This window comes from Heptranchias perlo, chromosome X (assembly GCF_035084215.1).
Source record: "Heptranchias perlo isolate sHepPer1 chromosome X, sHepPer1.hap1, whole genome shotgun sequence".
Taxonomy (NCBI): Eukaryota; Metazoa; Chordata; class Chondrichthyes; order Hexanchiformes; family Hexanchidae; genus Heptranchias; species Heptranchias perlo.
In genome coordinates, this window is record NC_090370.1 from 25,762,250 (window position 1) to 25,834,338 (window position 72,089).

General features: G+C 44.5%; 4 protein-coding genes, 2 long non-coding RNA genes, 1 other non-coding gene and 2 pseudogenes across 7 annotated transcripts; 4 read left to right on the forward strand and 5 right to left on the reverse strand.

Moving 5' to 3' along the window:
* Positions 1-4,075: 4,075 nt before the first annotated feature.
* LOC137307109 (uncharacterized) lies at positions 4,076-10,178 on the forward strand. Its single transcript, XR_010959040.1, has 3 exons — positions 4,076-4,316; positions 6,062-6,152; positions 10,055-10,178. It is a non-coding gene; the product is annotated as an uncharacterized lncRNA (long non-coding RNA).
* Positions 10,179-10,978: 800 nt separating this feature from the next.
* On the forward strand, positions 10,979-11,353 carry LOC137307322 (histone H2B 1/2-like). Its single transcript, XM_067976796.1, has one exon. The coding sequence runs from the start codon at positions 10,979-10,981 to the stop codon at positions 11,351-11,353; it is 375 nt and encodes a 124-aa protein (XP_067832897.1).
* Positions 11,354-12,253: 900 nt separating this feature from the next.
* LOC137307277 (histone H2A.J-like) lies at positions 12,254-12,708 on the forward strand (annotated as a pseudogene).
* Positions 12,709-15,325: 2,617 nt separating this feature from the next.
* LOC137307110 (histone H4) lies at positions 15,326-15,667 on the reverse strand. Its single transcript, XM_067976431.1, has one exon. It carries the CDS (start codon positions 15,665-15,667, stop codon positions 15,356-15,358), a length of 312 nt encoding a protein of 103 aa, XP_067832532.1. The 3' UTR covers positions 15,326-15,355.
* Positions 15,668-25,966: 10,299 nt separating this feature from the next.
* LOC137307112 (histone H2A.J-like) lies at positions 25,967-26,356 on the reverse strand. The gene has a single exon (XM_067976432.1). It carries the CDS (start codon positions 26,354-26,356, stop codon positions 25,967-25,969), a length of 390 nt encoding a protein of 129 aa, XP_067832533.1.
* A 1,203-nt stretch (positions 26,357-27,559) lies between these two features.
* LOC137307248 (histone H2B 1/2-like) lies at positions 27,560-27,934 on the reverse strand. The gene has a single exon (XM_067976677.1). The coding sequence runs from the start codon at positions 27,932-27,934 to the stop codon at positions 27,560-27,562; it is 375 nt and encodes a 124-aa protein (XP_067832778.1).
* A 501-nt stretch (positions 27,935-28,435) lies between these two features.
* On the reverse strand, positions 28,436-39,069 carry LOC137307113 (uncharacterized). Its single transcript, XR_010959041.1, has 4 exons — positions 38,598-39,069; positions 37,997-38,221; positions 32,328-32,418; positions 28,436-28,884 (listed from the first exon to the last, which is right to left on the reverse strand). It is a non-coding gene; the product is annotated as an uncharacterized lncRNA (long non-coding RNA).
* Positions 39,070-41,565: 2,496 nt separating this feature from the next.
* LOC137307300 (histone H2A-like) lies at positions 41,566-41,951 on the reverse strand (annotated as a pseudogene).
* A 579-nt stretch (positions 41,952-42,530) lies between these two features.
* trnar-ucu (transfer RNA arginine (anticodon UCU)) lies at positions 42,531-42,602 on the forward strand. Its single transcript has one exon. It is a non-coding gene; the product is annotated as a tRNA-Arg (tRNA).
* The last annotated feature ends 29,487 nt before the right edge of the window (positions 42,603-72,089 follow it).

The window sequence follows — 72,089 nt, forward strand, 5'->3', positions numbered from 1 at the left end:
TCTGTACTTGGACCCATAAATCTCTATCCTCCCCCACAGTTCCTTGCTTTTTGCCATTTAGAAAATACTCTGATCTATCTTTTTAAGTTTCAAAGTGGATGACCTCACACTTTCCCACGTTGAACTCCATCTGCCACTGTCTTGCCCACTCACTTAATCTATCAATGTCCCTTTGCAACTTTCTGCTCCCATCTATAATGCTTACTGTGCCACCTAACTTAGTTTCGTCAGCACACTGGGATATAAGGTTCTCTGCATAAGAACAGAACAAATAGGAGCAGGAGTAGGGCCGACGGCCCCTCGAGCCTGTTCCGCCATTCAATCAGACCATGGCTGATCTTCGACCTCAACTCCACTTTCCCGCCCGATCACCATATACCTTGATTCCCCTAAAATCCAAAAGTCGATCGATCACAGACTTCAATATACTCAACGGCTGAGCGTTCAAAGTCCTCTGGGTGAGAGAATTCCGAAGATTCACAACCCTTTGAGTGAAGATTTTTTTCCTCATATTGGTCCTAAATGGCCGACCCCTTATCTTGAGACTATGACCTCCAGTTCTTGACTCTCCAGCCAGGGGAATCAGCCTCTCAGCAACTACACTGTCAAGCCGTCGAAGATTTTTATACATTGCAATGTGATCACCTCTCTTTCTTCTAAACTCCAGCGAATGTAGACCAATTTTACACAATATCTCCTCACAGTAAAATTGCAGCAAATCCTCCTTACTCTTATATTCCAACACCCTTGCAATGAAGACGAATATTTTATTTGCCTTCCTCACTCTCATTAGACCCTTGGTAACTCACTATTTCCAGTATGTTTTTCCTCTATTCCTTCTGTTGGGAAAATAAATCATTGTTGAAAACATTTCACTCTAATTATACCAGTTTCTGTTTGGGGAACAAAATGCAGCTGAACTGCAAACTTAGAGTTTCTGAAGAAAGCGGATTAATGTGAACGTTGAATTGCGATGGCCGGGAATCGAACCCGGATCAACTGCTGGAAGGCAGCTATACTCACCACCATACCACCATCGCCGAAAAAAAGTTATCAATAAAATGGTTCCCAACCATCAGATCCTGAACATCCACTGCAGGCTGTTGCATTTTTTTCTTCAGTTGAACTGGTTTCTGACGGATCCTTTCTCGCTCTGTCGCAGTTCCCGTTTCCGCCCAGTAGATGACGCCAAGCCCCAATCAATGGAAATTACACAACAGCCAGTAATTGTTCACCTGATATCGGACTGAAGAGATCGTCGATCCCTGCAATACTTGACCAGTGGAAATACACATTGCCGCAACTCACATCAGCCATTGTGTAACATTAAGTAATTTCCTTAAATCATTCTGGAGACCTGAGTACGAACTGGGCACAAATGGCAACTTAATATTCAAGTCGAAAAGATCTTTAGAAAGGACCGAGAAGTAGGGAAAGGAGGAGGAACAGCAATATTGCTAATGGAAAATATTACAGTAGTTGAAAGATAGAATATCAGTGAGCGTGAGGGGGCAATGTAAACACTCCGAGAGAGACCGATCAAAAGTGGCCCCATTGTAATCCTCCAGAAGGTGTAAGAAGGGCGAGTTGGGGAGGATTTCTTCATTCTTTGTGAAAGTGTTTGTGAGATTGTGGAAATGTCTGAATGAGGAAAATCCGGTGGAAAAACTCGGGCCAAGGCCAAGTCTCGCTCATCCTGGGCAGGACTGCAGTTCCATGTGGGCCGTGTTCACAGGTCCTGTGAAAGGGGAACAATGCTGAATGTGTCGGTGCCGGAGCTCCGGTCTATCTGGCTGCTGTGCTCGAGCACCTGACGGCTGAAATCCTCGAGCTGGTTGGTGATGCGGCCCGCGACAACAAGATGACGCGCATCATCCCCAGACACCTGCAACTGGCCGTCCGCAACGACGAGGAGCTCAACAAGCTGCTGTGAGATGTGACCATCGCTCAGGATGGGGTGCTGCCTAATATCCAGGCCTGTTTCTGTGCCGTAATTTCGATGTAACTCGATGTAAAGGCTCTTTTCAGAGCCACCCACTGTATCTGTGAAAGGGCTGGTTACTGTCTGAAGGGAGACGCTGATATCATGCTACCAGTGTTGCTTTGAGCTGCTTTTTTCTCGTTGTGGACGAGATGAGGTATTAATGGGACTGGAGTCGGGGCACCGACCACATTCCGAGACTTTAAACCGTAACTTATGGACCCCAGTCCACACATCACCAGATTTGTTGTACTTATTTAAACTACTTCTCATGCTGGGCTCGTAAAGCATCACCAGAACTGCTCGACTAAACTTTCCACATCAGTGGGATTCAGCGCTTCGCTCCGTTTCTGTTCTATTTTGTTGGATTATTCAAATAACTCATCAAACTCACTGGGGAATCACTGAAATGCAACTCTGTACAGAAACAAATGACAGTGAACGGCCTGGTGCCCAGGAGATCAGAAATATTATTCGCCTTTCGCCTTGTTGACCAGTAAACCGTGTTTCGAGTCCACCTACCCGCGTTGGTTCCACATGGGAATCAAATAGAGAGGGCGGGAGGGGAGGAGTCAGAGTGATGGACAGGGCGGAGAGCGGCCTCTGATCTTCCAGCTCCACCTCCAGCTTTCTCCACTCGCCAATTTCAAACCGTTTATTGATAATAGAACCGAAACACAGCGCTCCGCACAAACCCTGACAGACTCGGGCTTCATATTCAAGGATTCCCAGGAACCCGGAGCTTTTAAATAAACCCCGTTACAATTAACAGACAGTAATATTCCTGCCTAAATACAGTCCCTTCGACAACAAGTCAAACCGTCTCCTTCCATTTCAGTCCCACACCCGATTCTATCTCCCCACACATCCCCTCCCAGACGGGTTCAGCGTTTTACAAACACCTTATTCCAGCTGATTTGGAGAATCTCATATGTTGGGGTTTGAGTTATGACGCGGAGTTTCTCCGCCAGTGTTACCGTCTCACAGAGACTCTCGTCCTGAATCTGTGAAAAGAAAATGACCATGAACTGGGAGTGGAGCCGAACACATCCCCAGTTACAGTGAGGCTCGGACACCCCATTCTCTCTGTTTTATATCAGACAGTATTCCACCTTCATGTCCAGCACTTGAGAGAGACACACACTTTCAGTCTTACACTTCCGATCAGTGTGTTCATATCACCCTCAATAACTGTATCCAACCTTCAAATACAGCAGCAGAGAGTGAGAGAGAAAGGGAGACAGATACGGTGACAGAGCGAGCGGAGAGGCACAGTGCCACAGTATCAGTTCCAGACTGACCTGTAAAGTTGCGTTTTATGCAGAAAATCCCGTTGGAGAGACAGAAGATGCATTCTTATCTCTCATGGATATACCAGAGACGGACACACTGTTAATCCCACACTCAAGGACAGTACAGAGAGTGACAAAAACAATGTGGGCCGAATTTAACCCTCTCTTGCCGGTTGTACTATATTCGGTTTTGCAGATCAGGTCCGTTCGTTATTACTCTCAGTGACCGAGAGTTTCACTCTGATTACATTAATCTGGGACTGTTGCTGTCTGATATTAATCCTACACAGTCCCAGCAAATACACCGACTCCCGCTTTCCTCCCATGTTCCTCCAGGATTGGTTTGAGAAATCCTCCCTCCAGTTTCGGGTTCACGCGTTACTTTATCAGTAAAGGGACCAAGAATAAACAGAACCCATTGGCTCATTTCACAGCCGTCCACGTTATCTCTGATTGACCCTTTACCATAAAAAGATACCGAGAGAAACAGCAGGGATGGAAACATCCAGTTGAACAGTGAGAGATTGTAAAGTCAGTCTGGATTCCAGCGTTCGGCACTGGTGGAATCCCATCTGTTTTCCATTCTGGTGCCTGTTCCTGCACTGCCTGTGGACCCCATTCCCTCTGACCTTTCCCCCACTTCCTTTGCTCAGACTCTGAAAAATTCCAACTGGGGAAAGTTTCCATCGATTTTGGTATTGCGAATTAAACCAGATATCTGCGCATGCGTGACACAGCCCCGCCCCCAGCGCTGCTTACTGGTGAGCAGAAGAGCGCATGCGCGCTCCCCTCCCCCAGCTCGGCATGTGGGCGCCATTCCCTCAGTGAGCGGAAGAAGATGGTTAAAAACAGCCGGGAATGGAGAGATCACGGCCCCCGGGGGAAGGGAGCAAAGAGCAGCCTCGTTACAGCAGCTCATCGCTTCGGGACCGTGTCCGCAGATGGGCTCAGAGATCGGCATTGAGTCCGGGGGAAGGTCAGGGGGAGTCCGGGGGCTGTTTGTAAGAGGCGGAGTGGATCAGGATCTCGTCCCGGAACATGGAGTGAGCGGGGGAAGGAAGAGGTCATTCTCGGGCTGGGTGTGTCCAGGGTGTGTCCAGGGTGAGGGAGACAGAATGGGAAGAGCAGGTTGTTTGAAATCATTGCTGCTTTCTCTCCCCAAACCAGTGGTGAATTGTTCCTGGTTTAGTTCCAGTCTCACCCTGTTTATTGTGATTGGACAGTGAACAGTGGAAACAGAGCCGGACAGTAAGGATATGGGGAGTGATACAAAGAGCATCTATTGCAGGCACCAGGTGACAAGTGTGAACACGTTTTAAACAGCGGCTGTTATGTTTCGGTTGAACGGTTAGTTCCATGGTGGAGGGTATTAGAAACCTGACCTGTACAAAGGTCCCTGCCCCATCGGGTAGTGCCATTCATGGATCAGTGCAGGGGTTGTGTTGTGTCTGGATGTCACCAAATTGTTGTCAAACAGCCCAACACACCTGGTGTGCAGAAGCTGAGAGCTGCAGTACTGCAGTGGAGTCAGACACTGACACTGTTTGTATGTTTGTATCGCTGGTTTTCATTTGTGGTTATTACAATGATTATTAATTGTAAACAATTTTACAACACCAAGTTATAGTCCAACAAATTTATTTTAAATTCCACAAGCTTTCGGAGGCTTCCTCCTTCGTCAGGTGAACGGTGTGGAAATGAAATTTTCGAATCCTTCGCATTTTAAAATCACAGAACAATGCCTGGTGATTACTGCCTGTTGCCAAGGCAATCACAGTGAGCAGACAGAAAGGTGTCACCTAAAAAGGCGACCGAATATACAAACCCCCCAAAAAAAAGAGAGAGAGAGAGAAGGAACACAGTCAATGACCCGTTATATTAAAAACAGATAACATTTGTTCGCTGGTGGGGTTACGTGTGGTGTGACATGAACCCAAGACCCCGGTTGAGGCCGTCCGCATGGGTGCGGAACTTGGCTATCAATTTCTGCTCAACGATTTTGCGTTGTCGTGTGTCTCGAAGGCCGCCTCGGCCAACGTTGTCTACCTCATACGTTGCAGGAAAGGATGCCCCAGAGCATGGTACATTGGCGAGACCATGCAGACACTGCGACAACGGATGAACGGACACCGCGCAACAATCGCCAAACAGGAGGGTTCTCTCCCTGTCGGGGAACACTTTAGCAGTCATGGACATTCAGCCACCGACCTTCGGGTAAACATACTCCAAGGCGGCCTTCGAGACACACGACAACGCAAAATCGTTGAGCAGAAATTGACAGCCAAGTTCCGCACCCATGAGGACGGCCTCAACCGGGGTCTTGGGTTCATGTCACACTACACGTAACCCCACCAGCGAACAAATGTTATCTGTTTTCAATATAACGGGTCATTGACTGTGTTCCTTCTCTCTCTCTCTCTTTTTTTGGGGGGGTTTGTATATTCGGTGGCCTTTTTAGGTGACACCTTTCTGTCTGCTCACTGTGATTGCCTTGGCAACGGGCAGTAATCACCAGGCATTGTTCTGTGATTTTAAAATGCGAAGGTTTCGAAAATTTCATTTCCACACCGTTCACCTGACGAAGGAGGAAGCCTCCGAAAGCTTGTGGAATTTAAAATAAATTTGTTGGACTATAACTTGGTGTTGTAAAATTGTTTACAATTGTCAACCCCAGTCCATCACCGGCATCTCCACATAATGATTATTAACGGAGAGATTCAATTGATCACTTTTGTATTTTCCACTTCACCTGTTCTTGAGTTACAAGAGATACTTTTTCTTCCTACAGTCAAATCCTTGAAGGACCCAGAATCAGTGTGATGTTTATTCCACCCGAGCCACAAGGAGCAGTCAGTGCAGCCAGCTCCTTCTCACACACAGTAAGTACATTATCACTCACAGAGCACAGAGACACAGACAGGTCATCAGTCCCACAATCTCAGACAGCAGAAATAGTCAGTCGCACACTGACCCCAATCCAACACTCAAACAGAGCAGGAGAGACAGACGTAATTTCCATTTCACAACGACTCAGTACTGCTGACCGGCAGATAAATAATTCCCAGTCCAAAATCACACCCAGTATCAGATTGAAAGGCACTGTGTCAATCTCACATTAGTTCAGCCTTAGCTACAAATTAAACACCAGATAGAACTGACACATGGTACTGATTGATAGGTACAGAATGAATCAGAATAGTGTGCTCCAAGATTCAAATTAAATACCAGCCCACAACTCTCACACATTATGAGTTTAAAGATGCAGTATTAATGCCACTATTGTGCACTGAGATACAAATGAGATACCAGTTCAGATGTTACCCATTTTTGACTCACATATATGTCCAAAAACTTCATAGTGTCAGAATGAAATGTACAGTTTCAATTCATTCACTGCAGACTGAGGTACACATTAGATACCAGTCCAAAATTCTCATACATGTAAGGCTGAAAGAGAGAGTATCAACCCCATTCTTGCAGACTGAGCAACACATCACATACCAGTCCAAAAATCTCAGTGTCAGGTTGAAATATACAGTATCAATTCCAGAAGTGCAGATTGAGTTCCACATTATATACCAGTCCAAAATTCGCATAAAGTATCGTACTGGAAGATACAGTATCAATCCCATTAGTGCAGACTGAGGTACACATCAGTTACCTGTCCAAAAATCACACTGTGTAAAATGAAAGGCACAGTGTCAATTCCTTTATTGCAGACAGAGGTTCATAATAGATAACTGTCCAAAAATCTGGTACAGTATTATAGTGAAAGATATAGTGTCGATGTGATTAGTACAGAATGACCTACACGTTACATACCAGTATAAAAATCTCACACAGTATTAGACTGGAAGATACAGTATCAATCCCATTAGTGCGGACTGAGGTACACATTAGATACCAGTCCAAAAGTCACATTCAGTGTCAAATTGAAAGATACAGTATCAATTCCATTAGTGTAGACTGAACTACACCTTACAAACCAGTCTAAATATATTACACAGTATCAGACTGAAAGGTACAGTATGAATTCCATTAGTGCAGACTGAGCTACACATTATATATCGTCCAAAAATCTCATACATTATCATACTGAAACATACAGTATGAATCCTTTTAGTGTAGACTAAGCTAAACATAACAAAGCTGTCCAAAAATCCCTCGCTGTGTCTGACTGAAAGTTAGAGTGTCAATTCCATTGGTACAGACAGAACCACACATCACATATCAGTCCAAAAATCACATACAGTGTCAGACTGAAACATACAGTATCAATTCCATTCGTACAGACTGAGCGACACCGAACACACCAATCCAAAAATCTCATTCAGTGTCAGACTGAAATGTACAGTATCAATTCCATTAGTACAGACTGAGCGACACCGAACACACCAATCAAAAAATCTCATACAGTGTCAGACTGAAACGTACAGTATCAATTCCATTCGTACAGACTGAGCGACACCGAACACACCAATCGAAAAATCTCATTCAGTGTCAGACTGAAAGATACAATATCAATTCCATTAGCCCAGACTGAGCGACACAATAAATACCAGTCCAATAATTTCACAGTAAAAGGTTGAAGTGAACATTATCTTCACAGAGATTAAGATACAATCATACAACAAAACTCACACATGTTGTTTGATTAAAACAAAATCCAAAAGCGTATCCATATTTACACATTAATGCCGGACAAAAGATTTGCATACATTCGTGAATTAAAGACACAGTTTCAAGCACCATACTGCAACCTGAAATAAGAATACAGAACGAATCCAGACTTGCACTTTGCCCAGAGACTGAGTTACAGAATGAATCCCACACTGTGATAGAATACCAGAGATTGACAGATACCGAATGAATCCCACACTCACACACATTCCCAGAGATTGACAGAAACAGAATGAATCCCACACTCACAGATAGCACCAGAGATTGACAGATACAGAATGAATCCCACACTCACACACATTCCCTGAGATTGACAGATACAGAATGAATCCCACACTCACACACATTCCCTGAGATTGACAGATATAGAATGAATCCCACACTCACAGATAGCACCAGAGATTGACAGATACAGAATGAATCCCACACACACACATTCCCAGAGATTGACAGAAACAGAATGAATCCCACACTCACAGATAGCACCAGAGATTGACAGATACAGAATGAATCCCACACTCACAGACTGTACTGGAGACTGACTGATACAGAATTAATATCACACTCACATACAGTATCAGAGACTGACAGACAGAGAATTAATCTCACACTCTCATACAATCTGACATCTACTGGCCATAAGTGAGAACTGTAACAGAGTGGAACAAATTCACATTATCTGTCGTTGTTACAGATTCAGGACAATGTGCAATGTGAGGAAATAGTTTCTCTCTGTAACTTCTACTCTCGTATTTTTTCATATTTTTTCAGTGAAAATTGGACAATTGATTCATAATAAAGTTTTTGTTTTGCTCATTCGAAAGTTGCCCCATTGTATTTCACTCTACATTGCGCAATATTTCTGTCTGATTTCTCAGGACACGATTTATATTAATCCAAATAAACCAAACTGAAACACAAATAAAAACTGAGCGCAAATCTGGAAGTTTGAATGGCGACCGTCAAAAGTGAAAGGGACAAAATATAGAAAAAAATTAAAACCGAAAATGCTGGAAAGGCTCAGCAGGTCCGGCAGCATCTGTGGAGAAGGGAAGCTCGGGTTAACGGTTCACGACTATGACCCTTCTCTCGATCAGAAAGGTTAATCAGACATAATTTAAATACGGAACGGGAATCAGCAGACGGAAAACCTTCAGAAAATCAATTAATTTCACTGAATCCGAGCAATTGAGTCCCGTATCCACCATTCAGATCAGGGCAAGTAATAATACAAAGGAACAGAGTTAAATTCAACGTTATGGGGGAAATAAATGAATTTTAGAAGTATTTTTACATGAATTAGACCCGTTTGTGTTTTGGAAACACGATCACTCTGAACATCGTCAAATTCAGTTCCAGTCTTGGTGTTTCTGAATTCAGCGTGCTGGGATTCAAATCTGTTGGAATTAACTGCTTGTAAGGCAGCGATACTCACCATTATAGTGCCTTATTTCACCAGGAGGGAGAAGTCGAGTGTTTCTGTGGAGTTTGGGACTGAATTGCTCCCTTTGGGTTTCTGGCACTTTCATCATAGACAATAAATAGTTCCCAAACATCAGCCCCTGAACAGACACAAGAAGCTGGTGGAATTTCTCATTCATAGATATTAAATAAGAGGATGGCAAAAGCGAATAGGAAGAGGTTCGGAAGAAGTCACCAAAACAATTAGGGAAGCAAACAGGAACCAGGAAATCAAATTATCAAGGAATATAAAAAGAAATAGTAAATTATTCCACTGACCCAAAAATATCAAAAGGAAAATCAGAATATCTTGAGTGCCACGAAGGGATGCACAAGATAAACTCACAGATAACGTCAGCGAAATGGCAGAAATATTGAATTGTGACTTTGTCTCAGTATTTACCCGGGAGATTAACAGGGTGAATATATTAGAGGAAGAGGTCAATAAAGATATCAAGGCATTTAAGTTAGAAAGTGTGGTTAAACTCCTGGTCCAGATAGATTGCATCTGTGCATATTAAATGAAGCAAGGGTAGAGATAGCAGAGGCACTGTTACATATATAGGAAAAAATCATCACAAAAAGGAACAGTGCCAGAGGACTGGATGACAGCTAATGTGATTCTTATATTTTAAATCAGGTGATAGAACAAGTCCAGGGAACGATAGACCAGTTAACTAAAGGTCGGTGGCAGGAATGATCATGGAATCTTTTACTCAATGATGCAACAGAAAAACATCCAGAAACCGAAAATACAATAAAACAGTTTGACAGAAGGTTTGACAGTTTAAATTACATTTCAACATAACTTATTTGCTTTTCAATTCTCTTCCTCTAGAAATAAACCCCAGTGCTTTGTTCGCTTTTTATGGCCTTATCAACTTGTGTTGCTACTTTTAATGATTTGTCAATCTGTACCCCGAAATCCCTTGCTCTTTTACCCCATTTAGACTCTTATTTTCCAAGCAGTATATGGCCTCCTTATTCCCCCTAGCCAAATGCACCACCTCACACCTTTCTATATGGAAATTCAATGGCCATTTACACCGCCTTTCGGCAAGCTTATTAATTCTTCTTGTATCGGCTATACCCCCTAAATTAATTACAAGGATTTAACACAGCATTACAACTAATGTTTGATCTAACAAAATGTACTTGCAACTCGTCTCCATTCCCAGTTTTTCTAAATCCCACTCGTGCAATATAATGTGAAGAATTAGTTTCTGTTCTGTCCCTCTCTCATCTGCAAACTTCACTGTCCCGGGGTTTGGGGACATCTACTGGCCGGAAGCAGAACTGCAACAGTTCGGAACAAATTGCTGAAACCGGACAATGTGCAGTGTGAGCGTGTTTGTGATTGGTGGCAGGTACTAAATCAGATTGGATGTCTGACGAAACCAATCAGAGAGTTACAGTTAATAATTATTAAGACCTCACTCCGAATGACCCAATCACAATCATTGCCTTCCCCCATCCCTCATTAGCATAGGGCTGTGGGGCTGCCTATTTAATCCGAGCTCGGAGCGAATTTGGGTCATTTCTCAGTCTGAAATTGAGTTTGAAAATGCCTGAGGACAAGAAAGCAGCTCCCAAGAAGGGCGCCAAGAAAACCTTGAGTAAAGCACCGGGCAAAGGCGGCAAGAAGCGGAGAAAGTCGAGGAAGGAGAGTTACTCCATCTACATCTACAAAGTGATGAAGCAGGTTCACCCCGACACCGGCATCTCCTCCAAGGCCATGAGCATCATGAACTCCTTTGTGACCGATATTTTCGAGCGCATCGCAGGTGAGGCTTCCCGCCTGGCCCATTACAACAAGCGGGCGACTATCAGTTCCCGGGAGATCCAGACCGCCGTGCGCCTGCTGCTGCCCGGGGAACTGGCCAAGCACGCCGTGTCAGAAGGGACAAAGGCGGTGACCAAATACACCAGCTCCAAGTAAAACTCCACAATGAACTGAAAAAAAAACAACGGCTCTTTTAAGAGCTACCCACAACCTCTCTGAAAGAGCTGCATTTCCTGTATATTTAATTAGGATCATTTTATTGCAGCAATATTATTATTCCAATCGCAAAGTGACTCGAACTACCCCGTTCAAATCCCTGGCCCCTAAAATGAACACGAGTTTATGATCCGCTCCTTCCCATTTGTTTTGATCTTAAAGCATCACTATTCTGGCCTCTCATCCCCTTTATGGCCCCCTCAGCAATTCCGTTCTATGAATGCAGTTTCTGAAATATTTATGGACTGACGTGAAAATCCCCAGATTAACAGTAACCCCACCCCTTGCAGTAACAGCGGAATCGGGGCAGAATGAGAGCTCTGTCCTGGTCCCTCTTTTCACAGAAGCACTCCCGGCTCTGAGAAGGGACCAATCTGTAACGTTTCACTTTTCTAAAGACTAAAGTCAAATGTGTCCTTTCACGGAATGCTGTGAATGGGGTTTTAGTCCCGTCCGGTGCAGTTTGAAAGCTATGGTCGAATGAGCCATAATTTAAAGCAGATTTTAAAACAGAGCGAGCGATTAGTGACGGGGAGCGCTGAATAAGACAAGATAAAAAGAACGGGTTTAAAATCTTGTGCTCAGGGCGACATTGATCGAAATCCGATCCTTCACTGCACTGAAATTGGCGGGCTTTTTGAAATTCATAAAATTCCTGGTCTGACCGTTGAGGCCGGTAAATCCCGCCCTCTTCTAATTTCCAGCTATCTGGTTGGTTAATGAAATAGGCAAATGAGGTGTAATAAGGTACAACCAATCAGATGATCTTTCAGTCTTTGAGAAGGGTAAATACAGAAGTCATTCTTCATTCTTTGTGAAAGTGTTTGTGAGATTGTGGAAATGTCTGGAAGAGGAAAAACCGGCGGTAAAACTCGGGCCAAGGCCAAGTCTCGATCATCCGGGCCGGACTGCAGTTCCCCGTGGGCCGTGTTCACAGGCTCCTGCGAAAGGGGAACTGCGCTGAACGTGTGGGTGCCGGAGCCCCGGTCTATCTGGCTGCTGTGCTCGAGTATCTGACGGCTGAAATCCTCGAGCTGGCCGGCAACGCGGCCCGGGACAACAAGACGACCCGTATCATCCCCAGACACCTGCAACTCGCCATCAGCAACGACGAGGAGCTCAACAAGCTCCTGGGACGGGTGACCATCGCTCAGGGCGGGGTGCTGCCTAATATCCAGGCCGTGCTTCTGCCGAAGAAAGCCAGCAATGTGAGCACCAAGAGCAAGGAAAGCGGCCAAGATTTAATCTGATATCCCAAAGGTTCTTTTCAGAGCCACCCACTGTATCTTTGAAATGGCTGGTTACTGACTGAAGAGAGTCAGGAATCAATTTAATAAGGACTTATTATTCCGATTCTCGAACTAACAATAACTTATTAATTACAAATGATCCAGATCGGTCTGTTGAAGTACTCGTTTCCGGACAGCAGATGTCGCCAACCTCCAATAGATTGATATTTGCAGTTTATGTGGTGAATGAGACAAAATATCAAAATTGTCATTAAACTGGGCTGGTGGGACACAGAAATACCAGGGACATTTGATCATCGGCATCAAGAGGCATTCTGTTGTGTTCCACCCAATATTATTTACAGTCTCATCCTCCGACAACACTTGCTCGGTCTGTGTTATTTTACCCAGATTTGTGCAACAGAAGCTGACTGATGTGTTGAATATTGTGTCAGCGATTGCTGAATCAAGAATGTGAGTGAAATTTGCCCATGTTATTAGATGTGATTGAGGGATTGATTCTGTCCCTGTATCAGTTACGAGTGTTCGTGAATGTAACACTAATGTTTTACACTGCTTCTGATTCTAGCGCTGATAGAGAGCAAGACACACTGCCTTTCGATCTATTAGTGCGAGTTGCATTAAAACAGCCTCTGCCACTATATCTGCAGGGGGAGAATAGACTGAAACGTTATATCATCCGAGTCTGATTCCTGACATCCAGCATGGGTTTTAGGTCCCGTCCGATTGCACCTGTCCTTCAGTGCTGGACTCAAATGTCCAGTAAAGTGTTGGAGTGAGGCTTGAACTTTGAAACCCCTGACTCCGACATTCGAGTGTTTCCAACCGAGCCAAGCTGACACGACATTGGAAATGAGAACTTGTATCTCTCGTGCTTTCCACGAGTCCCTCTCTGCATATATGTCCCAGTAAGTTTGACACTGGGGGTGTATGTACCTCATGTGAAAGAGTGGGGTCGGAATCAGAACTTTCTGCAGCTGTTTGCCAGAACTTTCTCTGTCCGAATGAGGCACTGGTGGTGATGAGAGTCAGTCTGGTGGAATTCACCTCCCTCCAGTCCTGCGTGTGTGTGAAAATGAAACTGTCTCCGTTTCAAATTCCTCATGTTGGTCAGTCTGGAATTGGCACTCCTCTCTGGTGCTGAATCTTCGTCCAAAATGAACAGCAGCTGTTTCTGCCATAAAACGTAGACGTCTCTGTTCCCATCTCTCTGCTGTTATGATGGGCCAACAGATTGTCAGGCCTTGCGTCTGACATCCGCTCCCTCCCCTTTATGCATTTCCCATTTAATCAAATTTCTGTGAACTGCACGGCCCTGCGATTTCAACCCCAGAGATCACAGCTCTTTCCTTTGCTGATTTGATGGCTCTGAAAAGAGCCTTTGTTGCACTTGGTGCTGAAGGCGGGTCGGGTTTAAGCGCGCTCCCCGCGGATGCGGCGGGCCAGCTGGATGTCTTTGGGCATGATGGTGACTCGCTTGGCGTGGATAGCGCACAGGTTGGTGTCCTCAAACAGCCCCACCAGGTAAGCCTCGCTGGCCTCTTGCAGGGCCATGACGGCCGAGCTCTGGAAGCGCAGGTCTGTCTTGAAGTCCTGAGCGATCTCTCGCACCAGGCGCTGGAAGGGCAGTTTGCGGATGAGCAGCTCGGTGGATTTCTGGTAGCGGCGGATCTCCCTCAGAGCCACAGTGCCGGGTCTGTAGCGATGAGGCTTCTTCACTCCGCCTGTGGCTGGAGCGCTCTTCCGGGCCGCTTTGGTCGCCAACTGTTTGCGAGGAGCTTTCCCGCCGGTCGATTTACGCGCTGTCTGTTTGGTCCTGGCCATTTTCTGAACAGATCTCAACACAACCTGAGACACAGAAACTGTTAATAGCGAGCCGGCTCTGGGGCTGCATTTTAAAGTGTCTGTGAGGAACCGCCCCGGGACTGTGATTGGCTGTATTCCGAACCCCAGTCAGGGAGGGACCGCCCCTGGCCTGTGATTGGCAGGTTTGAACCGAGCTCTGACAGTCAGAACGAAACGGCGGGAGGTCTTGGGCCCCAATTGGCTGAGCTGAAATTAATCATCAATTTCAAAAAGCCCGCCAATTTCAGAGCATCAAATAACAGTTTGAAGAAAATCTCATTTCCCTCCAGCAATTTAAGAATCTCTCTCTTTATAATCTCCATTATTTCCTACTCGTCAGCACAAATCTCAGGCTGATTCACATTCCGGTTCATTCTCTGACCTGTCTGTAAACGGGCGGGAATAAAGTCCCGGTCATTGCTTTCCGTGGGAAACTGGTGAACGGCTCCTCAAACAGAAACTTCACATCGAACTAATATTTGAATGAGGGCAAGAAATAAACACCGAGCAGAGAGGACACAGCGGGAGAGGGAGTGAGGAGGGATTTTACTCTGAGTGAAGAATGTAATGTCTGTGGAAAGACTCTGCATCCCCGCCTGTTCATTTATACCGTGAAACCGGGAATTCCGCACCTTCTCTCGCGATGGCCGTGAACCCCGGCCGTTTTTCTGATCTCCCTGTTACGAGTGCTGGAGAAATCTCCCCATATTAATAGAATATCGGAAACTACTTCCCCACCCCGAGATCGTCCCACTCCCCCTTCCCAGGTCACTGCTCTCTCTGTGAGGCGGTGGGTGGCTCTGAGAAGAGCCTTTGTTTTGTGTTTGGTTGGAAAGGGTCGAGTCGTTCAGCCGCCGAATCCATAGAGGGTGCGGCCCTGCCGTTTCAGAGCGTACACCACATCCATGGCCGTGACCGTCTTGCGCTTGGCGTGTTCAGTGTAAGTGACCGCATCCCTGATCACATTCTCCAAGAAAACCTTCAGTACCCCACGGGTTTCCTCGTAGATCAGACCCGAGATCCGCTTGACACCGCCACGGCGAGCCAGGCGGCGGATGGCTGGTTTGGTGATCCCCTGGATGTTATCACGAAGAACTTTTCGGTGCCGCTTGGCGCCACCTTTGCCCAGTCCTTTGCCTCCTTTACCTCTGCCAGACATGATAATTCTTCACTGAAATGAACAGCGAACTCGTGCTGGTTCCCTTTTTTATGCAGCTTGCCCCGACCTGACTGAAACATGCACAGAGTGAAAGTGGGAGGGGAGGAGACAGAGTGAGAAATTAAACAGGGAGGGGAGGAGACAGAGTGAGATATTAAACAGGGAGGGGAGGAGACAGAGTGAGAAATTAAACAGGGAGGGGCGAGAGAGTCAGAGTGATGGACAGGGCGGAGAGCGGTCTCTGATCTTCCAGCTCCAACTCCAGCTTTCTCCATCCGCCAATTTCAAACCGTTCATCGATAATAGAACCGAAACACAGCGGTCCGCACAAACCCTTACAGACTCGGGCTTCATATCCAAGGATTTACAGAAACCCGGAGCTTTTAAATAAGCCCCGTTACAATTATCAGTCAGTAATATTCCTGCCTAAATACAGTCCCTTCTATAACTGGTCAACCCGCCTGCTTCCATTTCAGTCCCAGACCCGATTCTATCTCCCACGCATCCCCTCCCAGACGGATTCAGCAGTTCACAAACACATTATTCCAGCTGATTTGGAGAATCTCATGTGTTGGGGTTTGAATTGTGATCGCGGCGGATCTCCGCCAGTTTTCCCCTGTCACGGACCCTGGCCCTGAATCTGTGAGAAAAAGAATGAACTGGGACTGGAGGTGAACACGCCCCCAGTTACAGTGAGACCCGGCCCGGGTATCCCATTCTCTCTATTTTATATCAGACAGTGGGAGTGGGGCGGGGGGAGCGAATGTCAGCGAGTCACCAGGACCCTGGGTTTATTGTAAATGATTTCAATCTGAAATCTGAGCCCGGCCCCGGGACAGGAATCATCTGATTCCGGGATCAGCTCTTTTCTGAGAGACGTGGGTGGCTCTGAGAAGAGCCGTTGGGTTCAGATGGTCACAAGTTGCACTTGATTTTTTACTTCTTTTTGCCTGCTGCTTTCTTCGGTTTGGGCTTGGCGCTCGGATTTTGTACCTTCTTCGCCTTCGCCTTCACTGGCTTTGGGGTCTTGGGCTTCTTCACAGCCGCTTTCTTCTTAATTGGTGATTTCGCCGCCTTCTTTGTGGTCGATTTCTTGACAGCTGTTTTCTTGACCGCTGGTTTCTTGACCGCTGGTTTCTTGGCCGTTAATTTCCTGGCCGCTGGTTTCTTGGCCGCTGGTTTCTTTCCGGGAGATTTCTTGGTTCCTTGTTTCTTCACCTTCTTTCCCACTTTTTCCTGGGCTTCCTTCTTAGCGACTCTGAAGGAGCCCGAGGCGCCCGTGCCCTTGATCTGCACCAGGGAGCCTTTTTCCACATTTCTCTTGATACTTAATTTGATCTGGGTCCGGTGCTTCTCCACATCCAGGCCTTTGGTGGCCAGAACCTTCTTTATCGCGGCCAGGGATATCCCCTTGCGATCCTTGCAATCCGCCACAATCTTGAGGATCTGTTCGCCCAATTTGGGACCGTCTGTCTTGGGTCGGTGAACCGCCTTCTTCTTCTTCGGAGCATTGGTTTGAGCGGCGGCGGGAGGTGCCGTTTCGGCGGCTGCAGTATCTGTCATGTCCGGGACTCTGAAGAAAATCTCTCTGACAGTCAGAGCTGGGTCAGAAATGAAACGAGAGGCGGCGGCACAGAGCAACTTAAAGGCCCAGAGCGGACGGGGCGGAGACACCCTGCTGTCAGCTTTCGGCACCTCCAGCCACTCTGTGTTTCTCTCTCCTCTTAAACTACCCGATTCTAATTATAATCGGGCACTCCAGAGTCCCAGACTAGCCCCTTCCCATCTCCAACACCGGAATGTTTGCTGTCGAAAAACTTTCACCGGAATTAAAAGCACCAGTTTCGATTTAAACCCGTTTCATTGCTGCACTGATCGCGCTCTCTCACCCGATCGCTGACATGATTTCTGTTTTTCGGCTGAAATCTTGAATTGAACTGAAACCGTACCTTTAATTTTCACTTCGGGTCTCGGCAGGGGAGGAAGGCGATGCTTTGACAGGGATTTTTTTAAAATTTTACTCATATTTGACTCGGACATCCGGCGATGAGACCGGCCACACAAACACAGTGGCATTAATCCAAACCGCCCGCCCATTGAACACACTCTCTCTGACACAATGTTCACATCTGTACACAATTTTACAACACCAAGTTATAGTCCAGCAATTTTATTTTAAATTCACAAGCTTTCGGAGGCTACCTCCTTCCTCAGGTGAACGATGAGGAAGGAGGTAGCCTCCAAAAGCTTGTGAATTTAAATTAAAATTGCTGGACTATAACTTGGTGTTGTAAAATTGTTTACAATTGTCAACCCCAGTCCATCACCGGCATCTCCACATCACATCTGTACATTCACAGGACAAACTGTTCGCCAGATTGACAATTCCCGGGACAAGCTTTCCTCCCCGCTCGGCCTGTGCTGCGGATTCTCGGGGGTTGGTTGTCGTTTCCCAGCTCAGTAACTGTTAAACACTCTGAGGCCGGCGCTCCTCACAGTCTCTGGTCTCCAGATTCAGGGACAGGAGCCAATCACAGCTCTGGCTGTGATAATCCATATCTGCTTTTACATTATTGTATTGTTCGCACACAGAAATATGTTTGGTTAAGTTGAAAATTCAAATTATCCGCTCTGGGCTCCTCCAGTCTCTCTGTGTTTCCTTCTCCTGCTAAACTGACTGACAGGCAATAGTAACTGGCGTCCGATCCATCCCATTCTCCACACACAGAGACGGCTAGTTACTGAATAAATTCAACACTCACAGACAGTCCGGAGTCAGACTGTTACAGGCTGTTTCTCGCCACCTTTACTTTTCGGCGGATAAATGCACCGTCAGACCGGCTCATATACAGTAGAAGGGAGAGTAATCGTCTCACCAACAGCACAAAGACACAGAATCAGTCTTTCACATTCAATCAGTGGGTCTATATTACGCTCAGTAACAGTGTCCCGCATTGATGTGCAGAACTAAAGAGAGAGAGAGAGAGAGACGGACCGGCTGATAAACGGACAGACAGAGACACAGTCAGACAGACGCAGAATCAGTCTTACACATCCCATCAATGTGTCCGTTTCACGCTCAGTAAACATTATTCCAGCTTCATGTACACCGCGAGAGAGAGAGAGATACAGACAGGCACAGTATCAGTCTCACACTTCCCATCAGTGTGTCTGTATCATGCTCAATAACAGTATCGCACCTCCATATAAAGTACAAGAGAGACAGAGAAACTGAGCTGTAATGAACGGTTTTCACCCAGTAACAAATAGGGAATCACTCCATTCCAATTGCTATTCCAAGGTTGAATGACAGAAGATGCAGTCTCATCTCTAACTGATCTTATTCCAGAGACAGGCACGTTATTAATCCCACTCTCAGGGACAGTGTCACACATTTAATCCTCTCTTGCATATTGTACCCTCTGTAATCTTGCAGCAGAGGGCCGTTCAGTATTACTCTCAGTGACCGAGAGTTTCACTCTGATTGAAATAAACTGGGACTGTTGCCGTCAGATACTCATCCTGCACAGTCCCAGCAAATACACCGAGTCCCACTTTCCTCCCATGTTTCTCCATGATTGGTTTGAGAAATCCTCCCTCCAGTTTCGGGTTCACGCGTTACTTTATCAGTAGAGGAACCAAGAATGAACAGAACCCATTGGCTCATTCCACAGCCGCCCACGTTATCTCTGATCGACCCTTTACCATCAAAATATACCGAGAGAAACAGCAGGGATGGAAACATCTAGTTTAATGGTTGGAGATTGTAAAGTCAGTCTGGATTCCAGCGTTCGGCACTGGTGGAATCCCATCTGTTTCCCATTCTGGTGCCTGTTCCTGCACTGCCTGTGGACCCCATTCCCTCTGACCTTTCCCCCACTTCCTTTGCTCAGACTCTGAAAAATTCCAATTGGGGAAAGTTTCCATCGATTTTTGTATTGGGAATTAAACCAGATATCTGCGCATGCGTGACTCAGCCCCGCCCCCAGCGCTGCTTGGTGGTGAGCAGAAGAGCGCATGCGCGCTCCCCTCCCCCAGCTCGGCCTGTGGGCGACATTCCCTCAGTGAGCGGAAGAAGATGGTTTAAAACAGCCGGGAATGGAGAGATCACGGCCCCCGGGGGAAGGGAGCAAAGAGCAGCCTCGTTACAGCAGCTCATCGCTTCGGGACCGTGTCCGCAGATGGGCTCAGAGATCGGCATTGAGTCCGGGGGAAGGTCAGGGGGAGTCCGGGGGCTGTTTGTAAGAGGCGGAGTGGATCAGGAACTGGTCCCGGAACATGGAGTGAGCGGGGGAAGGGAGAGGTCATTCTCGGGCTGTGTGTGCACAGGGTGTGTCCAGGGGAAGGGAGACAGAATAGGACGAACCTGCTATTTAAATCATTGCTACTTTCTCTCCCCAAACCAGTAGTGAATTGTTCCTGGTTTCGTTCCAGTCTCACTCTGTTTATTGTTATTGGACAGTGAACATTGGAAACAGAGCCGGACAGTAAGGATGTGGGGAGTGAGACAAAGAGCATCAATTGCAGGCACCAGTTGAGAAGTGTGAAGGACACAATTTAAACAGCGGCTGTTTGGTTTCGGTTGAACGGTTGGTCCCATGGGAGAGGAGATTAGAAACCTGACCTGTACAAAGGTCCCTGCCCCATCGGGTAGTCCCATTCATGGATCAGTGCAGGGGTTGGGTTTTTTCTGGATGTCACTAAATTGTTATGAAACAGCCCAACACACCTGGTATACAGAAGCTGAGTGCTGCAGTACTGCAGTGGAGTCAGACACTGACACTCTTTGTAGCACTGGTTTTCACTTGTGGATATTCAAAATGATCATTAACAGAGATATTAAATTGATCACTTTTGTATTTTCGACCTCACCTGTTCCTGAGTAACAAGATATAATTTTCTTTCTACAGGCAAATCCTTGAACGACCCAGAATAAATGTGATGTTTCCTCCACCCGAGGCAGAAGGAACAGTGCGGCCAGCTCCTTCTCACACACAGTAGGTACATTATCACACACAGAGATACAGACAGGTCATCAGTTCCACAGTCTCAGACAGCAGAAGTGGTCAGTCCCACACTGATCCCAGGTTCCAGAGACACATTTTCAATCCAACAGTCAGACAGAGCAGGTGAGGCAGACGCTGTTTCCATTTCCCCCGAACTCAGTCCCGCTGACAGGAAGATACAAAAATCCCAGTCCAAAATCACACTTTCAGATTGAAAGGCACTGTTTCAATGTCACAATAGGGCAACATTAGCTCCGAATTAAATACCAGATAGAAATCACACATGGTACCCGATTCAAAGGTACAGAATGAACCCCAATGATGTCCCTCGAGATTCCAATTGAATACTAGCCCAGAACTCTCACATGTGAGTTTAATACATGCAGTATCGATTCAAATAGTGTATCATGAGAAACAAACTGCAGGCAAGTCCAAAACTCATGTACATTATCAGATTGAGAAATGCTGTGACAGTGTAACCTGAGAAACAAATTAGAAACCAGTTTATAATACACTCATTGTATGAGATGTAAAGATACAGTATCAATTCTATAAGTGCAGACTGAGATAAACATTACATACCAGTCCAAAAATCTCATATAATATTAGATTGAAAGGCACAGTATCGATTACAATAGTACAGACTGAGCTGCACATTATGTACCAATTCAAAAATCACTTTCAGTTTGAAGTATATATTATCATTCACAATATTACAAAGAAATATAGATTTAATAGTGGTCCAAAAAGCACACAAATTATCTGAATAAAAACCTCCAGCACCAAATCCTAAAGTTAATCCATATTTACCAATTAAATAATGAGAAAAACTATTTAAACATATTAAAGCTACAGTATTGTATGCCACAATATAATCTGAGAGAATAATTATGGACAGACACAGAATGAATCCCGCACTCATATATGGTACCAGAATTGACAGATACAGAATGAGTCCCACACTCTCATAATGTACCAGATACTCGCAGATAAAGTATGGATCCCACACTCACAGTACCAGAGACTGAGAGAGACAGAATGAATTGCAAACTTGGAGTTTGAGAAACTGCACATATATAATGAATTCAACACACACACACACACACAATATTAGAGACTGTATAAAAAGACGGAAACCCACACTCACACACAGTACCAGAGACTTACAGATACAGAATTAATCTCTCAATCATATAGAGTACCAGATGACTGATTCAATCCCACACAAACATACAGTATGAGAAATTGCATATTTAAAATGAATTCAACACCCACATGCAATACTGGAAACTGACAGACACAGAATGAATCCTAAACAGTATCACGGAGTGAGAGATACAAAGTGAATCTCACAGTCACCTACATTAGTGCAGGCTGAGTTACAAATTACGTACCAGTCCAAAAATCTCAGTGTCAGATTGAAAGATACAGTATCAATTCCATTAGTGCAGATTGAGCTACATATTATAAACCACTACAAAAAAAATCTGATACTGATTCAGACTGAAATATACAGTATTCCATTCATGCAGACTGACCTACACATTATATACAAGTTCAAAAATGCCACCATATCAGTTTGGAAGATGCACGAAATCACAGTTGTGTTCACATCGAAGCAGATTTAAGAGTAGCCCAAAAAGTGCACTCATTCTCTGATTATAACCTACAGCATCACATTTTAAAGTATATGATTATCTACCACTTAAATACTGGGAAAAATTATTTATACATTTAGGTATGAAAGATACAGTTTTGAACGCCATATTCTAAACTGAGATACAAATTAGATACAGATAAAGAATGAATCTCATACTCAGATCCAGTGCCAGAGACTAACATATAGAATGAATCTCACACTCACACAATGTACCAGTGATTGATAGATACCGAACAAATCCCACACTCACAGACAGTACCAGAGACTGACAGATACAGAATAAACCCCACACTCATGTACAGTAACAGAGACTGTCAGATACAGATTAAATCCCACACTCATATACAGTACAAGGGACAGGAGATAAAGATAAAACCCCACAATCACACACAATACCAGAGACAGACAGATACAGAATAAACCCCACACTCACACACAGTACCATAGACAGACAGGCGCAGAATGAATCCCACACTCACACACAGTACAAGAGACTGAGAGATGCAGAATGAATCCCACTCTCATGTAAAGTACCAGAGACAGACAAATACAAAATAAACCCCACACTCATACAGTACCCGAGACAGACAGATACAGAGCAAACCCCACACTCACACACAGTAAAAGAGACAGACAGATACAGAATAAATCCCACACTCATGTACAGTACCAGATACCAACAAATACAGAATAAACCCCACTCTCATATTCAGTACCAGAGACTGGCCTCTACTGGACGTAAGCGAGAACTGTAAAAGAGTGGAACAAATTCACTTTGTCTCGTGGTTGCAGAATCAGGACAATGTGCAATGTGAGGAAAGTTTCTGTCTGTAACTTCTACTCTCGTATTTTTGCACATTTTGATCGTGAAAAATGAGGACAATTTATTCATAATAAAGTTTTGTTTTACTTATTCAATAGTTGTGAATTTTCCCCGTTATATTTCACTGTACATTGCGCAGTATTTCTCTCTGATTTCTCAGCTCGATTTACATTACTCCTCTCCCCCGTTTAGACTCTTATTTTCCAAGCAGTATGTGGCCAACTTGTTCCCCAGGCAAAATGCACCAGCTCACACTTTCTATATTGAAATTCAGTGTTCATTTACACGGCCGTTCTGCAAACTTACTTTGTTGCAGTCTTCCTCAGTATTGACTATAACCCCCTAAATCAATTATAACAATGTAACACAGCATTACAACACACGACAACGCAAAATCGTCGAGCAGAAATTGATAGCCAAGTTCCGCACCCATGAGGACGGCCTCAACCGGGATCTTGGGTTCATGTCACGCTACACGTTACCCCACCAGCGAACAAATGTTATCTGTTTTTAATATAATGGGTCATTTGCTGGCTTTCTCTGCCTTCCTGATGTTTCTGCCTCTCTCTGTTTTTTTTTCCTGTTTGTTTTTTTGTTGAATGTGTATTCGGGGGTTCTGCAGGTGACACCTCTCTGTCTGAACACGGTGATTGACTTGGCAACGGGCAGTTGCAGGGCAGTCTGTAAACACCATGTATTGTTCTATATGTATAAATGCGTAGGCTTCAAGGAGCTCCTGAACATTTACCTGAGGAAGGAGGAAGCCTCCGAAAGCTTGTGAATTTAAAATAAAATTGCTGGACTATAACTTGGTGTTGTAAAATTGTTTACAATTGTCAACCCCAGTCCATCACCGGCATCTCCACATCATTACAACTAATGTTTGGTCTAACAAAATGTACTTGCAGCTCGTCTCCATTCCCAGTTTTTCTAAATCCCACTCGTGCAATATAATGTGAAGAATTAGTTTCTGTTCTGTCCCTCTCTCATCTGCAAACTTCACTGTCCCGGGGTTTGGGGACATCTACTGGTCGGAAGCAGAACTGCAACAGTTCGGAACAAATTGCTGAAACCGGACAATGTGCAGTGTGAGCGTGTTTGTGATTGGTGGCAGGTACGAAATCTGATTGGATATCTCAAGAAATCAATCAGAGAGTGAAAGAAACAGGTGTGTCTTTGGGGATGTCTTACTGCTGTTATACAGGGCCTTGGTGAGACCACATCTGGAGTATTGTGTGCAGTTTTAGTCTCCTTATCTGAGGAAGGATGTCCTTGACATGGAGGGAGTGCAACGAAGGTTTACCAGACTGATTCCTGGGATGGCAGAACTGACGTATGAGGAGAGATTGGGTCGACTCGGCCAGTATTCACTCGAGTTAAAAGAATGAGAGGTGATCTCTTCAAAACATATAAAATTCTAACAGGACTAGACAGACTAGATGCAGGGAGGATGTTCCCGATGGCTGGAGAGTCCAGAACCAGGGGTCAGAGTCTCAGGATACGGGGTATGCAATTTGGAACCGAGATGAGGAGAAATTTCTTCACACAGAGGGTGGTGAACCTGTGGAATTCTCTACCACAGAAGGCAGTGGAGGCAAAGTCATTCGATGTATTCAAGAATGAGATAGATATATTTCATACTGCTAAAGGGATCACGGGATATTAGAGCCAGACCTTTCAGGAGCGAGATTAGAAAACATTTCTCCACACAAAGGGTGGTAGAAGTTTGGAACTCTCTTCCGCAAACGGCAGTTGATACTAGTTCAATTGCTAAATTTAAATCTGAGATGGATAGCTTTTTGGCAACCAAAGGTATTAAGGGATATGGGCCAAAGGCGAGTACATGGAGTTAGAACACAGATCAGCCATGATCTTATCAAATGGCAGAGCAGGCAGGAGGGGCTGAATGGCCTGCTCCTGTTCCTATGTTTCTATATGGGGAAAAAGCGGGAACAGTGTACTGAGTTCGACGATCAGCCATGATCATTTTGAATGGCGGAGCAGACCCGAAGGGCGGAATGGCCGACTCTTACTCATATTTTCTATGTTTCTATGTAAAGTGGCATCACTCCCATCCGTCCAATCACAATCATTGCCTTCACCCATCCTTCATTAGCATAGGGCTGTGCGGCTGCCGATTGAATCCGAGCTCGGAGCGGATTTGGGTCATTTCTGGGTCAGAAATTGAGTTTGAAAATGCCTGAGGACAAGAAAACAGCTCCCAAGAAGGGCGCCAAGAAATCCTTCAGTAAAGCACCAGCCAACGGCGGCAAGAAGTCGTAACTGACACAGGAACAGAATAATTCCCTCGCTCACATCCAATAACAGACAAATGTGATTCACTGATTCAGTAATCGCTGTCACAATAATCAACACATCAGTCAGCTTCTGCTATACAAATCTGGGTAAAATAATACAGACCGAGCAAGTGTTGTCGGAGGATGAGACTGTAAATAATATTGGGTGGAACACAACAGAATGCCTCTTGATGCCGATGATCAAACGTCCCTGGTATTTCTGTATCACACCCGCCCAGTTTAATGACAATTTTGATATTTTGTCTCATTCACCACACAAACTGCAAATATCAATCTATTGGAGGTTGGCGACATCTGCTGTCCGGAAGCGAGTAATTCAACAGACCGATCTGGATCATTTGTGATGAAAAAGTTATTATTAGTTCTCGAATCGGAATCAAGTCCTTATTAAATCAATACCTGACTCTCTTCAGAAAGTAACCAGCCCTTTCATAGATACAGTGGGTGGCTCTGAAAAGAGCCTTTGGGTTATCAGATTAAATCTTGGCCGCTTTACTTGCTCTTGGTGCTCACATTGCTGGTTTTCTTCGGCAGCAGCACGGCCTGGATATTAGGCAGCACCCCGCCCTGAGCGATGGTCACCCGTCCCAGGAGCTTGTTGAGCTCCTCGTCGTTGCGGATGGCGAGTTGCAGGTGTCTGGGGATGATGCGGGTCTTCTTGTTGTCCCGGGCCGCGTTGCCGGCCAGCTCGAGGATTTCAGCCGTCAGATACTCGAGCACAGCAGCCAGATAGACCGGGGCTCCGGCACCCACACGTTCAGCGTAGTTCCCCTTTCGCAGGTGCCTGTGAACACGGCCCACAGGGAACTGCAGTCCGGCCCGGGATGAGCGAGACTTGGCCTTGGCCCGAGCTTTACCGCCGGTTTTTCCTCTTCCAGACATTTTCACAATCTCAAACACTTTCACAAAGAATGAAGAAATCCTCCCGAACTCGCCCTTTTTATACCTGCTGGAGGAATACAGTGGGGGCACTTGTGATTGGTCCAACTATTCACAATCTCATTGGGCTGTTCGTTGAACCAATCAGAGAGCTGCTTTATTCACCAATCAATAGCCGGCAATGAGAAAAGGGCGGAAAATACCGAACTGAACAGTTTATGAAATTTGAAAAGCCCGCCAATATATTTCCAACACAAGAAGCGGATTTAGTAAATAATGTCGCGTAAAGACAAAGATTTAAAAATCTCTCCTTTTACTCTGTTATTCCACATTTCCCGTCACAACTTCTAGAATCTTTTACAATCCGGTTAAAATCCGCCTTCATTCACCGTTCGCTTTCAATCGGGCGGGAATAAAGCCCCATTTTGTAACGGGACAGATTCCAGCTCAATCTTTGTAAAAGTAACAAACCACAGATTGTGGATTGATCCCTGTTCACAGGAGCTGCAGCGCGATCGAAACCGGAGCCGAGACTCCTGGTGTAAGAAGTCGAACAGTGACAGAGTCTTTAGACTGTTCTGCACTCGGTGTGAACACCCTTTCGGGATTGCTGCTTTACAAAGGATTGCGGTTCTGAAAGTGATATTCCCGAATAATGAGCAAACAAAGGTGACAAGGAGAAAGAAATGACTGAAGTGTAATCCACCGCCTGAAAGCGGCTCTGATGGGGCAGATGCGGGGGAAGGGGCGGAATATGAGCGGGAATGAGAGGATCAAGGACACGTTTTTAGTTATTGGGACTGAATAAAAAAGCGATCCACTGATTATACCGGGCAGTGATTGAGAGAATCTTACAGATTTCAAGAGAAATTTCAAAAGCACAAGAACATCGGAACAGGGAGTCGGCCATTCAGCCCCTCTTTCCTGCTCCACCATTTGATAAGATCATGGCTGATCTGTGATCTAACTCCATACACCTGCCATTGGCCCATATCCCTTCATACCTTTCGTTGCCAAAAGCTATCTATCTGATTTAAATTTAGCATTTGAGCTGGTATCAATTGCCGTTAGAGAGAACGTCAGTGTCAAATTATCTACAGTAAAATGATTCCACACAGAGGTGTCGGTACAGCGTCTTCAGAGAGACTGTGGGTGGCTCTTAAAAGAGCCTTTGTGTTTAAAATTTTTTCAGTTCATTGTGGAGTTTTACTTGGAGCTGGTGTATTTGGTCACCGCCTTTGTCCCTTCTGACACGGCGTGCTTGGCCAGTTCCCCGGGCAGCAGCAGGCGCACGGCGGTCTGGATCTCCCGGGAGCTGATGGTCGCCCGCTTGTTGTAATGGGCCAGGCGGGAAGCCTCACCCGCGATGCGCTCGAAAATGTCGTTCACAAAGGAGTTCATGATGCCCATGGCCTTGGAGGAGATGCCGGTGTCGGGGTGAACCTGCCTCATCACTTTGTAGATGTAGATGGAGTAACTCTCCTTCCTCGACTTTCTCCGCTTCTTGCCGCCTTTGACTGGTGCTTTATTCAAGGTTTTCTTGGCGCCCTTCTTGGGAGCTGCTTTCTTGTCCTCAGGCATTTTCAAACTCAATTTCAGACCCAGAAATGACCCAAATCCGCTCCGAGCTCGGATTAAATCGGCAGCCCCACAGCCCTATGGTAATGAGGGATGGGGGAAGCTAATGATTGTGATTGGGTCATTGGGTGATGCAACGTCGTCCATTATTTTCATTCTCTGATTGGATATCTGAAGAAACCAATCAGATTTAGTATCTGCCACCAATCACAAACACGCTCACACTGCACATTGTCCGGTTTCAGCAATTTGTTCCGAACTGTTGCAGTTTTGCTTCCGGCCAGTAGATGTCCCCAAACCCCGGGACAGTGAAGTTTGCAGATGAGAGAGGGACAGAACAGAAACTAATTCTTCACATTATATTGCACGAGTGGGATTTCGATAAACTGGGAATGGAGAACATTAGTTGTAATGCTGTATTAAATGCTTTTAATTAATTTCGGGTTTATAGCCTATACTGAGGAATAATGCAACAAAATACAAGAAGACTTTAATAAGCTTGCTGAAAGGCGGTCGAAATGGCCATTGAATTTCCATATAAAAAGGTGTGAGGTGGTGCATTTTGCTCGGAGAAATAAGGAGGCCACATACTGCTTGGAAATTAAGAGTCTAAATGGGGTGGAAGAACAAAGGGATTTCGGGGTACAGATTGATAAATGATTAAAAGTAGCAGCACAGGATGATAAGGCCATAAAAAAAGCAAACACAGAGGTTTATTTCCAGAGGAATAGAATTGTAAAGCAGGTAAGTTCTGTCGAACTGTAATTTAAACTGTCAAACCTTTGGCCAAACTGTTAAGCTTTCCTTTTCTGAAATCTGTGCTGAGTATTCTTTGTTATATTTTCGGTTTCTAGATGTTTTTCTGTTGCTTCATTGGGTAAAGGATTCCATGATCAATCCGACCACCGACCTTTAGTTAACTGGTCTTATGTTCCCTGGACTTGTTCTACATCCTGTTTTAAAATATAAGAATCACATTAGCTGTCATCCAGTCCTCTGGCACTATTCCTTTTTTGATGATTTTTTCCGATGCATGTAACAATGCCTCTGCTATCTCTTCCCTTGCTTCATTTAATATGCACAGATGCAATCTATCTGGACCAGGAGTTTAACCACACTTTCGAACATAAATGCCTTGATATCTTTATTGACCTCTTCCTCTAATACATTCACCCTGTTAATCTCCCGGGTAAATACTGAGGCAAAGTAACAATTCAACATTTCTGCCATTTCGCTGACGTTACATGTGAGTTTATCTTGTGCATCACTTAGTGGCACTCAATCAATTCTGATTTTCCTTTTGTTATTTTTGTGTCAGTGGAATAATTTACTATTTCTTTTTATATTCCTTGATAATTTGCTTCCCGAATTGTTTTGGTGACTTCTTCCGAACCTCTTCCTATTCGTTTTTGCCATCCTCTTATTTAATATCTATGAATGAGAAATTCCACCAGCTTGTTGTGTCTGTTCAGGGGCTGATGTTTGGGAACTATTTATTGTCTATGATTAAAATGCCAGAAACCCAAAGGGAGCAATTCAGTCCGAAACTCCACAGAAACACTCGACTTCTCCCTCCTGGTGAAATAAGGCGCTATAATGGTGAGTATAGCTGCCTTCCAAGCAGTTAATTCCAACAGGTTTGAATCCCAGCACGCTGAATTCAGAAACACCAAGACTGGAACTGAATTTGATGATGTTCAGAGGGACAGTGTTTCCAAAACACAAACGGGTTTAATTTATATTAAAAATACTTTTAAAATTCATTTATTTCCCGCATAATGTTGAATTTAACTCTGTTCCTTTGTATTATTACTTGCCCTGATCTGTACGGTGGATACGAGACACAATTGCTCGGATTCAGTGAAATTAATTGATTTTCGGAAGTTTTTCCTCTGATGATTCCTTTTCCTTATTTAAATTATATCGGATTAACCTTTCTGATCTATTGAAGGGTCATCGTCCTGAACCGTTAACCCGAGCCTCCCTTCTCCACAGGTGCTGCCGGACCTGCTGAGTCTTTCCAGCATTTTCGGTTTTAATTTTTTCTGTATTTTGTCCCTTTCACTTTTGACGGTCGCCGTTGAACCTTCCAGATTTGCGCTCAGTTTTTATTTGTGCTTCAGTTCGGTTTATTTGAATTAATATAAATCGTGTCCTGAGAAATCAGACAGAAATATTGTGCAATGGAGAGTGAAATATAATGGGGCAACTTTCGAATGAGCAAAACAAAAACTTTATTATGAATCAATTGTCTAATTTTTCACTGAAAAACATGAAAAAATATGAGAGTAGAAGTTACAGAGAGAAACTATTTCCTCACATTGCACATTGTCCTGAATCTGAAACAACGACAGATAATGTGAATTTCTTCCGCTCTGTTACAGTTCTCACTTATGGCCAGTCGATGTCAGATTGTATGTGAGTGTGAGAGTAATTCTCTGTCTGTCAGTTTCTGGTACTGTATGTGAGCGTGATATTCATTCTGTATCCGTCAGTCGCCAGTTCAGTCTGCGAGTGTGGGATTCATTCTGTATCTGTCAATCTGTGGGAATGTGTGTGAGTGTGGGATTCATTCTGTCTCTGTCAATCTCTGGTATTTTATCTCAGTGTTGGATTCATTCTGTACCTCAGTCTCTGGGCAAAGTGCAAGTCTGGATTCGTTCTGTATTCTTATTTCAGGCTGCAGTATGGTGCTTGAAACTGTATCTTTAATTCACTAATTTATGCAAATCTTTTGTGTAGCATTAATTTGTAAATATGGATACACTTTTGGATTTTGTTTCAATCAAACAACGTGTGGGAGTTTTTTGTCGGATTATATCTTAATCTCTGTGAAGATAATGTACACTTCAGTCTTTTACTGTGAAATTATTGGACTGGTATTTATGGTGTAGCTCAGTCAGTACTAATGGAATTGACACTCTTTCTTTCAGTCTGACACGGTATGAGATATTTGGACTCGTGTGTAAGGTGCAGCTCACTCTGTACTCATGGAATTGACACTCTTTCTTTCAGTCTGACACTGTATGAGATTTTTGGACTGGTGTGTAATGTGTGGTTCAGTCTGCACGAATGGAATTAACATTCCAACTTTCAGTCAGACACTGCAAGAGATTTTTGGTCTCGTTTGTAATGTGTAGCTTAGCCTACATTAATAGGATTCATGCTGTATGTTTCAGTTTGATAAAGTATCAGATTTTTGGACGGTATATAATGTGTAGCTCAGTCTGCACTAATGGAATTTATACTGTACCTTTCAATCTGATACAAACCAGCCTAAATATATTACACAGTAAGGTGTAGTTCAGTCTGCACTAATGGAATTGATACTGTATCTTTCAATTTGTTACTGAATGTGACTTTTGGACTTGAATCTAATGTATACCTCAGTCTGCACTAATGGGATTGATGCTGTATCTTACAGTCTGATACTGTGTGAGATTTCTATACTGGTATGTAACATGTAGGTCAGTCTGTACTAATCACATCGATACCATATCTTTCAGTCTGATATTGTACCCGATTTTTGGACAGGTATCTGATGTGAACGTCTGTATGCAGTAAAGGAATTGATACTGTACTTTCAGTTTGACACAATGTGATTTTTGGACAGGTAACTAATGTGTACCTCAGTCTGCACGAATGGGAATGATACTGTACCTTCCAGTACAATAATTTATGTGAATATTGGTCTTGTATATAATGTGTAGCTCAATCTGCACTTATGGAAGTTATACTGTATCATTCAACTTGGCACTGTGATTTTTGGACTGGTATGTGATGTGTTGCTCAGTCTGCACAATTGGGGTTGATACTGTGTCTTTCAGTCTTATACTGTATGAGAATTTTGGACTGGTATCTAATGTGTACCTCAGTCTGCAGTGAATGAATTGAAACTGTACATTTCATTCTGACACTATGAGGTTTTTGGACATATATGTGAGTCAAATATGGGTAACATCTGAACTGGTATCTAATTTGTATCTCAGTGTACAATAGTGGCATGAATACTGCATCTTTAAACTTATAATGAGTGTGAGTTGTGGGCTGGTATTTAATTTGAATCTTGGGGTGCATGATTGTGATTCATTCTGTACCGATCAATCAGTCCAATGTGTCAGTTCTATCTGGTATTTAATTTGTAGCTAAGGCTGAACTAATGTGAGATTGACAAAGTGCCTTTCAATCTGATACTGGGTGTGATTTTGGACTGGGAATTATTTATCTGCCGGTCAGCAGTACTGAGTCGTTGTGAAATGGAAATTACATCTGTCTCTCCTGCTCTGTTTCACTGTTGGATTGGGATCAGTGTGGGACTGACTACTTCCGCTGTCTGAGACTGTGGGACTGATGACCTGTCTGTGTCTCTGTGCTCTGTGAGTGATAATGTACTTACTGTGTGTGAGAAGGAGCTGGCTGCACTGACTGCTCCTTGTGGCTCGGGTGGAGGAAACATCACACTGATTCTGGGTCCTTCAAGGATTTGACTGTCGGAAGAAAAAGATTCTCTTGTAATTCAAGAACAGGTGAAATAGAAAATACAAAAGTGATCAATTGAATCTCTCCGTTAATAATCATTGTAATAACCACAAATGAAAACCAGCGATACAAACAGTGTCAGTGTCTGACTCCACTGCAGTACTGCAGCTCTCAGCTTCTGCACACCAGGTGTGTTGGGCAGTTTTACAACAATTTAGTGACATCCAGACACAACCCAACCCCTGCACTGATCCATGAATGGGAATACCCGATGGGGCGGGGACCTTTGATCATATCAGATTTCTGTTTCCCACTCCCTTGGGACAAACCATTGAACCGAAACAAAACAGACGCTGTTTAAAATGTGTCCTTCAACCTTCTCACCTGATATCTGCCATAGATGCTCTTTGTATAACTCCCCATATCCTTACTGTCCGGCTCTGTTTACTTTTCAGAAACAAACACTACAGGTTAATGGGCAGGTTTAAAAAATCAGATTTAGTACCTGCCACCAATCACAAACACGCTCACACTGCACATTGTCCGGTTTCAGCAATTTGTTCCGACCAGTTCTGCTTCCGGCCAGTAGATGTCCCCAAACCCCGGGACATTGAAGTTTGAAGATGAGAGAGGGACAGAGCAGAAACTAATTCTTCACATTATATTGCACGAGTGGGATTTAGAAAAATTGGGAATGGAGGCGAGCTGCAAGTACATTTTGTTAGACCAAACATTAGTTGTAACGCAGTGTTAAATTCTTGTCGTTGATTTAGGAGGTATTGTCAATACTGAGGAAGACAGCGGCAAAATAAACTTGCAGAACGTCTGTGTAAATGGCCAGTGAATTTCAATATCGAAAGGTTTGCGGTGCTGCATTTCGCTGGAGGGAATAAGGAGGCCAAATACTGCTTGAAAAATTACAGTCTAAATGGGATAGAGGAACAATGTAAATCGTGTCCTGAGAAATCAGAGAGAAATACTGCGCAATGTACAGTGAAATATAATGTGGCAAATTCACAACTATTGAACGAGTGGAACAAAAACTTTATTATGAATAAATTGTCTTCATTTTTCACTGTCAAAAAGTGCAAAAATTCGAGAGTAAAAGTTATGGACAGAAACTTTCCTCACAATGCACATTGTCCTGTTTCTCTCACCACGACAGATCATGTGAATTTGTTCCGCTCTTTTACAGTTCTCGCTTACGTCCATTAGAGGTCAGTCTCAGGTACTGGATATGAGAGTGGGGTTTATTGTGTATCTGTCTGTCTCTGGTACTGTGCGTGAGTTTGGGATTCTTTCTGTATCTGTCAGTCTCTGGTGCTGAGTGTGAGCATGGGGTATATTCTGCATCTGTAACTCTCAGGTACGAAATATAAGTGATGGATTCGTTCTGTATCTGTCAGTCTCAAGTGCTTTATGTGAGTTTGGGAATAATTCTGTATCTGTCAAGTCTCTGGTACTGTCTGTGTGTGGGGGGGATACATTCTGTATCTGCCATTCTCTGCTACTTTATCTCAGTGAGGGATTCATTCTGTAATTCAGTCTCTGAGACAATGTGCAAGTCTGGATTCATTTTGGGTTCTTATTTCAGTTTACAGTATCGTATTTGAAACTGTATCTTTACCACTTCAAAGTAGATACACTTCTTCGTCGAGTATTTGATTTGTTAATATAGATACACTTTTCGATTTTCTTTAATCAAGCACCATGTGTGAGTTTTGGCTCAGTGTTACATCTTAATCTCTGAACTCTATTGTGAATGATAATGTACCTTTCAATCTGTTCACGTTGAAATTACTGGACTGGTATATAATGTGTCGTTCAAACTGCAATAATGGGATTAATTCTGCATCTGAGTCTAACACTGTATGAGATATTTGGACTGGTGAGTAACATATAGCTCAGTCTGTGCTAATGGAATCGATATTGTATCTTTGAGTCTGATATTGTATGAGATTGTTGGACTGCTCTATAATGTGTGGCTCAGTCTGCACTAATAGAATCGATACGGTATCTTTCAGTCTAAAAGTGTATGAGATTGTTGGACTGTTATATAATGTTAAGCTAATAGAATTTAAACGATATCTTCCAGTCTGATCATCTATTTGATTTTTGGACTCGTATGTAATGTGTAGCTCAGTCTGTACCAATGGTATTGATAATGTTTATTTCAGTATAACACGAGTATTTTACCAATATATCGAATATGTAGCTCAGTCTGCACCAATGGAATTGATACTGTATCTTTCAATCTGACCCTATGAGATTTTTGGACTGGTATGTAATGTGTAGCTCAGTCCGCAGTAATGCGAGTGTGAGATTCATTCTGTATCTGTCAGACTCTGGTACTTTGCGTGAGTGTGAGATTCATTCTACAACTGTCAGACTCTGGAACTGTGTGTGAGTGTGGGATTCATTCTGTATCTGTCAGTCTCTGATGCTGTGTGTGAGTGTGAGATTCATTCCACAACTGTCAGACTCTGGTACTGTGCATGAGTGAGATTCATTCTGTTCCTGGTACTGTATGTGAGTGCAGGATTCATTCTATATCTGTCAGTCTCTGGTACTGGCTGTGAGCATGGGGTATATTCTGCATCTCTCAGTCTCAGGGGTACTATATATCAGTGATGGATTCATTCTGTATCTGTCAGTCTCTGATACTGTGTGTGAGTGTGGGATTCATTCTGTGTCTGTCAGTCCCTGGTACTTTATCTCAGTGTGGGATTCATTCTTTAATTCAGTATCTTCCAGTCTGAACATTTGAGGTTTTTGAACGAGTATGTAATGTGTAGCTCAGTCTGTATCAATGGTATTGATACTGTTTATTTCAGTATAATACTCTATGAGTATTTACCAATATATCTAATATGTAGCTCAGTCTGCACTAGTGGATTTGATACTGTATCTTTCAATCTGACACAATGAGATTTTTGCTCTGGTACGTAATTTGTAACTCAGCCTGCACTAATGTTGGTGACTATGAGATTCACTTTGTATCTCTCAGTCTCTGGTACTGCGTGTGAGTGTGGGATTCATGCTGCATCTGTCACTCCCTGGTACTCTATTTAACTGTGGGATTCATTCAGTATATACATTCTCTCGTACTGTGTGTGGGTGTTGAATTACATCCATATATGCAGTTTCTCATACTGTAAGTTAGTATGGGATTCATTCTGTATCTGTCATTCTCAGGTACTGTGTGTGAGTGTGGGATTCATTCTGTATCTGTCAGTCTCAGTTACTGTGTGTGAGTGTGGGATTCATTCAGTATCTGTCAGTCTCTGGTACTGTGTGTGAGTGTGGGATTCATTCTGTATCTGTCTGTCTCTGGTGCTGTGTGTGAATGTGGGATTAATTCTGTATCTGTCAGTCTCTGGTACTGTTTGTGAGTGTGGGATTCATTCTGTATTTGTCTGTCTCTGGTGCTGTGTGTGAGTGTGGGATTCATTCTGTATCTGTCAGTCTCTGGTACAGTGTGTGAGTGTGGGATTCATACTTTACCTCTCAGTCCCTAGTGCTTTATGAGATTGTGGGATGAACTCAGTACCTGTCAGTCCTTGGTGCTGTATGCCTGTGTGGGATTCATTCTGTATCTATCATGTCTGGTACCATATTTGAGTGTGGTACTTACTCTGTGTCTGTCTGTCTCTCGTACTGTATGTGAGTGTGGGATTCATTCTGTGTCTGTGTGTCTCTGTACTGTATCTGTGTGAGAGATTCATTCTGTATCTGTACATAGTTATTCTCTCAGATTACATTATCATGTTCAATATTGTAGGATTAGTACCTTAATGCTTAAATAGTTTTTCTCATTATTTAATTGGTAAATATGGACACACTTTAGAATTTGATGCTGGAGCTTTTAATCTGATAGTTTGTGTGCTTTTTGAACTCCTATTAAACCTGTATCTCTGTGAGTAATATTGTGAATGATAATGTATCTTTCAAAATGATATGGTGACATTTTGGAATTGGTCTATAATGTGTAGATCTGTCTGCACGAAAGGAATTGATACTGCATCTCTAAATTTTATTTGAGAATATTTTTGGACTCATGTGTAATGTGTATCTCAGTCTGTGCTAATAGAATTGATACTGTATCTTTAAATCTCGTACTATGAGTATATTATAAACTGGTATCTAATTTGTTTCTCAGGTTACACTGTCACAGCATTTCTCAATCTGATACTGTACATGAGCTTTGACTTGCAATTTGTATCTCTTGATACGCTATTCAAATGGATACTGCATTAATTAAACTCACGTGTGTGTGAGAGTTCTGGGCTGGTATTCAATTTGGTCGGTTGTTATATAAAGTTAAATTTCACGGGATCCAAGGTGAGGTAGCCAATTGGATAAAAAATTGGCTTGGCGACAGAAGACAGAGGGTGGTTGTGGAGGGTTGTTTTTCAAACTGGAGGCCTGTGACCAGCGGTGTGCCTCAGGGATCGGTGCTGCTTCCGCTGTTATTTGTTATGTATATTAATGATTTGGATGAGAATTTAGGAGGCATGGTTAGTAAGTTTGCAGATGACACCAAGATTGGTTGCATTGTGGACAGTGAAGAAGGTTATCTAGGATTGCAACGGGATCTTGATAAATTGGGCCAGTGGGCCGATGAAAGGCAGATCGAGTTTAATTTAGATAAATGTGAGGTGATGCATTTTGGTAGATCGAATCAGGCCAGGACCTACTCCGTTAATGGTCGGGCGTTGGGGAGAGTTATAGAACAAAGAGATCTTGGAGTACAGGTTCATAGCTCCTTGAAAGTGGAGTCACAGGTGGATAGGGTGGTGAAGAAGGCATTCAGCATGCTTGGTTTCATTGGTCAGAACATTGAATACAGGAGTTGGGATGTCTTGTTGAAGTTGTACAAGACATTAGTAAGGCCACATTTGGAATACTGTGTACAGTTCTGGTCACCCTATTATAGAAAGGATATTATTAAACTAGAAAGAGTGCAGAAAAGATTTACTGGGATGCTACCGGGACTTGATGGTTTGACTTTAGGGAGAGGTTAGATAGACTGAGACTTTTTTCCCTGGAGAGTAGGAGTTCTAGGGGTGATCTTATAGAAGTCCATAAAATAATGAGGGCCATAGATAAGGTAGATAGTCAAAATCTTTTCCCAAAGGTAGGAGAGTCTATAACGAGGGGGCAGAGATTTAAGGTGAGAGGGGAGAGATACAAAAGGGTCCAGAGGGGCAATTTTTTCACTCAAAGGGTGGTGATTGTCTGGAACGAGCTGCCAGAGGCAGTAGTCAAAGCGGGTACAATTTTGTCTTTTAAAAAGCATTTGGACAGTGACATGGGTAAGATGGGTATAGAGGGATATGGGCCAAGTGCAGGCAATTGGGTCTAGCTTAGTGGTATAAACTGGGCGACATGGACATGTTGGGCCGAAGGGCCTGTTTCCATGTTGTAACTTCTATGATAATCTCGGGGTATCTGGTATTTAATCCATGGCTAATGTTGCCCTTTTGTGAAATTGACATCCTGAAAGCGTGACTTTGGACTGGGATTTTTGTATCTTCCTGTCAGCAGGACTGAGTTCGGGGGAAATGGAAACAGCGTCTGCCTCACCTGCTCTGTCTGACTGTTGGATTGAAAATGTGTCTCTGGAACCTGGGATCAGTGTGGGACTGACCGCTTCTGCTGTCTGAGACTGTGGACCTGATGAACTGTCTGTGTCTCTGTGCTCTGTGAGTGATAATATACCGACTGTGTGTGAGAAGGAGCTGGCTGCACTGTTCCTTTGCCTCGGGTGGAGGAAACTTCACATTCATTCTGGATCCTTCAAATATTTGCCTGTAGAAAGAAACGTATCTCTTGTAACTCAAGAACAAGTGAGGTAGAAAATGCAAAAGTGATCAGTTTAATATCTCTGTTAATAATTATTTTTAATGTTCACAAATGATTTCCAGTGATACAAAGAGTGTCAGTGTCTAACTCCACTGCAGTACTGCAGCTCTCAGCTTCTGTACACCAGGTGTGTTGGGCGGTTTTAAAATAATTTAGTAACATCCAGACACAACCCAACCCCTGCACTGATGCATGAATGGGACTACCCGATGGGGCAGGGAGCTTTGTGCAGGTCAGGTTTCTAATCCCCTCTCCCATGGGACTAACCGTTCAACTGAAAGCAAACAGCCGCTGTTCAAAATGTGTCCTTCACACTTCTCACCTGGTGCCTGCAATTGATGCTCTTTGTTTCACTCCCCACATCTGTTTCCACTCTTCACTGTCCAATAACAATAAACAGAGTGAGACTGGAACTAAACCAGCACCATTCACTCCTGGTTTGGGGAGAGAAAGCAGCAATGGTTTTAATAGCAGGTTCTTCCCATTCTCTCTCCCTCACCCTGGACACACACAGCCCGAGAATGACCTCTCCCTTCCCCCTCTCACTCCATGTTCCGGGACCAGTTCCTGATCCACTCCGCCTCTTACAAACAGCCCCCGGACTCCCCCTGACCTTCCCCCGGACTCAATGCCGATCTCTGAGCCCATCTGCGGACACGGTCCCGAAGCGATGAGCTGCTGTAACGAGGCTGCTCTTTGCTCCCTTCCCCCGGGGGCCGTGATCTCTCCATTCCCGGCTGTTTTTAACCATCTTCTTCCGCTCACTGAGGGAATGGCGCCCACAGGCCGAGCTGGGGGAGGGGAGCGCGCATGCGCTCTTCTGCTCACCAGCAAACAGCGCTGGGGGCGGGGCTGAGTCACGCATGCGCAGATATCTGGTTTAATTCCCAATGCAAAAATCGATGGAAACTTTCCCCAATTGGAATTTTTCAGAGTCTGAGCAAAGGAAGTGGGGGAAAGGTCAGAGGGAATGGGGTCCACAGGCAGTGCAGGAACAGGCACCAGAATGGGAAACAGATGGGATTCCACCAGTGCCGAACGCTGGAATCCAGACTGACTTTACAATCTCCAACTATTAAACTAGATGTTTCCATCCCTGCTGTTTCTCTCGGTATATTTTGATTGTAAAGGGGCTTTTACAGATAAAGTGGGACGTTTTGAAATGAGCCAATGGGTTCTGTTCATTCTTGGCCCCTTTACTAATTTAGTAACGTGTGACTCCGAAACTGAAGGCAGGATTTCTCAAACCAATCCTGGAGAAACATGGGAGAAAAATGGGAGTCGGTGTATTTGCTGGGACCGTGTGGGATTAACATCAGACTGCAACAGTCCCAGATTAATGTAATCAGAGTGAAACTCACGGACACTGAGAGTAATAGCGAACGGAACTGGTCTGCAAAACCGAATATAGTGCAACAGGCAAGAGAGGGTTAAATTCGGCCCACATTGTTTTTGTCACTCTCTGTACTGTCCCTGAGTGTGGGATTAATAGTGTGTCCGTCTCTGGTATATCAGTGAGAGATAAGAATGCATCTTCTGTCTCTCCAACGGGATTTTCTGGATAAAGCGCAACCTCACAGGTCAGTCTGGAACTGATACTGTGGCACTGTGCCTCTCCGCTCGCTCTGTCACCGTATTTGTCTCCCTTTCTCTCTCACTCTCTGATGCTGGATATGAAGGTTGGATACAGATATTGAGCGTGATATGAACACACTGATAGGAAGTGTAAGACTGACAGGCTCTGTCTCTCTCTCCAGTGCTGGACATGATCCCCATATGGAACCAACGCGGGTTGGTGGACTCGAAACACGGTTTACCAGTCAACAAAGCGAAAGGCGAGTAATATTTCTGATCTCCTGGGCACCAGGCCGTTCACTGTTATTTGTTTCTGTACAGAGTTACATTTCAGTGATTCCCCAGTGAGTTTGATGCGTTATGTAAATAATCCAACAAAATAGAACAGAAACGGAGTGAAGCGCTGAATCCCGCAGATGGAGAAAGGTAAGTCGAGCAGTTCTGGTGATGCTTTACGAGCCCAGCATGGGGTCCATAAGTTACCGTTTAAAGTACCGGACTGTGGTCGGTGCCCCGACTCCAGTCCCATTAATACCTCATCTCGTCCACACCGAGACAAAAGCAGCTCAAAGCAGCACTGGTAGCATGATATCAGCGTCTCCCTTCAGACAGTAACCAGTCCTTTCACAGATACAGTGGGTGGCTCTGAAAAGAGCCTTTACATCGAGTTACATCGAAACTACGGCACAGAAACAGGCCATTCGGCCCAATTGCTCTGATGCCGGCGTTTATGCTGCTCACGCGCCTCCTCCTTCCTTACTTCATCTAACCCTATCGGCATATCCTTCTATTCCTTTCTCTCTCATGTGCTGATCTATCTTCCCCTTAAATGCATCTATGCTATTGGCCTCAGCTATCCTAAGAAACCCTATAATTATCTTAAAATCAGCCTTGTCTTTTCTAATGAAACGAGACCCAGTCTGCTCAGCCTTTCCTGATAAGAATATCCTCTCATTTCTTGTATCATCCTTGTGAATCTTTTTTTGCATCTTCTCCAATGCCCCTATGTCTGTAATATGGTGACCAGAAATGTTCGCAGTATTCCAAATGTGGTCTCACCAAGATCCCATACTAGTTTAACATAACTTCTTAGCTTTTCAATTCTATCCCTCCAGAAATGAATCCCAGTGTTTGATTTGCCTTTTTATCACCAGCGTCGCTACTTTCAGTAATTTGTTCATCTGCACCACGAGATCCCTTTGCTCCTCTATCCCGTTTAGACTCTTATTATCCAAACAGTATGTGATCTCCTTATTCTTCATTCTGCAAGTTTATTGATGTCCTCTTGAATTTTGACACATTCTTCCTTTGTATTAAAGACATCCCCCAATTTGATGTCATCGGCAAATTTTGAAATTGTACATCCGATCCCGGAATCCAAATCATTATTGTAAATTGTGAAAAACAGTGGTCCCAGCACCGATCCCTGTGGAATTCCACTTCCCAACTTTTGCCAGTCTGAGTACCGACCCTGGACCTCTATTCTCGGTTTTCTGTTTTGTCGCCAGCTTCCGATCCATTCCACCACCTGTCCACTGACTCCACGTGCTCTGAACTTAGCCATGAGTCTACAATGTGGTACATTATCGAAGGCCTTCGGAAAATCCAAATCTATCACATCTACTACATGAACCTTGTCTTTCTGTTCCTTCCTCAAATGATTTAATAAGTTTGTTCGTGTCCTTGCCCTGTTATTAGATTAAATCTTGGCCGCTTCACTTGTTCTTGATGCTCCCAGCGCTTTTCTTCGGGAGCAGCACGGCCTGGATATTAGGCAGCACCCCGCCCTGAGCGATGGTCACCCCTCCCAGCAGTTTGTTGAGCTCCTCGTCGTTGCGGACGGCTAGTTGCAGGTGTCTGGGAATGATGCGGGTCTTCTTGTTGTCGCGGGCCGCATTACCGACCAGTTCGAGGATTTCAGCCGTCAGATACTTGAGCACAGCAGCCTGACAGACCGGAGCTCCGGAACCCGCACATTCAGCAGAGTTCCCCTTTCTCAGGACCTGTGAACACGGCCCACAGGTAACTGCAGTCCGGTCCGGGATGAGCGAGACTTGGCCTTGGCCCGAGTTTTACCACCGGATTTTCCTCTTCCAGACATTTCCACAATCTCACAAACACTGTCACAAAGAATGAAGAAATCCTCCAGAGCTCGCCCTTCTACCTTCTGGAGGATTGCAGTGAGGGCCACTTTTGATGGGTCTCTCTCAAAGTGTTTACACTGCCCCCCCACCCTCACTGATATTCTATCTTTCAACTGCTGTAATATTGTCCTTTAGCAATATTGCTACTCCTCTTCCTTTCCCTGCTTCTCTGTCCTTTCTAAAGATCTTATAGACTTGAATATTAAGCTGACATTTGTGCCCAGTTGGTAGTCAGGTCTCAGTAATGATTTCATGAAATTATTTAACTTTACTCGATGGCTGATATGTGTTGCGGCAAAGTGTATTTCCACTGGTCAAGTATTGCAGGGATCGACTATCTCTTCAGTCCGATATCAGGTGAAGAATTACTGGCTGTTGTGTAATTTCCATTGATTGGGGCTTGGCGTCATCTACTGGGCGGAAATGGGAACTGCAGCAGAGCGAGAAAGGATCCGTCAGAAACCAGTTTAAAGTGAGAACAAAATGTGTGTTCAGGATCTAATGGGTAAAAACTATTTTATTGATGATTATTTCCAGCGATGGTGGTATAGTGGTGAGTATAGCTGCCTTCTAAGCAGTTGACCCGGGTTTGATCCCCGGCCATCGCAATTCAATGTTTACATTCATCTGCTTTCTTCAGAAACTCTAAGTTTGCAGCCGAATTTGTTGCAGTTCAGCTCTGTCAGCCCGAAGATTGGGAAAACTTTAAAAACCAGCATAGAATGACTAAAAGAATAATAAAGAGAGACACAATAAATTATGAGAGTAAACTAGCAAGAAATATAAAAACTGACAGTAAAAGCTTCCACAAGTATATAAAAAGGAAGAGGGCAGCTAAAGTAAACATTGGTCAAACAGCGGCCAAAGGCGGAGGAGCAGAGGGAAGGGCTGTGGAGCAGGAGGAGATTACAGAGATAGGGAGGGTAAGGACGACGATAAGCCATGATCTTATTGAATACGGGAGCAGCTCGAGGGGCTTCATGGCCTCTTCCTGCTCCTATTACTTGTGTTCTTATACAAGAAAGAAAAATTAAACTGCAGGCTCAGGAGACAGGAAGCCATTGCAGGTCAATGAGGACTTGGGTGATTGGTGAGGGACTTAGTGCGGGATAGGATACGGACAGCAGAGTTTTGGATGAGCTGAAGTTTGTGGAGAGGCCGGAGAGGAGAACAAAGGCCAGAGACGTTTCAAACCCATGGCTGAGGGTTTTAGTTGCAGATGGGCTCGGCAGGTGGGACGTTACGGATGTAGAAGTAGGCGGTCTTTGGTATGGAGCGGGTATGGGGTCAGAAGCTTCGCAGTTATCAACAGTCAGGATCAGCCTCAGACGAAAGCCAGGCATGGGGTTGGAATCAGTGGCAATGATGTGGAAGTTGTGGGACCAAAGACTCTCCAATTGTAACCAGAGGAAATTGTGGCTCATCTGAAAAACGATGTCGGTCTGATAAAACAAAGACCTGGAAGGATCAAGGGAGGCGGTGGTTTTGTCAGCGTACATCTGAAAGCTGGTCCGTGTCTGCGATGATGTGCCCCATTGTCCAGTGTGCATTACTCCTAAGTGCTTCACATTGTTCAGATGTGACCCAGTATCCAGTGTGCATTATTAAATGTTACACGATGTGATGCAGTGCCCGGTGTGCATTAAGATTCGATGTTTCACATTGACCATAGTTGGCCCAGTGTTTAATGTGCATTATTACTAAATGCTTCATATTGACATTGCAGTGTCCAATGTGTATCATTATTAATAAATGTATCTCATTGACCAGATGTGGTCCAGGGTCCAGTGTGCATTATTATTAAATGTTACACGTTGACGAGATGTGGCAGTGTCCAATCTGCATTATTAATGAATGTTTCACATTGACCAGATGTGGGCTAGTGTACATTGTACATTGTTGTTAAATGATTGACAGTGACCAGATGTGACCGAGCGGCCAGTGTGCATTATTATTACATGTTTCTCATTGACCAGATGTGGTTGAGAGTCCCGTGTGCACTGTTATTAAATGTTTCAAATTGGCCAGATGTGACCCAATTTCCAGTGTACATTAGAATTACATGTTTCACATTGACCCGTTGTACCCCAGTGTCTAGTGTGCATTATTATTAAGTGTATTACAATGGCGATATATGCCCCAGTCTCCAGAGTGCATCAGATTGTCCATATGTAGCCCAGAGTCAAGTGCAGATTATTAATAAACGTTTCTCATTGACCAGATATGGCCCATTGTCCACTGTGCATTATTATTAAATGTTTCACATTGACAAGATGTGACCCAGTGTCCAGTGTACAATATTACTAAATGTTACAGGTCAACCAGATGTAACCCAGTGCCCAGTGTGCATTATTATTAAATGTTATAGGTTTTCCATATCAGACCCAGTGTTCAATGTGCATTATTATTAAATGTTTCCGTTGACCAGATATGCCCCAGTGACCAGCGTGCATTATTAGTAAATGTTTCACTGAGGCCAGTTATGCGCAAGTCTCCAATGTGAATTATTAGTAAATGTTTCAGATGGACCAAATGTGGCCCAATGTCAATTGTTCATTATTATTAAATGTTTCTCATTGACCAGATGAGGTCCAGTGTGCATTAATATTGCATGTTACAGGTTGGCCGGATGTGAAACAGTGCCCAATCTTCGGGCTTACCAGTAATCTTTGCCATGTTGTATGCTTTTTCTTTTAACCTGATACCATCCTTGACTTCCTTAGTTAGCCATGGTTGGTTCACCCTTTTTGTGGGGTCTTTCCTCCTCACAGGGATACATTTTTGTTGCGAGTCATAAAATATATTTTGAAATGTTTGCCACTACTTATCCATCATCATACCATCTAATCTGTTTACCAATCCACTTTAGCCAATTCCGCCCTCATTCCTTTATAATTGCCCTTATTTAACTTTTATACAGTAGTTTCAATCCCAAGATTCTCGTTGTCAAACTGGATGTGAAATTCTATCATGTTATGATCACAGCTTCCCAAGGGATCCTTCACTTTGAGATCAGTAATTAATCCTGTTTCGTTACCCATTACCAAATCCAAGATGGCCTGTTCCGGTTGGTTCCCCGACGTATTGGTCGAAGAAATATTCCCTAATACACTCTATGAACTCCTCTTCAAGGTTATTTTTGCCAATTTGATTTGTCCAATCTATATGAAAGTTAAAATCGCCCATGATTATTGCATTACCTTTTTTTAAAAAAAGGTATGAAACATTTCAATTCATTTCCTTTTTCTTCTTTGATGCTGTTCTCCTCAATGTGTTGTAACAGTGTTGGGAACATGGAATAGCTCGGGTGATTAATTTTCAGTCGGGCTTGCCACAGTTCTAATGACTTTTTGAATGCTTGTATCTGTTCACAAGGTCGAAACAAATCACTGCCTCTTCCTTGTAACTTCAAATTTAGTTCGTTTAAAATTGAGAACATGTCAGCCAGGTATGACAACTTCATTAACCAGCTGCCATCGTAAAACAAATTCGTCATATTAGACTCTTTCTCTACCAGGAAAAAATGTGAATCTCTTCCTGAGGTCGTACACAGATCTAAGCACTCTGCCCCGTGACAGCCATCATACTTCAATGTGAAACAGTAAATGAGTAAGCTCAGCTCCTGATTTCTGAGCATAACACTTCAAAAAGCCTGCAGTTCAGTGTGCTTAATTTTAAAAAATTTACAATTTTCACTACTTCCTTCAGTATTGCCATAAGATCAGGGGGAATACACTTGGACGGCAAAGCTTCGTGGTGAATGAAACAGTGATTCCAAACATCATGATCAGCTGCCTCAGATATTCTTCTCATGACTCCACTATTTCTACCTGTCATATTTGCTGCTCCATCACTTGGAATTCCTTTGAAATTAGCCCAGTCCAATTTGTATTTTCCATCTACACAGTCATGCAGTGATTCGAATATTGTGCTCCTGTATTTGTTGGTAAAGTTAGACAATACAGCCAACCTTCCGACCTATCTCACATAAACTCACAGTGTTGCAGAATTTGAAATATCAGCACGATCGTGAAGTTGGATAGTAAAATCCCCGGCTGACTGTAACCGAGTAATAAGCTTGGATTCGAAATGCTCAGCAATAGAACATATTCGCCGAGACATATAACTGCGAGAAATGCTTCTCAATTTTTCAGTCGGCTTCTCGTCGAAGATTGTACGCACAATATCCAGAGATGCTGGAAAAATAAGTTTTTCGGCAACTGTAAGGGCCATTTTCTCTTTTGCCACACGGTTTGCGACCAAATATGACACCAGTTGTGCCTTATCATTCAGAGCAGTTGACCGATTAAGAACTGGTGCTGATAACTTTAATCCCCGTTGCTTCCTTTGAAAATATTCAAGCGGGTGGTCAACGAGATCCCCATGTTTTGTTTCTAAATGTCTATTTGATTTTGACGGTTTTAAACTCTCGTTTACAAGCACCTCGCTACAAATAACACACTGGGGCTTTGGATCATGGTTTGCATTTGCACAATTGATGAAACCACATTTCAAAAAAGCCTCACTATACTGCCTCGTCTCCGATTTGGTTTTCTTCTTAGTGGACGGTTCAGGCCTGGTCCACATGGCAGAAGTTTGTCCCTCATTACTCGAACTTCCTGTTGCAGACGACGGACTCACACATGTTGGTTTTATTGTCGGATGTGGATGGGCTTGAGAACTGTGTTTTCGAACTTCTTTGTTTTATTACAAAATTATCAATTTTGGGAATTAAGGTTTGGTCATTAAGCCGCCCCTGACTCCTTTCCCCGTGATACTGGGCCCAGACCAGCACCACTCACCATGGCTTTGGTGGCGAGGAAGAGCGCGTCCTGGGTGATGCTGAGAAACACTAAACGGAACAGAATGACCATTCCACTGGAACAAGGTCATCGCTCCACAGAATGAAATGACTGCCTGTCATCCGCCCAACGGGAATTACCGAATAAAAATGTGAATGTAAACTTCAGTCCAACATTCAACCAATCAATGTCACGCAATCACGACTTCTGACCACAAAACTGCCCGTGACATTTTATCTCTTTATGAAATATATATTTGCCATTTTCTTATTTAATGTCCAGTTATGGTTCATTTGATTTTCTTGGGTTTGTATTGTGACCGTACCCATCTAATGGCAGTGAGCTGATATTGCCAATCCGGCTCGGCATTCTCTGGCGAGCAGTTACCTGCCCTATAAGAACATAAGAACAGAAGAAATAGGAGCAGAAGTAGGCCAATCGGCCCCTCGAGCCTGCTCCGCCATTCAATAAGATCATGGCTGATCTGATCCGAACCTCAAATCTAAATTCATGTCCAATTTCCTGCCCACTCCCCGTAACCCCTAATTCCCTTTACTTCAAGGAAACTGTCTATTTCTGTTTTAAATTTATTTAATGATGTAGCTTCCACAGCTTCCTGGGGCAGCAAATTCCACAGACCTACTATCCTCTGAGTGAAGAAGTTTCTCCTCATCTCAGTTTTGAAAGAGCAGCCCCTTATTCTAAGATTATGCCCCCTAGTTCTCGTATCACCCATCCTTACTCGTTACACATAAGCTCCGCTAATAACCTGATATCTGACGAATTTCCTCTCCATGTTCCATTACATTTATGCTTTTCTTTTTAGGGTTCAAACGAGGGGGCACAAAGTTAAACACAAAGCAATTTGGCAACATGCAGGTCTCCGTATCAATGCAAGAGCACGCAGAAGGAATCCCAATGGACCAAACCCCTTCTCATTCACTGCCACTGGAAAAAAATCCAAACAGACCAAACCCTTTCCTATTCCCTCCCATCACAGAGAATCACAAAGAGAAAAACCCCTTCTCATTCCAAGCCATTATCGAGAGTGCGGTGCCCAGAACTGAACACAGTTCTCGAAATGAGGTCTAACCAGAGCTCTGTATAACTGTGACATAACTTCCACTCCTTTTTATTCCAGTTCCCTTGAGATAAAGATCAAAATTTAATCTCCATTTCACCTTATATTTTTAGTGAATTCTGTACTTGGACCCCTAAATCTCTCTCCTCCCCCACAGTTCCTATCTTCTTGCCATTTAGAAAATACTCGGATCTATCTTTTTAAGGTCCCAAGTGGATGACCTCACACTTTCCCACGTTGAAATCCATCTGCCACTGTTTTGCCCACTCACTTATTCTATCAATGTCCCTTTGCAACTTTCTGCTCCCATCTATAATGCTTACTGTGCCACCTAACTTAGTTTCGTCAGCACACTGGGATAGAAGGTTCTCTACATAAGAATAGAACAGATCGAAGCAGGAGTCGGCCCGACGGCCCCTCGAGCATGTTCCGCCATTCAATCAGACCATGGCTGATCTTCGACCTCAACTCCACTTTCCCGCCATCCCCATATCCCTTGATTCCCCTAAAATCCAAAACTCGATCGATCTCAGACTTGAATATACTCAACGACTGAGCGTCCAAAGTCCTGTGGGTGAGAGATGTCCGAAGATTCACAACACTTTGAGTGAAGAATTTTTTCCTCATGTCGGTCCTAAATGGCCGACCCCTTATCTTGAGAATATGACCTCTAGTTCTTGACATTCCAGCCAGGGGAATCAGCCTCTCAGCATCTACACTGTCAAGCCGGCTAAGAATTGTATACATTGCAATGTGATCACCTCTCTTTCTTCTAAACTCCAGCGAATGTCGGCCAATTTTACACACGATCTCCTCACAGTAAAATTGCAGCAAGTCCTCCTTACTCTTATATTCCAACACCCTTGCAATAAAGACTAACATTTCATTTGCCTTCCTCACTCTCATTAGACCCTTGGTAACTCACGATTTCCAGTATGTTTTTCCTCCATTCATTCTATAGGGAAAATAAATCATCGTTGAAAACATTTCTCTCTAATTATACCCGTTTGTGATTGGGGAACAAAGTCCAGCTGAACGGCAACACATTTGGAGGTTCTGAAGAAAGTAGATTAATTGCAATCGCCGGGGATCGAACCCGGGGCAGCTATACTCACCACGATACCACCATCGCTAAAAATAGCCATCAACAAAATAGTTCCCAACCATCAGATCCTGAACAGGCACTGCAGGCTGTTGCATTTTGTACTTCATTTAAACTGGTTTCTGACGGATCCTTTCTCGCTCTGTTGCAGTTCCCGTTTCCGTCCAGTAGATGACGCCAAGCCCCAATCAATGGAAATTACACAACAGCCAGTAATTCTTCACCTGATATCGGACTGAAGAGATAGTCGATCCCTGCAATACTTGACCAGTGGAAATACACATTGCCGCAACTCACATCAGCCATCAAGTAAAGTTAAATAATTTCATTAAATTATTACGGAGACCTGACTGCCAACTGGGCACAAATGGCAGCTTAATATTCAAGTTTATAAGATCTTTAGAAAGGACAGAGAAGTAGGGAAAGGAGGAGGAGTAGCAATATTGCTAAAGGACAATATTACATCAGTTGAAAGATAGAGTATCAGGGAGGGTGAGGGGGCAGTGTAAACACTCTGAGAGAGACCCATCAAAAGTGGCCCCACTGTATTCCTCCAGAAGGTATAAGAAGGCGAGTTAGGGAAGATTTCTTCATTCTTTGTGAAAGTGTTTGTGAGATTGTGGAAATGCCTGGAAGAGGAAAATCCGGCGGTAAAGATCGGGCCAAGACCAAGTTTCGCTCATCCTGGGCAGGACTGCAGTTCCATGTGCGCCGTGTTCACAGGTCCTGCGAAAGGGGAACTATGCTGAACTCTGAAGTCCTGTCACATCCAGTCGTGAATGGTGGTGGATAATTAAACACATAACGGGAGGTGGAGGCTCTGTAAACATCCCCATCCTCAACGATGGCGGAGTCCAGCACGTGAGTGCAAAAGACAAGGCTGAAGCGTTTGCAACCATCTTCAGCCAGAAGTGCTGAATGGATGATCCATCTCGGCCTCCTCCCGATATCCCCACCATCAGAAAAGCGAGTCTTCAGCTAATTCGATTCACTCCACGTGATATCAAGAAACGGCTGAGTGCACTGAATACAGCAAAGGCTATGGGCCACGACAACAACCCGGCTGTAGTGCTGATGAATTGTGCTCCAGAACTAGTTGCGCCTCCAGCCAAGCTGTTCCAGTCCAGCGACAACACTGGCATCTACCCGACAATGTGGAAAATTGCCCAGGTATGTCCTGTTCACAAAAAGCAGGACAAATCCAATCCGGCCAATTACCGCCCCATCAGTCTACTCTCAATCATCAGCAACGTGATGGAAGGTGTCTTCGACAGTGCTATCAAGTGGCACTTACTCACCAATAACCTGCTCACCGATGCTCAGTTTGGGTTCCGCCAGGATCACTCGGCTCCAGACCTCATTACAGCCTTGGTCCAAACATGGACAAAAGAGCTGAATTCCAGAGGTGAGGTGAGAGTGACTGCCCTTGACATCAAGGCAGCATTTGACCGAGTGCGGCAGCAAGGAGTCCTCGTAAAATTGATGTCAATGGGAATCAGGGGGAAAACTCTCCAGTGGCTGGAGTCATACCTAGCAAAAAGGAAGATCGAAGTGGTTGTTGGTGGCCAATCATCTCAGCCCCAGGACATTGCTGCAGGAATTCCTCAAGGCAGTGTCCGAGGCCCAACCATCTTCAGCTGCTCCATCAATTACCTTCCCTCCATCATACGGTCAGAAATGGGGATGTTCGCTGATGACTGCACAGTGTTCAGTTCCATTCGCAGTCTGAGCACGCATGCAGCAAGACCTGAACAACATCCAGGCTTGGGCTCATAAGTGGCAAGTAAAATTCGCGCCAGACAAATGCCAGGCAATGACCATCTCCAAAAAGAGAGAGTCTAACCACCTCCCCTTGACATTCAACGGCATTACCATCGCCACCATCAGCATCCTGGGGGTCACCATTGACCAGAAACTTAACTGGACCAGCCATATAAATACTGTGGCTACAAGAGCAGGTCAGAGGCTGGGTATTCTGCGGCGAGTGACTCACCTCTTGACTCCCCAAAGCCTTTCCACCATCTGCAAGGCACAAGTCAGGAGTGTGATGGAATAATCTCCACTTGCCTGGATGAGTGCAGCTCCAACAACACTCAAGAAGCTCGACAACATCCAGGACAAAGCAGCCCGCTTGATTGGCACCCCATCCACCACCCTAAACCTTCACTCCCTTCACCACCGGCACACTGTGGCTGCAGTGTGTACCATCCACAGGATGCACTGCAGCAACTCGCCAAGGCTTCTTCGACAGCACCTCCCAAACCCGCGACCTCTACCACCTAGAAGGACAAGAGCAGCAGGTACATGGGAACAACACCACCTGCACGTTCTGCTCCAAGTCAAACACCATCTCGACTTGTAAATATATCGCCGTTCCTTCATCGTCGCTGGGTTAAAATCCTGGAACTCCCTTCCTAACAGCACTGTGGGAGAACCTTCACCACACGGACTGCAGCGGTTCAAGAAGGCGGCTCACCACCACCTTCTCAAGGGCAATTAGGGATGGGGATGAAATGCCGGCCTCACCAGCGACGCCCACATCCCATGAACACATAAAACAAAGATTTAATCTAATAACAGGACCAAACTTATTAAATCATTTGAAGAAGGAACAGATAGACTAGGTTCATGTTGTAGATGTGATATATTTGGATTTTCCGAAGGCCTTCGATAATGTACCGCATTGTAGACTCATGGCTAAGTTCAGAGCACGTGGACAGGTTTTAGAATGGATAGGAAGCTGGCTACAAAACAGAAAACCGAGAATAGAGGTCCAGGGTCGGTACTCAGACTGGCAATAGTTGGGAAGTGGAGTTCCACAGGAATCGGTGCTGGGAACACTGTTCTTCACAATTTACAATAATGATTTGGATTCCGGAATCGGATGAACAATTTCAAAATTTGCCGATGACATCAAATTGGGGGATGTCTTTAATACAAAGGAAGAATGTGTCAAAATTCAAGAGGACATTAATAAACTTGCAGAATGAAGAATAAGGAGATCACATACTGTTTGGATAATAAGAGTCTAAACGGGATAGAGGAGCAAAGGGATCTCATGGTGCAGATGAACAAATTACTGAAAGTAGCGACGCTGGTGATAAAAAGGCAAATCAAACACTAGGATTCATTTCGAGAGGGATAGTATTGAAAAGCTAAGAAGTTATGTTAAACGAGTATGGAATCTTGGTTCGACCACATTTGGAATAGTGCGAACAGTTCTGGTCTCCATATTATAGACATAGGGGCATTGGAGAAGATGCAAATAAGATTCACAAGGATGATACCAGAAATGAAAGGATATTCTTATCAGGAAAGGCTGAGCAGACTGGGTCTCGTTTCATTAGAAAAGTGAAGGCTGAGGGTTGACCTGATAAAATTTTTAAAGATAATGATAGGGTTTCTCAGGATAGCTGAGGCCAATAGTATTGATGCATTTAAGGGGAAGATAGATCAGCACATGAGAGAGAAAGGAATAGAAGGATATGCCGATAGGGTTAGATGAAGTCAGGAAGGAGGAGGCGCGTGAGCAGCAGAAACGCCGGCATCAGAGCAATTGGGCCGAATGGCCTGTTTCTGTGCCGTAGTTTCGATGTAACTCGATGTAAAGGCTCTTTTCAGAGCCACCCACTGTATCTGTGAAAGGGCTGGTTACTGTCTGAAGGGAGACGCTGATATCATGCGACCAGTGTTGCTTTGAGCTGCTTTTTTCTCGTTTTGGACGAGATGAGGTATTAATGGGACTGGAGTCGGTGCACCGACCACATTCCGGTACTTTAAACGGTAACTTATGGACCCCAGTCCACACATCACCAGATTTCTTGTATTTATTTCAACTACTTGCCATGCTGGGCTCGTAAAGCATCACCAGAACTGCTCGACTAACCTTTCAACATCTGTGGGATTCAGCGCTTCGCTCCGTTTCTGTTCTATTTTGTTGGATTATTTACATAACGCATCAAACTCACTGGGGAATCACTGAAATGTAACTCTGTACAGAAACAAATAACAGTGAACGGCCTGGTCCCCAGGAGAACAGAAATATGATTCGCCTTTCGCCTTATTGACAAATACACCGTGTTTCGAGTCCACCTCCCCGCGTTGGTTCCACATGGGGATCAAATAGAGAGGGCGGGATGGGAGGAGACAGAGTGATGGACAGGGCGGAGAGCGGCCTCTGATCTTCCAGCTCCACCTCCAGCTTTCTCCACCGGCAATTTCGAACCGTTTATTGATAATAGAACCGAAAGACAGCGGTCCGCACAAACCCTTGCAGACTCGGGCTTCATATTCAAGGATTCCCAGGAACCCGGAGCTTTTAAATAAGCCCCGTTACAATTAACAGTCAGTAATATTCCTGCCGAAATACAGTCCCTTCTATAACGAGTCAACCCGCCTGCTTCCATTTCAGTCCCACACCCGATTCTATCTCCCCACACATCCCCTCCCAGACGGGTTCAGCATTTCACAAACACCTTATTCCAGCTGATTTGGAGAATCTCATGTGTTGGGGTTGAGTTGTGACGCGGAGTTTCTCCGCCAGTGTTACCGTCTCACAGAGACTCTCGCCCTGAATCTGTGAAAAGAAAATGACCATGAACTGGGAGTGGAGCCGAACCCATCCCCAGTTACAGTGAGGCCCGGACACCCCATTCTCTCTGTTTATATTAGACAGTATCCCACCTTCATGTCCAGCACCAGAGAGAGAGACACACACACATACACACTTTCAATCTTACACTTCATTGTGTTCATATCAACCCCAACAGCTGCATCCAACCTTCATATGCAGCATCAGAGCGGGAGAGAAAGAGAGACAGATACGATCACAGAGCGAGCGGAGAGGCACAGCGCCACAGTATCAGTTCCAGTCTGACCTGTAAAGTTGCGTTTTATGCAGAAAATCCCGTTGGAGAGACAGAAGATGCATTCTTATCTCTCACTGATATACCAAAGACGGACACACTATTAATCCAACAGTCAGCGACAGTGCAGAGAGTGAGAAAATCAATGTGGGCCGAATTTAACACTGTCTTGCCTGTTGTACCATATTCGGTTTTGCAAATCAGATCCGTTCGCGATTACTCTCAGTGACCGAGAGTCTCACTCTGATTATATTAACCTGGGACTGTTGCTGTCAGGTATTAATCCTGCACAGTACCAGCAAATACACCGACTCCAACGTTTCTCCCATGTTTCTCCAGGATTGGTTTGAGAAATCCTGCCTTCAGTTTCGGAGTCACACGTTACTTAATCGGTAAAGGGGCCAAGAATGAACAGAACACATTGGCTCATTTCAAAACGTCCCACTTTATCTCTGAAAGTCTATTTACCATCAAAAGATACCGAGAGAAACAGCAGGGATGGAAACATCTAGTTTAACAGTTGGAGATTGTAAAGTCAGTCTGGATTCCAGCGTTCGGCACTGGTGGAATCCCATCTGTTTCCCATTCTGCTGCCTGTTCCTGCACTGCCTGTGGACCCCATTCCCTCTGACCTTTCCCCCACTTCCTTTGCTCAGACTCTGAAAAATTCCAATTGGGGAAAGTTTCCATCGATTTTTGTGTTGGGAATTAAACCAGATATCTGCGCATGCGTGACTCAGCCCCGCCCCCAGCGCTGCTTGCTGGTGAGCAGAAGAGCGCATGCGCGCTCCCCCCCCCCCCCAACTCGGCCTGTGGGCGCCATTCCCTCAGTGAGCGGAAGAAGATGGTTAAAAACAGCCGGGAATGGAGAGATCACGGCCCCCGGGGGAAGGGAGCAAAGAGCAGCCTCGTTACAGCAGCTCATCGCTTCGGGACCGTGTCCGCAGATGGGCTCAGAGATCGGCATTGAGTCCGGGGGAAGGTCAGGGGGAGTCCGGGGGCTGTTTGTAAGAGGCGGAGTGGATCAGGAACTGGTCCCGGAACATGGAGTGAGAGGGGGAAGGGAGAGGTCATTCTCGGGCTGTGTGTGTCCAGGGGAAGGGAGACTGAATGGGAAGAACCTGCTATTAAAATCATTGCTGCTTTCTCTCCCCAAACCAGGAGTGAATGGTGCTGGTTTATTTCCAGTCTCACCCTGTTTATTGTTATTGGACAGTGAAGAGTGGAAACAGATGTGGGGAGTGAAACAAAGAGCATCAATTGCAGGCAACAGGTGAGAAGTGTGAAGGACACATTTAAACAGCAGCTCTTTGCTTTCAGTTGAACGGTTAATCCCATGGGAGAGGGGATGAGAAACCTGACCGGTACAAAGGCCCCTCCCCATCGGGTAGTCCCATTCATGGATCAGTGCAGGGGTTGGGTTGTGTCTGGATATCACTAAATTGTTTTAAAATCGCCCAACACACCTGGTATACAGAAGCTGAGTGCTGCAGTACTGCAGTGGAGTCAGACACTGACACTCTTTGTATCACTGGTTTTCATTTGTGGATATTCAAAATAATTATTAACAGAGATATTAAACTGATCACTTTTGTATTTTCTACCTCACCTGTTCTTGAGTTACAAGAGATACGTTTCTTTCCACAGGCAAACCATTGAAGGATCCAGAATGAATGTGAAGTTTCCTCCACCCGAGGCAAAGGAACAGTGCAGCCAGCTCCTTCTCACACACAGTAGGTATATTATCATTCACAGAGCACAGAGACACAGACAGGCCATCAGGTCCACAGTCTCAGACAGCAGAAGTGGTCAGTCCCACACTGATCCCAGGTTCCAGAGACACATTTTCAATCCAACAGTCAAACAGAGCAGGTGAGGCAGACGCAGTTTCCATTTCCCCCGAACTCAGTCCCGCTGACAGGAAGATACAAAAATCCCAGTCCAAAGTCACGCTTTCAGGTTGTCCATTTCACAAAAGGGCAACATTAGCCATGGATTAAATACCAGATACCCCGAGATTCAAATTGAATACTCGCCCAGAACTCTCACACACACTTGAGTTTAATTCATGCAGTATCCATTCGAATAGCATATGAAGAGATACAAATTGCAAGTCCAAAACTCATGTACAGTATCAGTTTGAGAAATGCTGTGACAGTGTAACCTGAGAAACAAATTAGATACCAGTTTAAAGATACAGCATCAATTCTATTTGCACAGACTGAGATACACATGACACATGAGTCGAAAAATCTTATAAAATAAATTTAAAGATGCAGTATCAATTAATTTAGTACAGACTCATCCACACATTATATACCAATTCAAAAATATCAGTTTTAAAGATACATTATCATTCACAATATTACTCACAGAGATACAGATTTAATAGGAGTCCAAAAAGCACACAAATTATCTGATTAAAACCTCCAGCATCAAATCCTAAAGTGTATCCATATTTACCAACGACAAAATGAGAAAAAAATATTTCAACATGAAGGTATTAAAGTTACAGTATTGAACACCATAACGTAATCTGAGCGAATAATTATATACAGATACAGAATGAATCTCACACACAGATACAGTACAGAGACACACAGACACAGAATGAATCCCACACTCAAACACCATACCAGAGACTGACAGAAGCAGAAGGAATCCCAAACTCACATCCAGCATGAGAGGTTGCCAGACAGAGAGTGAATCCCACACACAAGTATGGTACCAGTGATGACAGACAGAGAATGAATCCCACACAGGCATACAGCACCAAGGACTGACTGATACCGAGTTCATCCCACACTCTCATAAAGCACGAGAGACTGAGAGGTAAAGTAAGAATCGCATGCTCACACATAGTACCAGCGACTGACAGATACAGAATGAATCCCGCACTCACACAGAGTACCAGAGACTGACAGATACAGAATGAATCCCAAGCTCAAACACAGTAGCTTAGATTGACAGCTTCAGAATTAATCCAACACTCACACACAGGACCAGTGACTGACAGACACAGAATGAATCCCACATTCACACACAGTACCAGAGATTGACAGATGCAGAATGAATCCCACATTCACACACAATACCAGAGACAGAGAGATAGAGAATGAATCCCACACTCAAACATCGTACCAGAGACTGCCAGATACAGAATGAATCCCACACACACACAGTAGCAGAGACTGACCGACACACAATTAATCCCACATTCACAAACAGGACCAGTGACTGACAGACACAGAATGAATCCCAGAATAACACACAGTGACAGAGACTGTCTGATACAGAATGAATCCCACACTCACACACAGTACCAGAGATTGACAGATGCAGAATGAATCCCACATTCACATACAGTACCAGAGACAGAGAGATAGAGAATGAATCCCACACTCAAACATCGTACCAGAGACTGCCAGATACAGAATGAATCCCACACTCACACACAGTAGCAGAGACTGACCGATACACAATTAATCCCACATTCACAAACAGTACCAGTGACTGACAGATACAGAATGAATCCCAGAATAACACACAGCGACAGAGACTGACTGATACAGAATGAATCCCGCACTCACACACAGTACCAGAGTCTGTCAGATGCAGAATGAATCCCACACTCACGTACAGCACCAGAGACTGATAGAAACAGAATGAATCCCACACTCACACACAGCACCAGAGACTGACAGATACAGAATGAATCCCACATTCACACACAGTACCAGAGACTGACAGATACAGAATGAATCCCACACTCACACATCGTACCAGAGACTGACAGGTGCAGAATGAATCCCACACTCCAAAACTGCAGCTGAGATTGAAAGCAACAGAATGAATCCCACACTCACACGCAGTACCAGAGACTGACCGATACACAATGAATCCCACATTCACAAACAGCACCAGTGACTGATAGATACAGAATGAATCCCACACTCACACATGGGACCAGAGTCTGACAGATACAGAATGAATCCGAAACGCAAACACAGTATCAGAGAGTGACAGGTACAGAATGAATCCCACACTCACACACAGTACCAGAGACTGACAGGTGCAGAATGAATCCCACATTCACACATAGTACCAGAGACAGAGAGATACAGAATGAATCCCACACTCACATTCAGTACCAGACGCTGACAGATACAGAATGAATCCCACACTGACCAACCACACCAGAGACTGACAGATAGAGAATGAATCCCACACTGACCGACCACACCAGAGACTGACAGATACAGAATGAATCCCACACTGACCGACCACACCAGAGACTGACAGATACAGAATGAATCCCACACTCACACACAGCACCAGAGACTGGCACATACAGAATGAATCCCACACTCACACACAGTACCAGAGAATGACAGATAAAGAATGAATCCCACACGAACACACAGTACCAGAGAGTGACAGATACAGAATGAATCCCACACTCATACACCTTACCAGAGACTGACAGATACAGAATGAATCCCACACTCACACACAGTACCAGAGACTGACAGATACAGAATGTATCCCACATTCACAAACAGTGCCAGAGACTGACAGATACAGAATGAATCCCACACTCACACACAGTACCAGAGACTGACAGATACAGAATGTATCCCACAATCACAAATAGTACCAGAGTCTGACAGATACAGAATGAATCCCACACTCACACATAGTACCTGAGACTGACAGATACAAAATGAATCCTGCACTCACACACAGTACCAGTGACTGACAGTTGCAGAATGAATCCCACAGACTCACACACAGTCCCAGGAACTGACAGATACAGAATGAATCCCACACTCACACACACTACCAGAGACAGAGAGATACAGAATGAATCCCATACTCACATACTGCACCAGAGACAGAGAGATACAGAATGAATCCCACATTCCCACACAGTACCAGAGACAGAGAGATACAGAATGAATCCCACACTCACACATGGAACAGAGACTGACCGACACAGAATGAATCCCACACTCACATACAGTACCGAAGACTGACAGATGCAGAATGAATCCCACACTCACACACAGGATCAGAGAGTGACAGATACAGAATGAATCCCACACTCACACACAGTATCAGAGACTGACAGATACAGAATGAATCCCACACTCACACACAGTACCACAGACTGACAGATACAGAATGAATCCCACACTCACACACAGTACCAGCGACTGACAGATACAGAATGAATCCCACACTCACACACAGTATCAGAGACTGACAGATGCAGAATGAATCCCACACTCACACACAGGATCAGAGAGTGACAGATACAGAATGAATCCCACACTCACACACAGGACCAGAGACTGACCGATACAGAATGAATCCCACACTCACACACAGTCCGAGAGACTGCCAGATACAGAATGAATCCCACATTCACACACAGCACCAGAGAGTGACAGATACAGAATGAATCCCACACTCACACACAGCACCAAAGACTGACAGATGCAGAATGAATCCCACACTCACACACAGTACCAGAGATTGACAGATACAGAATGAATCCCACACTAACACACAGTACCAGAGATTGACAGATACAGAATGAATCCCACACTCACACACAGTGCCAGCGACTGACAGATACAGAATGAATCCCACTCACACACAGCACCAAAGACTGACAGATACAGAATGAATCCCACACATTCACACACAGCACCAAAGACTGACAGATACAGAATGAATCTCACACTCACACACAGCACCAAAGACTGACAGATACAGAATGAATCCCACACTCACACACAGCACCAAAGACTGACAGATACAGAATGAATCCCACTCACACACAGCACCAAAGACTGACAGATACAGAATGAATCCCACACTCACACACAGTACCAGAGACTGACAGATACAGAATGAATCCCACACTCACACACAGTACCAGAGACTGACAGATACAGAATGAATCCCTCACTCACACACAGCACCAAAGACTGACAGATACAGAATGAATCCCACACTCACACACAGCACCAAAGACTGACAGATACAGAATGAATCCCACACTCACACACAGCACCAAAGACTGACAGATACAGAATGAATCCCACACACTCACACACAGCACCAAAGACTGACAGATACAGAATGAATCCCACACTCACACACAGCACCAAAGCTGACAGATACAGAATGAATCCCACACTCACACATCGTTCCACTGACTGACAGACACAGAATGAATCCCACACTCACACACAGTATGAGAGACTTACAGATACAGAATGAATCCCACACTCACACACAGGACCAGAGATTGACAGATACAGAATGAATCCCACACTCACACACAGTACCAGAGATTGACAGATACAGAATGAATCCCACACTAACACACAGTACCAGAGACTGACAGATACAGAATGAATCCCATACTCACACACAGTACCAGAGACTGACAGATACAGAATGTATCCCACAATCACAAACAGTACCAGAGTCTGACAGATACAGAATGAATCCCACACTCACACATAGTACCTGAGACTGACAGATACAAAATGAATCCTGCACTCACACACAGTACCAGTGACTGACAGTTGCAGAATGAATCCCACAGACTCACACACAGTCCCAGGAACGGACAGATACAGAATGAATCCCACACTCACACACACTACCAGAGACAGAGAGATACAGAATGAATCCCATACTCACATACTGTACCAGAGACAGAGAGATACAGAATGAATCCCACATTCCCACACAGTACCAGAGACAGAGAGATACAGAATGAATCCCACACTCACACATGGAACAGAGACTGACCGACACAGAATGAATCCCACACTCACATACAGTACCGAAGACTGACAGATGCAGAATGAATCCCACAGACTCACACACAGTCCCAGGAACTGACAGATACAGAATGAATCCCACACTCACACACACTACCAGAGACAGAGAGATACAGAATGAATCCCATACTCACATACTGTACCAGAGACAGAGAGATACAGAATGAATCCCACATTCCCACACAGTACCAGAGACAGAGAGATACAGAATGAATCCCACACTCACACATGGAACAGAGACTGACCGACACAGAATGAATCCCACACTCACATACAGTACCGAGGACTGACAGATGCAGAATGAATCCCACACTCACACACAGGATCAGAGAGTGACAGATACAGAATGAATCCCACACTCACACACAGTATCAGAGACTGACAGATACAGAATGAATCCCACACTCACACACAGTACCACAGACTGACAGATACAGAATGAATCCCACACTCACACACAGTACCAGCGACTGACAGATACAGAATGAATCCCACACTCACACACAGTATCAGAGACTGACAGATGCAGAATGAATCCCACACTCACACACAGGATCAGAGAGTGACAGATACAGAATGAATCCCACACTCACACACAGGACCAGAGATTGACAGATACAGAATGAATCCCACACTCACACACAGTGCCAGCGACTGCCAGATACAGAATGAATCCCACTCACACACAGCACCAAAGACTGACAGATACAGAATGAATCCCACACATTCACACACAGCACCAAAGACTGACAGATACAGAATGAATCTCACACTCACACACAGCACCAAAGACTGACAGATACAGAATGAATCCCACACTCACACACAGCACCAAAGACTGACAGATACAGAATGAATCCCACTCACACACAGTCCGAGAGACTGCCAGATACAGAATGAATCCCACATTCACACACAGCACCAGAGAGTGACAGATACAGAATGAATCCCACACTCACACACAGCACCAAAGACTGACAGATGCAGAATGAATCCCACACTCACACACAGTACCAGAGATTGACAGATACAGAATGAATCCCACACTAACACACAGTACCAGAGATTGACAGATACAGAATGAATCCCACACTCACACACAGTGCCAGCGACTGCCAGATACAGAATGAATCCCACTCACACACAGCACCAAAGACTGACAGATACAGAATGAATCCCACACATTCACACACAGCACCAAAGACTGACAGATACAGAATGAATCTCACACTCACACACAGCACCAAAGACTGACAGATACAGAATGAATCCCACACTCACACACAGCACCAAAGACTGACAGATACAGAATGAATCCCACTCACACACAGCACCAAAGACTGACAGATACAGAATGAATCCCACACTCACACACAGTACCAGAGACTGACAGATACAGAATGAATCCCACACTCACACACAGTACCAGAGACTGACAGATACAGAATGAATCCCACACACTCACACACAGCACCAAAGACTGACAGATACAGAATGAATCCCACACTCACACACAGCACCAAAGACTGACAGATACAGAATGAATCCCACACTCACACACAGCACCAAAGACTGACAGATACAGAATGAATCCCACACACTCACACACAGCACCAAAGACTGACAGATACAGAATGAAACCCACACTCACACACAGCACCAAAGCTGACAGATACAGAATGAATCCCACACTCACACACAGTATGAGAGACTTACAGATACAGAATGAATCCCACACTCACACACAGGACCAGAGATTGACAGATACAGAATGAATCCCACACTCACACACAGTACCAGAGATTGACAGATGCAGAATGAATCCCACACTAACACACAGTACCAGAGACTGACAGATACAGAATGTATCCCACATTCACAAACAGTACCAGAGACTGACAGATACAGAATGAATCCCACACTCACACACAGTACCAGAGACTGACAGATACAGAATGTATCCCACAATCACAAAAAGTACCAGAGTCTGACAGATACAGAATGAATCCCACACTCACACATCGTACCTGAGACTGACAGATACAAAATGAATCCTGCACTCACACACAGTACCAGTGACTGACAGTTGCAGAATGAATCCCACAGACTCACACACAGTCCCAGGAACTGACAGATACAGAATGAATCCCACACTCACACACACTACCAGAGACAGAGAGATACAGAATGAATCCCATACTCACATACTGTACCAGAGACAGAGAGATACAGAATGAATCCCACATTCCCACACAGTACCAGAGACAGAGAGATACAGAATGAATCCCACACTCACACATGGAACAGAGACTGACCGACACAGAATGAATCCCACACTCACATACAGTACCGAAGACTGACAGATGCAGAATGAATCCCACACTCACACACAGGATCAGAGAGTGACAGATACAGAATGAATCCCACACTCACACACAGTATCAGAGACTGACAGATACAGAATGAATCCCACACTCACACACAGTACCACAGACTGACAGATACAGAATGAATCCCACACTCACACACAGTACCAGCGACTGACAGATACAGAATGAATCCCACACTCACACACAGTATCAGAGACTGACAGATGCAGAATGAATCCCACACTCACACACAGGATCAGAGAGTGACAGATACAGAATGAATCCCACACTCACACACAGGACCAGAGACTGACCGATACAGAATGAATCCCACACTCACACACAGTCCGAGAGACTGCCAGATACAGAATGAATCCCACTCACACACAGCACCAAAGACTGACAGATACAGAATGAATCCCACACTCACACACAGTACCAGAGACTGACAGATACAGAATGAATCCCACACTCACACACAGTACCAGAGACTGACAGATACAGAATGAATCCCACACACTCACACACAGCACCAAAGACTGACAGATACAGAATGAATCCCACACTCACACACAGCACCAAAGACTGACCGATACAGAATGAATCCCACACTCACACACAGCACCAAAGACTGACAGATACAGAATGAATCCCACACACTCACACACAGCACCAAAGACTGACAGATACAGAATGAAACCCACACTCACACACAGCACCAAAGCTGACAGATACAGAATGAATCCCACACTCACACACAGTATGAGAGACTTACAGATACAGAATGAATCCCACACTCACACACAGGACCAGAGATTGACAGATACAGAATGAATCCCACACTCACACACAGTACCAGAGATTGACAGATGCAGAATGAATCCCACACTAACACACAGTACCAGAGACTGACAGATACAGAATGTATCCCACATTCACAAACAGTACCAGAGACTGACAGATACAGAATGAATCCCACACTCACACACAGTACCAGAGACTGACAGATACAGAATGTATCCCACAATCACAAAAAGTACCAGAGTCTGACAGATACAGAATGAATCCCACACTCACACATCGTACCTGAGACTGACAGATACAAAATGAATCCTGCACTCACACACAGTACCAGTGACTGACAGTTGCAGAATGAATCCCACAGACTCACACACAGTCCCAGGAACTGACAGATACAGAATGAATCCCACACTCACACACACTACCAGAGACAGAGAGATACAGAATGAATCCCATACTCACATACTGTACCAGAGACAGAGAGATACAGAATGAATCCCACATTCCCACACAGTACCAGAGACAGAGAGATACAGAATGAATCCCACACTCACACATGGAACAGAGACTGACCGACACAGAATGAATCCCACACTCACATACAGTACCGAAGACTGACAGATGCAGAATGAATCCCACACTCACACACAGGATCAGAGAGTGACAGATACAGAATGAATCCCACACTCACACACAGTATCAGAGACTGACAGATACAGAATGAATCCCACACTCACACACAGTACCACAGACTGACAGATACAGAATGAATCCCACACTCACACACAGTACCAGCGACTGACAGATACAGAATGAATCCCACACTCACACACAGTATCAGAGACTGACAGATGCAGAATGAATCCCACACTCACACACAGGATCAGAGAGTGACAGATACAGAATGAATCCCACACTCACACACAGGACCAGAGACTGACCGATACAGAATGAATCCCACACTCACACACAGTCCGAGAGACTGCCAGATACAGAATGAATCCCACATTCACACACAGCACCAGAGAGTGACAGATACAGAATGAATCCCACACTCACACACAGCACCAAAGACTGACAGATGCAGAATGAATCCCACACTCACACAGTACCAGAGATTGACAGATACAGAATGAATCCCACACTAACACACAGTACCAGAGATTGACAGATACAGAATGAATCCCACACTCACACACAGTGCCAGCGACTGACAGATACAGAATGAATCCCACTCACACACAGCACCAAAGACTGACAGATACAGAATGAATCCCACACATTCACACACAGCACCAAAGACTGACAGATACAGAATGAATCCCACACACTCACACACAGCACCAAAGACTGACAGATACAGAATGAATCCCACACTCACACACAGCACCAAAGACTGACAGATACAGAATGAATCCCACTCACACACAGCACCAAAGACTGACAGATACAGAATGAATCCCACACTCACACACAGTACCAGAGACTGACAGATACAGAATGAATCCCACACTCACACACAGTACCAGAGACTGACAGATACAGAATGAATCCCACACTCACACACAGCACCAAAGACTGACAGATACAGAATGAATCCCACACACTCACACACAGCACCAAAGACTGACAGATACAGAATGAATCCCACACTCACACACAGCACCAAAGCTGACAGATACAGAATGAATCCCACACTCACACATCGTACCACTGACTGACAGACACAGAATGAATCCCACACTCACACACAGTATGAGAGACTTACAGATACAGAATGAATCCCACACTCACACACAGGACCAGAGATTGACAGATACAGAATGAATCCCACACTCACACACAGTACCAGAGATTGACAGATGCAGAATGAATCCCACACTAACACACAGTACCAGAGACTGACAGACAAAGAATGAATCCCACACTCACACATTGTACCAGAGACTGACAGATACAGAATGAATCCCACACTCACACACAGTACCAGAGACTGACAGATACAGAATGAATCCCACACTGACAGACAGTACCAGAGACTGACAGATACAAAATGAATCCCACACTCACACACAGCACCTGAGAATGACAGATACAGAATGAATCCCACACGAACACACAGTACCAGAGACTGACAGATACAGAATGAATCCCACACGAACACACAGTACCAGAGACTGACAGATACAGAATGAATCCCACACTCATACACCTTACCAGAGACTGACAGATACAGAATGAATCCCACACTCACACACAGTACCAGAGACTGACAGATACAGAATGTATCCCACATTCACAAACCGTACCAGAGACTGACAGACACAGAATGAATCCCACACTCACACACAGTGCCAGAGACTGACAGATACAGAATGAATCCAACACTCACACACAGTCCCAGAGACTGACAGCTGCAGAATGAATCCCACACTCACACACAGTACCAGACACTGACAGAAACAGAATGAATCCCATACTCACACACAGTACCAGGAACTGACAGATGCAGAATGAATCCCACACTGACCAACCACACCAGAGACTGACATACAGAATGAATCCCACTCTCACACACAGTACCAGAGGCTGACAGATGCAGAATGAATCCCACACTCACATACATTTTCAGAGACTGACAGATACAGAATGAAGTGCACACTCACACAGAGTATCAGAGACTGACAGATACAGAATGAATCCCACACTCAAACACATTATCTGAGACTGACAGATACAGAATGAATCCCACACTCGAACACATTATCAGAGACTGACAGATACAGAAGGAATCCCACACTAACACACAGTACCAGAGACTGACAGATACGGAATGAATCCCACACTCACATACAGTACCAGAGACTGACAGATACAGAATGAATCCCACACTCACACACTGTGCCAGAGACTGACAGACACAGAATGAATTGCACACTCACGCACAGGATCAGAGACTGACAGGTACAGAATGAATCACGCACTCACCTGCAGTATCAGAGATTGACACATACAGAATGAATCCCACATTCACACACAGTACCAGAGACTGACAGATGCAGAATGAATCCCACACTCACACACAGTACCAGAGACTGACAGATACAGAATGAATCCCACACTCACACACTGTATCAGAGACTGACAGATGCAGAATGAATCCCACACTCACACACAGTATCAGAGACTGACAGATGCAGAATGAATCCCACACTCACACACAGTACCAGAGACTGACAGATACAGAATGAATCCCACACTCACACACAGAACCAGAGACTGACAGATGCAGAATGAATCCCACACTCAAACACATTATCTGAGACTGACAGATACAGAATGAATCCCACACTCGAACACATTATCAGAGACTGACAGATACAGAAGGAATCCCTCACTCACACACAGTACCAGAGACTGACAGATACAGAATGAATCCCACACTCACGTACAGTACCAGAGACTGACAGATACAGAATGAATCCCACACTCACACACTGTATCAGAGACTGACAGATGCAGAATGAATCCCACACTCACACACAGTATCAGAGACTGACAGATGCAGAATGAATCCCACACTCACACACAGTACCAGAGACTGACAGATACAGAATGAATCCCACACTCACACACAGTATCAGAGACTGACAGTTGCAGAATGAATCCCACACTCACACACAGCATCAGAGACTGACAGATGCAGAATGAATCCCACACTCACACACAGTACCAGAGACTGACAGATCCAGAATTAATCTCACACTCACATACAGTATCAGATACTGACAGATACAGAATGAATCCCACACTCACACACAGTACCAGAGACTGACAGATACAGAATGAATCCCACACTCACATACAGTATCAGAGACTGACAGATACAGAATGAATCCCACACTCACACACAGTATCAGAGACTGACAGATACAGTAAGAATCCCACACTCACACACAGTATCAGAGACTGACAGATAAAGAAAGAATCCCACACTCACGCACCAGAGACGAACAGATACTGAATGAATCCCACACTCACACACAGAACCAGAGACTGACAGATACAGAATGAATCCCACACTCACACACAGAACCAGAGACTGACAGATGCAGAATGAATCCCACACTCAAACACATTATCTGAGACTGACAGATACAGAATGAATCCCACACTCGAACACATTATCAGAGACTGACAGATACAGAAGGAATCCCTCACTCACACACAGTACCAGAGACTGACAGATACAGAATGAATCCCACACTCACGTACAGTACCAGAGACTGACAGATACAGAATGAATCCCACACTCACACACTGTATCAGAGACTGACAGATGCAGAATGAATCCCACACTCACACACAGTATCAGAGACTGACAGATGCAGAATGAATCCCACACTCACACACAGTACCAGAGACTGACAGATACAGAATGAATCCCACACTCACACACAGTATCAGAGACTGACAGTTGCAGAATGAATCCCACACTCACACACAGCATCAGAGACTGACAGATGCAGAATGAATCCCACACTCACACACAGTACCAGAGACTGACAGATCCAGAATTAATCTCACACTCACATACAGTATCAGATACTGACAGATACAGAATGAATCCCACACTCACACACAGTACCAGAGACTGACAGATACAGAATGAATCCCACACTCACATACAGTATCAGAGACTGACAGATACAGAATGAATCCCACACTCACACACAGTATCAGAGACTGACAGATACAGTAAGAATCCCACACTCACACACAGTATCAGAGACTGACAGATAAAGAAAGAATCCCACACTCACGCACCAGAGACGAACAGATACTGAATGAATCCCACACTCACACACAGAACCAGAGACTGACAGATGCAGAATGAATCCCACACTCAAACACATTATCTGAGACTGACAGATACAGAATGAATCCCACTCTCACATGCAGTACCAGAGACTGACAGATACAGAATGAATCCCACACTCACATACAGTACCAGAGACTGACAGATACAGAATGAATCCCACACTCACACACTGTATCAGAGACTGACAGATGCAGAATGAATCCCACACTCACACACAGTACCAGAGACTGACAGATACAGAATGAATCCCACACTCACATACAGTACCAGAGACTGACAGATGCAGAATGAATCCCACACTCACACACTGTATCAGAGACTGACAGATGCAGAATGAATCCCACACTCACACACAGTACCAGAGACTGACAGATACAGAATGAATCCCACACTCACACACAGTATCAGAGACTGACAGATACAGAATGAATTGCACGCTCACACACAGTATCAGAGACTGACAGAAACAGAATGAATCCCACAGTCACACAAAGTACCAGAGACTGACAGATACAGAATGAATCCCACACGCACATACAGTACCAGAGACTGACAGATACAGAAATAATCCCACACTCACACACTGTATCAGAGACTGACAGATGCAGAATGAATCCAACACTCACACACAGTACCAGAGACTGACAGATACAGAATGAATCCCACACTCACACACAGTGACAGAGATGACAGATCCAGAATTAATCTCACACTCACATACAGTACCAGAGACTGACAGATACAGAATAAATCCCACACTCACACACAGTACCAGAGACTGACAGATACAGAATGAATACCACACTCACACACAGCATCAGAGACTGACAGATGCAGAATGAATCCCACACTCACACACAGTACCAGAGACTGACAGATCCAGAATTAATCTCACACTCACATACAGTATCAGATACTGACAGATACAGAATGAATACCACACTCACACACAGTACCAGAGACTGACAGATACAGAATGAATACCACACTCACGCACAGTACCAGAGACTGACAGATCTTGAATGAATCCCAAACTCTCACACTGTGCCAGAGACTGACAGACACAGAATGAATTGCACACTCACGCACAGGATCAGAGACTGACAGGTACAGAATGAATCACGCACTCACCTGCAGTATCAGAGATTGACACATACAGAATGAATCCCACATTCACACACAGTACCAGAGACTGACAGATGCAGAATGAATCCCACACTCACACACAGTACCAGAGACTGACAGATACAGAATGAATCCCACACTCACACACAGTATCAGAGACTGACAGATACAGAATGAATTGCACGCTCACACACAGTATCAGAGACTGACAGAAACAGAATGAATCCCACAGTCACACAAAGTACCAGAGACTGACAGATACAGAATGAATCCCACACGCACATACAGTACCAGAGACTGACAGATACAGAAATAATCCCACACTCACACACTGTGTCAGAGACTGACAGATGCAGAAGGAATCCCTCACTCACACACAGTACCAGAGACTGACAGATACAGAATGAATCCCACACTCACATACAGTACCAGAGACTGACAGATACAGAATGAATCCCACACTCACACACTGTATCAGAGACTGACAGATGCAGAATGAATCCCACACTCACACACAGTATCAGAGACTGACAGATGCAGAATGAATCCCACACTCACACACAGTACCAGAGACTGACAGATACAGAATGAATCCCACACTCACACACAGTATCAGAGACTGACAGATGCAGAATGAATCCCACACTCACACACAGCATCAGAGACTGACAGATGCAGAATGAATCCCACACTCACACACAGTACCAGAGACTGACAGATCCAGAATTAATCTCACACTCACATACAGTATCAGATACTGACAGATACAGAATGAATCCCACACTCACACACAGTACCAGAGACTGACAGATACAGAATGAATCCCACACTCACATACAGTATCAGAGACTGACAGATACAGAATGAATCCCACACTCACACACAGTATCAGAGACTGACAGATACAGTAAGAATCCCACACTCACACACAGTATCAGAGACTGACAGATAAAGAAAGAATCCCACACTCACGCACCAGAGACGAACAGATACTGAATGAATCCCACACTCACACACAGAACCAGAGACTGACAGATGCAGAATGAATCCCACACTCAAACACATTATCTGAGACTGACAGATACAGAATGAATCCCACTCTCACATGCAGTACCAGAGACTGACAGATACAGAATGAATCCCACACTCACATACAGTACCAGAGACTGACAGATACAGAATGAATCCCACACTCACACACTGTATCAGAGACTGACAGATGCAGAATGAATCCCACACTCACACACAGTACCAGAGACTGACAGATACAGAATGAATCCCACACTCACATACAGTACCAGAGACTGACAGATGCAGAATGAATCCCACACTCACACACTGTATCAGAGACTGACAGATGCAGAATGAATCCCACACTCACACACAGTACCAGAGACTGACAGATACAGAATGAATCCCACACTCACACACAGTATCAGAGACTGACAGATACAGAATGAATTGCACGCTCACACACAGTATCAGAGACTGACAGAAACAGAATGAATCCCACAGTCACACAAAGTACCAGAGACTGACAGATACAGAATGAATCCCACACGCACATACAGTACCAGAGACTGACAGATACAGAAATAATCCCACACTCACACACTGTATCAGAGACTGACAGATGCAGAATGAATCCCACACTCACACACAGTACCAGAGACTGACAGATACAGAATGAATCCCACACTCACACACAGTGACAGAGACTGACAGATCCAGAATTAATCTCACACTCACATACAGTACCAGAGACTGACAGATACAGAATAAATCCCACACTCACACACAGTACCAGAGACTGACAGATACAGAATGAATACCACACTCACACACAGCATCAGAGACTGACAGATGCAGAATGAATCCCACACTCACACACAGTACCAGAGACTGACAGATCCAGAATTAATCTCACACTCACATACAGTATCAGATACTGACAGATACAGAATGAATACCACACTCACACACAGTACCAGAGACTGACAGATACAGAATGAATACCACACTCACGCACAGTACCAGAGACTGACAGATCTTGAATGAATCCCAAACTCTCACACTGTGCCAGAGACTGACAGACACAGAATGAATTGCACACTCACGCACAGTATCAGAGACTGACAGAAACAGAATGAATCCCACAGTCACACAAAGTACCAGAGACTGACAGATACAGAATGAATCCCACAC

What these genes read in the sequence shown, in the direction of transcription:
- LOC137307110 (XM_067976431.1), bottom strand. Translation starts at nt 15,667, where the DNA reads ATGTCTGGCAGAGGTAAAGGAGGCAAAGGACTGGGCAAAGGTGGCGCC.
- LOC137307322 (XM_067976796.1), top strand. Translation starts at nt 10,979, where the DNA reads ATGCCTGAGGACAAGAAAGCAGCTCCCAAGAAGGGCGCCAAGAAAACC.
- LOC137307248 (XM_067976677.1), bottom strand. Translation starts at nt 27,934, where the DNA reads ATGCCTGAGGACAAGAAAGCAGCTCCCAAGAAGGGCGCCAAGAAAACC.
- LOC137307112 (XM_067976432.1), bottom strand. Translation starts at nt 26,356, where the DNA reads ATGTCTGGAAGAGGAAAAACCGGCGGTAAAGCTCGGGCCAAGGCCAAG.